The 72,089-nt window shown below is 36.9% G+C and overlaps 2 long non-coding RNA genes across 2 annotated transcripts; both read left to right on the top strand.

Moving 5' to 3' along the window:
* Nucleotides 1-15,895: 15,895 nt before the first annotated feature.
* On the top strand, nt 15,896-60,423 carry LOC112640994 (uncharacterized). The gene is made up of 3 exons (XR_003124394.3): nt 15,896-16,016; nt 55,256-55,512; nt 60,185-60,423. It is a non-coding gene; the product is annotated as an uncharacterized LOC112640994 (long non-coding RNA).
* On the top strand, nt 48,390-50,881 carry LOC125755332 (uncharacterized). Its single transcript, XR_007411556.1, has 2 exons — nt 48,390-50,165; nt 50,476-50,881. It is a non-coding gene; the product is annotated as an uncharacterized LOC125755332 (long non-coding RNA).
* Nucleotides 60,424-72,089: the final 11,666 nt, after the last annotated feature.

Here is a 72,089-nt window from a genome sequence, read left to right on the forward strand (position 1 = left end):
AAAGTGGAGCATTCAGCTCCATAGTAAGGACTTAAAAAATGTTATCATCACTAAGGATTAGACCTGGAAAGAGATGGGCAAAAAAGAGAAACATACTTCAACATTTTATGTGAGATTATCCCTTCTTATAGAATGCTCGTCTTATAACTTTTCAAAGTAACTTTTGGGTTTGCCTTTATAACCAGTGGCTGAGTTTGATTGATCCAGGGCAATAAGAACCCCAGCCATGTGAGAAAAAGAACACCCCATGGCTTAATTTTACTTTCCTGCCAAGAATTAATCTAGGGTCCTTATTCAAACACTAAGAATATCAGATTGCTATCATCATATCAGTCATCAGGAGATCAAAAAAGAGATAATATAGGCTATTTAAGCCACGGCTATGGGCATCCTTCAGGTAATTCTACAGAACTCATTCTAGCAAGAATCCTTCCACACACACTTGTTTTTTTTTTTGTTTTTTTTTTAATTTGCTTCACAGTGAAGTCTTTGTGGCCCTTGCGTCTACTACCCCAACCATTAAGCAGGTGCCTAATTTTTTAAAGAAAATAATTTTTAACTTGTGCCTATCAGATGAGAAAACAAGAGAGAAAAATGTCACTGGCTGCTGCCTATCAAATAATTGGAGTCCTCCTGAAGAGGCCCTAGATGACACAGCAGCGTTAAATAAAAGATAAAATGGAAACAAGACTCTTTGAATAATACTGCCTGAAAGCAATTTCCTTCTTGAACTAGGGCACTGCGGATCTGAAAGCCACAAATTTTAGAGAATCATGCAGGGCCTGAGACTTTGATTGTATAGTTAATAAAGGATAAAAAAAAAATCTTCATCTCAGGCAGTTGATGACATGCAAAACAAATTCAAGATGTTCAGCGACAAAGTTGCAAGAATTCCAAATAAAAAATGAACAGGAGCTAAGGCTGTTCTTTTAACTGTTCACAAACTTAGACCTATAGAATCAGATGAATTTTTTTTAACCACTACATTGAAGTTTGGGGACAGAGACTTATTTTAGATATTAATTCTCAAGATGCCTGTGTCATCTTTATACTGCCAGAGATTTCACAACAAAAATAAATGCCTAAGGATTTTTAATGTATAAAAAAAAAAAAGAAAAAGAAAGAAGAAAGAAAGAAAGAAAGAAAGAAAGAAGAAAGAAAGAAAGAAAGAAAGAAAGAAAGAAAGAGAAAGAAAGAAAGAAAGAAAGAAAGAAAGAAAGAAAGAAAAATGTTCTCCAACTGGGAGTGTGTTTTAGGAAGACCTCTCCTCCCTTTCTTCTACTCATTCTCTGGAGTCATTGCCTCTGTGTGAAGGAAGCCAGTATATTTGACTTTTAGCTCAAGCCAGTAAGCCCAATGCTCCCTGATAGCTTGTGTTCTTTCCCAGAACTGTAAAATTTGAACTTGAGAGAAAATATATTTTATATTTTTAAATGTAGTCATTCTGTTATAAGCACATTCTTCTGCCAATATTGATGATATTAAAAGGTTAATGACAAAAATATAAGGAATGAGCCAGCCAGTAAGACTCCAGGCAGAAAGAGAATTGTCTGGCCAGATGATATAATTCCAAAAAGATAAAAGGGGTTAAGACTCCATTTAGTCAAGTACAGCAACAGGATACCAAAGCTCTAAAAATTAAGTTTGATGGGTATAAGCAAGAAAGGAGCATACCATAATTTTTAAGAAATGAAAGAGGAAATTTTGGAGACAGGGCACAGAGTTGAACAATGGGATGAGTCTTGCCTTGGTGGCAAGATCTGCGGCCTTTCCTGCCTGATTGTGTCTGTAATTGTCATAATCATTTTAGAAAAATATCTTGAAAACATTCTCTTAATGTATATATTTTTGCCTCTTTTTCTAAATTCTGGGGAAATCCTTAGATGCGACAAAGGTCACTGAACTTTTTTATTTCTATCTAATGAAACTCTTCTTTTATGCTAAATTCCTATCAATGTGAATATTATTTCATGTTTTTAGCAATCACAGAGTGTTTATGTTCTACTCGTTGCATCTTCTTAATGAAGAGAACTTTGCTATAGTCTTGACCTCTTTTTCCCCCAGATTATTTTCAACCAGGATAAGCCAATTGAACTCAAATCCGTTTCTCCTCTGTGCTTCATCAAATCCATAATGGGGGCAGTGGTTGAGGATGAGAAGGGAAGAGTAGAGGCCTTTGCTGTGAAAAATAGTAAATGAGTTTAAAGGTGGTGTCCTCACAACCCTTTTTATCTTGTCAAGTCATTGTTCTTTTTTTTCCTTAGGAATTATTTATGGGTAGAAATGGAGATTTTATTCTACTAATATAATCAGACCATTCAGGGACAGGAATGCAAGATTCTGGACCCTTGGGCAATGATCTTATTTGACTGATACTATCACCTGGTCTGCCCTGTGGAAGTAAAGAAATCTAAAATCTCTTTGCTTAATTTTTCTTGTAAAGAGAAATATGACTAAATGTCTGCCAGCTGATAAGAACTAATGCTGCCATGGGGACAGTTGATGGCTGGAATATTTTAGTTTTAATATGAAATTACATAGACTTCAGGGAAAGACAATCAAAACCATAATAAGATATCACCTCACACCAGGCAGAATGGCTAAAATTAACAAGTCAGGAATTAACAAATGTTGGCAAGGTTGTGGAGAAAGGGGAACCCTTTTACACTGCTGGTGAGAATGCAAGCTGGTGCAGTCACTCTGGAGGACAGTATGAAGGTTCCTCAAAAAGTTGAAAATAGAGCTACCCTATGACCAAGCAATTGCACTACTGGGTATTTACCGCAAAGATACAAATGTAGTGGTCAGAAGGAGCATCATTGTAGTGTCAATGTCATATATATATATTACTCAGCCATCAAAAAGATGCAATCTTACCATTTGCAATGATGTGGTTGGAACTAGAGAGTACTATGCTAAGCGAAATAAGTCAAAGACAATTATCATATGATTTCACTCATATATGAAATTTAAGAAACTAAACAGAGGAGCATAGAGGAAGAGGGAAAATAAAACAAGATAAAATCAGAGAGGGAGACAAACCATAAGAGACCCTTAACCATAGGAAACAAACTGAGGGTTGATGGAGATGAGGTGGGTGGGGGGATAGGGGTAACTGAGTGGTAGGCATTAAGGAGGGCATGTGATGTAATGAACACCAGGTATTATATAAGACTGATGAATCACTGAACTCTACCCCTGAAACTAATAATATACTATATGTTAATTAATTGAATTTAAATAAAATTAAATTTGCAAAAATTACTTAGACTTAATTGTAAATAGGGCTTCAGGTATATATCCAATTTTATCTGTATATGTGTATATATATATGTATATACACATACATATACAAACACATATATTAAAATTACATATTTTAATATATAATTAAATCAGTCTTTCAATCTGATTAAGTTTTTTCAAAGTTTCATAAGGAATTTATTTTGTATGACAGAATGAAAGAATCTATCTTTTCTGTGAATTTCATAGGTAAGTAGTTGAGAGAATTTCCTTTTATAAGAATGACTCATTATGAAAGATCTAGTGGAGGATCACTGAGCAAAGAACCGTATAGCAGTTACCAGTCTCAGAAAAGGACACTAGATATTCTGGCCACCGCATCTTGATATTGGCATTGCCAAGGAGAACACAAATCAATCAAACACTGGATGGGACAAAGTTTTGCTCACATAGAGAAGAGAGAGCAAGATCAGTTTCCATAGTGGGCATTGATTCCCCTTGGCTAGTGGGTTTCTCCCAGCAGCCCACACAGGATAACTCATGTATCCCTCTTGTATTGCAGTAGAAGGACCCGTTTTCTCCACATAGAGGATAGATATAGCAGTGGGGTCGGCCAGGTGTCATAAGAACCACATGCTTAAGCAGAACAAAAGGGGACATACTGAACATGAAACAGCAAAAGATATTCCCACACAAGTTGATAAATCTGGCATAGGCTGTGTAGGCTCTTTTTCACTTTGTAAGGAAGTATTTCAGGCCCCAGATCCATTCTTCTGTGGCTGAGTGGGAGCCAAAAGACACAAGACTGCCTTTCCCAACAAGGATGAAAACAGATCTTCATCCATTAGGTAATCTGTTGCAAGGATGGTTGTCCCCCTGGTTGGGAAGTTTTGGTTATAACTGTGAAGAAATGGAAACATTGTGAAGAGACATGTTAATACAACCTTTTAATGGTCAGAGCCATGCCATAACTATGTTGTATACTCTGATTGATGGGACCAGTTTCTCATCAAAATATCAGGACCATTTTCTTATTCCAGACTTGATTTACTATCAATTTCTTTTCTATCCATGGGCACCAAGATGACTCATAGTTTCTATTTTGAAGGAAGGCTTTGTTATATATGACACTGATTAGAAGGGAGGTCCAAATCCATGTCGCTCAGAATTAGGGTCAGGACAAAGATAGATACTTAAGTATGGGGGAAAGTTAAGTAGCAGATTATTTAAGGTCTTCTAAGGAATATTTTATCCAGTTTCCAGTTGAATTCAAGATTTAAGGCACCAAGTAGTCATGAGAAAAGCTATCTGCAGGAAATTGTATAGGTAGATGATTGCCAGTGGGGAAGTACAAAAAAGGGAATAGGATTTCATAACCAAAGATTAGAATTTAGTAGTAGAACATTTACTCCTGGATTATGTTGGGTTTTTTTCATTTTGTTTTGTTTTGCTTTATTTTTTTGTGGCTACACAATTGGGATTTATTCTCAAGAAAACAACTCAAAAGTTAAATCATCAAGAAATTAGGGCATCAAGACCTGAGTAGAACTAGACGTAAAGCTGATCATGTTTCTCCAGTGATTTAGAGTCTCTTAAATTATCCATTTTGGGGACCAGGGTTGATTGTAGAACTTCAGATAAAGAAATGCAGAGAGCATATCAAAAGCAAGGGTGAATGAACTGGGCATGCCAAAATGGCCAAGCAAAATCAGTGTGTGTGTACATTAATTCTTACAAAAACTACTATCCAGTGCTCTCTTCGACAGCACATATACAAAAATTACCATCCTTACTAAATCTTATTTGGTTTAGTTAATATTCTATATAGGTCCCACATTTTTCTTAATCCTAGAAGCTCAACAAGTACTGAGATTGAGAAAAGAAGAGATTGAAGTTAGGAATTTTCCCGCAGCATCCTTAATCCTAAATGGTCTGTTCTTGATTTAGAGAGACCGTCATCCATTGCCTATCTCATTGACTAAGGAATTCTCCTAGCAAATGATTGTCTCCTCTGAGATTCCAAATCAGCAGAATTCCCTTTCTTCTCTAAAGTTAGAGTCAAAATCCTAACAAAGATCTTAGCACAGGTGATAGGTTGAGTTCTATGAGAAGGAAACTGAGGTTAATTAAACTTTATAGAAGGGAGAAGACAGAAAGATGTAGCAAAAGCAGTAGTTGAGCTGTAATCTTGGCCTGATGGCAACTTTTATCAGTGACCAACCCCACAGAGAAACTCTGGAGCAAAGCAACCTGTTAATGTTGTTCTGCACCAGGTAGACTAAAATGACCTGGCGTTTATTTACAACACCCATCAGTCAGTTGGTGTGAGCTGCTTCCATAAGGTCATGACCATGGCCTTGAGCAAGAAGTTGTCTGCAGCTGAAGCCATCCCTGAAAGTGCTGCAACTTGAGCTGACCGGCCAGCGACAGCACTAGCGACTGGGACAAGTTTTCTTTGAAGGCAGCAAGTATTGCCTTGAAGGAGATCTGGAGACAGCATCACAGAGACTACCACAAATTCTCTTTCTGTCATGATACTGGCTGTGTTGAAAAAACAAACAAACAAACAAAAAATGCACATAAGAGTAGGTCTCTAGTTACATCTAAAAATTCACTAAGTAGGGATACCTGGGTGGCTCAGCGGTTGAGCATCTGCCTTCAGCTCAGGGCGTGATTCTGGAGTCCTGGCATCGAGTCCTGCATCAGGCTTCCTGCGTGGAGCCTCTTCTCTCTCTGCCTCCGTCTCTGCCTCTCTGTGTGTGTCTCTCATGAATAAATAAATAATAAAATCTTAAAATAAATAAATAAAAATTTAAAAATAAAAATTTACTAATTAAACTATATGATTATTTTCACCTTTCAACTAATATTAATTTCTACATACATTTTCTTCTTTATAAAATAAGGCTCTCTAGGCATTTTTCTCCCAAGTAGTGGTGGCAAAGTCCCTCAGTCATAGAATATATCAGTTTATGGCTATGGACTCGTTTTTTGGTTTAGTTCTTTGTTTTTTTAATGTGGGAGGTGTCAGTTGGGAAAATTTCTAATCAAGAGAGACTTGGGGCAACAGTAAGTGTTGTAGCAGCAGTGTACATATGCACAGTGTACAAATGCACAATGTAAACTTCATGGTTCAAAATCCACTCAAAGTTGTAACAGTTTTAGGGAAAGAAGTTTCAAGACCCAGAATCTAAGAAGGAAGAGTCTCTAATATTCCATATTTCTAGCCTATCTGATGTAAGTTCTACCATTAAAAGACCATTCATTTTATTTTTTAAAAAATTAATGAGACATTTTCTTTACAACTTAAGATCAGAGCTGGCTTAATACTTCGCAAGTAAAACACCATCAGGTACAAATATTACAAAGGATCTGTGAGCTTTCTAAGTGGTCTATATCATGTTGTGCAATTCAAATATATGCAATTTATATAAATAAGAAAGAACCATTCACTTTAAATACACTTTTCTGAGCATTCTTATACTTGTGCAGTAGTTGTTGCCAAGGATCCCAGTTGAAGAATGGCTCTGCAGAAACACTCTTTAGAAGAAAAACCTGTCTCCCTGACTAGTGGCATGAAATGTTAAGTGTAGAGAAGTAGGTAAAGAATTGCTCTTCATAGGCCCCCTGGACTGAACTCCTTCACAGAGTCCTCCTGCACCCATGGGGACCATAGGTAAGTCTACACTGCCTAATCCTAGGATCCACATCTGGGAGAACAGACCAAGTTGATCTCATCCAGGACAAGTGACTTTTCTCCTTATTAATTCCTTATTTAGCTGAACTATAAATATTATTAAATATTTGCTTAGGAACAGCCAGAGCACCGTACTGTTCAACAGATGAGGTTGGTGTGTTTTAATTGTATGCACTCTGAACACGCTTAGTTTAGCTCCCCCTCTGTACTCCACATTTTCCTAAATTCCAGTTATTGGAAAGACCTTTTTCCTTACAACTCAAGGCACAGATTTTCTTAATTTTTTTTTTTCTGTTGCTGGCGGGGGGTGGGGGGTGGAGGTTGGTTTGGGGGCATGTGTGAGAACAGGAGGATTATGGGGGTGGAATGGGTTATGACACATTTTCATTTGCAGCTGCTACAACTCCCCTGCCTTAATCCAGCCCAGATCTCAGCAGAAACCTAACACCATTCTGGTGACCTTAGAACTGCACCAGTGCCTCACATCACCAAATAAGGTAAGTCGTTTGTTATCTGAGCCATAAATATTTACATCCACTAGTGACAAATGTATAAAGAGTGTGGAGTGACTGTGTAATTTCAGCTGCTCTCCTCAAGCCTGTCAATAGTTTCTCTTATCTCCTGAAAGCCCTAATGACTGATGTGTGCTAGTTGAATAAAAATGTGCTCCTCAGCTTGTTACCCTTCTCTAATTGTTCATTATGACCACATTAGTCACCTCAGAAGTTTTTATTTTCTTTTAAATTTAAGGCCTGTTACGTGAAATTGTTCAGAGTGGCAGACGTTCAGTGGACTCCTGGCCTCCCTCATTCGTTCATATGCTCTATCCCCATTGTTGCCCTAAACCAGGAAATCATCACCATTCCTTCTTCTTTCTTTACTAGCATTAATAGTGACAAAACAATTCCTTTTTTGTTTCATTCCCTCTTGCATATATTTGGCTTGGGAGGCTAAGTCTTAATGATGTGTCTAAGCAGTGTTTAGACATATGCTGATAACTTTCTAAATCAAACAGGTAACCACACCACAGAGTGGTTATGATATTAAAGTATTTTGAAGCAAGCACAGTGAAAACTCTTTCAAATATGAACTGGCCTGAAACTGAGCATGCTAAGGGTAAAGTGGATCCTCTTTTATTCTTCTATCAAGAACTGGACTAGTAAGAAAAAATGGAAAATCAGTAAGATCATGCTGTTGGTCTTCTCAACCAGGCCATTATGCAGAGCTTGTATTTCTATATAAATACTAAAAAAAAGAACCCCAAAGGTTAGATAAAGAGATAAAAATATACTTAATTAATTTGAAAGATGAGAATTAACAATAGCTAAACATTTGGATAATTCAACTTTATTTTTAATTTACTTTTAGATTTTATTTATTCATGAGAGACAAGGAAAGGGAGGCAGAGACATAGGCAGAGGGAGAAGCAGGCTCCCTACTGGGAGCCTGATGTGGATCTCGATCCCAGGACTCTAGGATCACAACCTGAGCCAAAGGACAGACGCTCAACCACTGAGCCACCCAGGTGCCCCTGGATAATTCAACTTTAAAAGACCGAAGTCGGGCAACCTGGGTGGCTCAGCGGTTTAGCGCCACCGTCAGTCCAGGGTGTGATCCTGGAGACCCAGGATCCAGTCCCACGTCCGGCTCCCTGCATGGAGCCTGTTTCTCCCTCTGCCTGTGTCTGTGCCTCTCTCGCTCTGTGTCTCTCATGAATAAATAAATAAATAATCTTTTAAAAAAAAGACCTAAGTTATTTTTGTTAAAAGGATGAGTGAACTACTGCTGACTAACTACACAAATGCCTTCATCACAAGCATAACCTTTGAGAAAAATAGCTACAGGTTTCCCTAAAACGCTGTGATGGCTTGATGGCTAAAATTCAAAGGCTAAATTTTAGATCAGCCCCTGTAGGATTGTTCCTGTAGATAGAATTTGGATTTAGCAAGAACTTTAGCAAACCCTCAGAAACAATGAAGTTGATAACTTGCAGAAATCATACCTGGAAGGAAGACTCAACTCCCAACGCTTTGCAGATAATTTGAGTGTAAAAAATATTAGTTGAACGAATGAATGAGAGGAGAAGTTGAGAAAAACAGGAAAGAAAGGATCTTAAGAGAAAGGGTGATCCTTAAAAATCTTCGTTAGAAAGCGTGTGTCAGGAATTTAGCTCTTCTCATCTTTGTGTGTGTGTGTGTGTGTGTGTGTGTGTGTGTGTGTTGTGAGTTTGCATAGCAGTGACTGATCAGGATAACACTGGTTTTCATGAGTCAGTGGCTTATAGAAGATTAAGCTAGAATGGACTGCAGAGATGGAGTTCACTTAGGGGGGTTTATGTTTGTAACCTTAAAAATTATTTGGAATTCAGTTACCTGAATTAACAACCATGTGCTCAAGATAATTTTCAGTAATACGTTGGCTGCTATTCAGGCTCAGGAACATAACTTGCCTCTAGAACGCAACTCCGTTTTCACCTACTGCTCAGCCCTCTACTTTCTAAATATTCAGTACCCTCTTAATGTTTCCTAGCTGAACAGAGTTCTTGCCTTCCTACCAGGGCTTTATATCCTCCTTGCTCTCAAATTATCTTTTCTTCCCTGCCCAGCAAAGGGCCCGTTTCCTAAATTACTTCTTTTCAGCTTGATATTCGTGTGATTATTAAAATAATTGTCACTATGACTTACAGATTTGATCTCCCCAGGATATTTGCTTTTAAAAAGAGGAGTTTGCTAATCCAAATTAATTTCTAATTGTTCAAATATTTATATGAGAAGAGATAGAAATATTTTAATTAGAAGACCTTTTGGTGGCTCCATCTACTCATCCCTCTTTGGACTGGGCACCCACTCCAGCACTTACTCAATTCCACCAAATAGTACAACATACAAATCAACACTGTTCAGTTTCATACGGTCATACTCTCCTATGTTCTTTGGCAAATGTCTTTTCACCACAAAATTCCCAGTGGTTAGAGAATTATGGTTAGACAAATGCAACAAAGCTTAAAGGAGTCAACATTCAAAATAGAAGTTACAAGGGGTGAGAGTGTCCATTGTTGGAGATAATGTTCCATGGAGGCAGACCACCTGAGATCAAGTTATATCACCTTGGGACAGTCATTTAACTGCTTACTCCCCATTTCCTTATCTGTAAAATGGGAAATATGCCATTGCTCTATGGATCTAGGAACTAATGAATGTGAACATGCTGAGAAAAATAAAAATCTCAAATAGAAACCATTGTTATTATCAGCCAGTAGAGAGTTTAAGTAGAATACTTAAGGTATAATCACTATTCTTCAGCCACATCTCCTTTGAAGAACAAATCTTCTGAAAATATGATCAGTATTTCATATTTTTATCAGTTTTAATTATTTTTTTGCCCTTAAAATGCAATTCAGTGTTAAGACTTCAAAATAAATAAGCAAATCATTTTTGTCCATCTTTATTCCACTTCTCAGACTTTTTTTTTAAGTTTGGGAATGAATATTGTGAGATAGTATGTAGAGTATGCAGGGAGACTTAATAAATTGGCCAGAGCACAGAACTCACAAGTCATAGTCAGAAGCCCTCAAAACTAGCCTTGATTATAGTTTTTCAACTATAGACCTTGGGAGTGTCACCAAATCTCACTGAGCCCTGTTTTTCTTATTGTTTCAAAGGAGATAATTCAGCCATTTATTCAAGAAATACCTTAAGCACAGTCTATGGCATCAATGATGGACATATAATTTAAAGTTTAAGTCTGCTCTTTCCCCTGAGGGTTCATCTGCCCTGTCTATCTCATAAGAATTTTTTGAGTATCAAGTTAGATATATAATATGACTTGGCAACTCTAAAGTTGTCTATAAATAGATAAAATTAAGTCTTCATCGTGCAGAGAGCTACTTTTAAGAATGGCAAACAGCAATTTTTAATCTTTAGTGAACATATAACCAAAGGCATAGGTATTCACATATTCAAATAGAGCTTCCCAAGAAGGTCCATGGAGGTTTTGTCTTATTTTTTAAATCAACAAAAGACTTAAATGCCAAAAAAAAGGGGGGGGGGAGGGCAAGATAAATAAACACTTGAACATCGTCCTCTTTTTCCTTTCTATGATCCTCTAAAAGCAAATGTCAGCAACAATAGTTGCACAGTATATTTGAATAATAATGCTACCCTGTTCTTTATATTATTTGAATGTGTTCTAAAAAGAGTCATCTTAAGTGGTCACTAGCAACTTAAATAAATCCAATTTTAGTTAACTTCTTCGGAACTTATAAGTCATGAGCTAGGCATGCATAATGACAAAATCCTTTCTAAAACTTAATTTAAGATTCATTAAGTAAGCTAGGTTATAACATATGATAATACATTTTCATAGAAAATGAAACTTATGAAAATACATTTTCATAGAATCGGGTTTAAAATCAAAGATTTGGAAATAAATAAAGAGAAAAATTATACTTAGACTAATGAGTGAGCAGGACATGCCTTGAGGCCTTTTGGTCTGAGTCACGTGTTAATGATGAAATTTGATTGTGTGTGGGATTGGCTGTCAGGAGTTACATGTTGCCCCATTTGGAAGGAGGCTGATTTTTTTTTCAGTCAATGTTCCTTCTTCCACTATTGCCTTTGAAAGTCCCCAACAGTTCCAGTTACATGTGCATGGCATATTTCTACTTTGAAATGATTCATTATAGTCTCATACTTATTTCAGACAAGATTTCTACCTGCTTTAATACAATAGAAATGTGTTCTATGTGATTTGAAAAACAAAAGGTGAAATTAAACAAAACAAAACAAAAGAACTGTGGATCAGAGTGTCATGAAGAAAACATATTGCAGATCCTGAAACACCTAATCACATTGCAGCTAGAAGGGTTCTCAAAAGTATCAGTGACACAAGAAATGTCTTTGGGAATATCTTCATTTTTATATATGTTTTTTTTTCATGAAGTGCTTCATTATTCATATATTATGAACTGTTCATAAGATTTGGCATAGATTCTCTCCTCCAGGCACTTTGGTCTCCAGTGACCTGTTAAAATGGTCTTAGCACGTTCACAAGGCTTTTCATTGCAGTCCAGCCTGTTTGTAAAAACGATCCATCAATATCATGTTCAGATGACAGTCTATGTAGAACCTGCCTTTGCTTAAGCAGCCTGTCTAATGCTGAGAGCGTAGAATTCTATCCAGGAATGACATCTTGAATAAGTTTGGGTTGGGGCATATTGCATTCTTCTTCAAGACTATTTTTTTTTCCTTCTCTTCAGACATTTCCTTGCTTTTACAAGGCTATAAAAATAGGAACACATTTTTCTTTCCTTTGAAATTATGTTGGCCCCAGTTTTTCTCTTCTCTGGGGTACGAGATAATTAAATCTGCATGCAAAGAAGGAAATGTTTACAAAGCCATGATTTTGATGTCATGTGCTGTATTCAGCCCAATATCTGTGACAGCCCATCCAACCTCTGCTTGTTGACATCAGCTGAATTATCTGGGCTGACATTTATGGAGGCTATCATTTATAGGACTTTATGGTTGTCTTCCAAAATAATATGCAAAGGAGTTCTCCAAAGGTAGTTTCACAATTGTTACCCATATTCTGACTGATTCCTGTACTTGCAGGAGAAGACATGACTAATTAGACTGAATTAAAAATAGCCCAGAAAGCTGTCAGTGACAGATATGCATTACATGCACTAGCTCTAGTCCAGATGCTGGAGATACAGCAAACTCTTCCTCCCTTTTAGCAGCCCTTAATTGAGCTTCAAGTTGGTTTTGTGTATTTTTGAAAAGTTTTAATGGTTCCAAGAAAAAAAAAAAAAAAGGACTCACTTTTTATTCTTTTTAACATTACTACTCCATTAGTAATCTTTTCCTCTCCCAGGGTGGGCTGGCTGACATGCAGCATGTGCCTCTTCCCTAGATGTGATGCTGTTGAAAGGGGTCCCCACCACTTCCTTTCTCCTTCAGCACTCTTCACTGCATGCCCTAAGTCAGCTTATGTTCTTAATAGTAAAAATGCAAACAGACCCCCAAAGGTATGAGTTCATGTGCCAGGGAACTGAGAGGAGGAAGAAATCCAAGAAGAATATAAAAATATTGTTTGCCACACACCCTTGTAATCTATGGCATCTCAACCTTTTATTCTAGGGGGTAGAAGGCTGAAAACAGCTTATTTATTTGTCGTTCTTACAAAGAAGTGATACCACACTTGGATCCCTTCTTTGTGGCTTGCCTAAGAAAGCATTATTCACCATAGCTGCATCTAATTTTATGAACCTAGATGCCAAGACTTGCATTATATACATTTAGAATATCACCTTATTGTTAATCCTTTCAACAACGCTGTGAGGAATATATTATTATCTCCATTCTACAATCATTGAAACTGAGGCATAAAGTGATTGTTTCCAACCCCTAAGGTAAGAGACCTAAAACACAGAAGAATAAAGACTCTAAGCCTATTATGTTTTCCCCTAAAGGTCCATGATCTTAAATGCTTTATTATATTCCATTCTTAGAGTAACAAAGTGAAGAAAAAAATTTATTTTAAGGGCACCTGGGTGGTTCAGTGGTTGAGCATCTGCCTTTGGCTCAAGTCATGATTCCAGGGTCCTACGATCGAATCACACATTGGGCTCCCCAGAGGGAGCCTGCTTCTCCCTCTGCCTATGTCTCTGCCTCTCTCTGTGTGTCTCTCATGAATAAGTAAATAAAATCTTTTTAAAAAATCTATTTTAATACCATCCTTTTATAAATCATGAGAGTAAGAGTTGATGAGGTATTCCAGTTCTTTCTCATTTAGTGGCAGAACTAGAACTCCAGTATTCAAGTCACCAAACTTGAGTACATGTTTTGGGCACTAAGTCCTCCAGTAGTAACAGCACATCCTTGAAAAAATAATCCTGTTAAAGTACACTATCTAGATTAAGTTTAGGTTTTACATCTGTTTGCCATTTTATACCTAAAAACTAATAGGATTTCATCATTGCGCACGTTAAGATCAGAATTCTGAAATTTAAGACTGAAAAAAAAATGAAATTTAAGACTAAAAATCGTGGCCCCCTTCACCTTGAAGCATGTGAACTAATACATCTCTGCTTAAACACTCCTCTCTGTCATATGGCTTTATTCTTATCTTTCTGAATATTCCAGGTGCATTTTCATTATATTAGTAACTCTGGAACGTTTCCCCATTTCTTCTTCCCAATCTTATGACTTATCATTACCATCATGTTCCAAAGGAGGAAACTGAGGTACCTAGAGATAGAATAAGTTGCTTAACTTATTTAAATTATAACTTCCTTAAAGAAGACAGTATGGTTCTGTAGTAAGATCAGCGAGTTTGAGCACAAGAGAGACCTAAAGTTCAACTCTCAGTTCTGAAAAGCATTAGTTATGCAAATTTAGTTAATTACCTCTACCTCTCTGAACCACAGTTTCCTCATTTGAAAAATTGGGGTAATAAAGCCTAACTCATTGAGTCATAAGGCTCAAAACCGAAAGTGTTAGACCAGCACTCAATACATAGTAGGCTCTCAAAAATGTTTAGTTCCCTTCTATTTTGTATTCCATACAAACACCCAGGAAATGTTTGTTGTCAGCCATAAAATTTTGACTCAAGGATTCATTAACATAGAGAGCAGCCTGAGTAAACCACTTTTTCCCCAGCACTTAAAAATGCTTAGTATCCAGTTGGGGATATGGATTCAAAATGGAATAAAACAACTTGGCAGGAAGATCTCCTCTTTTCACAATTGCTCCCAGCCTTAGTGAGAAAGCAGGCACAGTAAACCATTCCCCTGTTTCTTCAGGAAGAAATATAAATCTGGAATGTCAGATGGTCAGGAAAGAAGAGAGAGGAAGATAAGAGAGCTACCTGATGGAAGGATAAATCTCCACTTGACTTATGCCCAAAGGAAATCTGGGTTAAGTTATTGGGGTTCAGGTCCAAATGCTTTTTTAAAGCATCATCCACAGACACAGCTTCCCCAAACACACTATTTCATCAGATACTAGGAATTGGATTTGGATTATATAGAATTGTTTATCTTCAACTACAATTTTTAACAACCATATAAGCTAAAAATTCAAAACTTCAGTGGATAGTATTTGACAGAAAGATAGGAGGAAAAATATCTAAATCACTAAGCATTGAACTCCCATATATTAAAGCAGTGAATGATATATATTCCCTTATACCTGCCTCCCAGCCAACAACAATAATAATGGCAATGAACTCTTATAGCCTTCTTATAGTGAGTACCATTACCCCTTTCATAGAAGAAGAAATTGAGATTGAGGGAGTGCACTGTGTTTCATAGTCTCAGTGAATGGACTAAACTGTGCCAAAACACTAGAAAACATGTTTTCTTTCTTTTCTGAATCAAAGCATCACTCTGGTTATATGATCTTAATATTCTTAACTTAATATTCTTAACTGCAACCTTTGCTCCTCAGTCTTGAAAACCACAGAAATAAGATAGTTAACCAACTTTTTTTTTTTTTGCTTCCTATGTGAAACCAATGTAAATCTCTTCTTAAAATCCTTATATAAATTTTATTAAGTAAACTTTTTCTGTGTAGGACACATAGGAATATTCAGAATTCATTTTCTAAAGAATTCTCTCACCAGTAATTTGTAGAAGTTGCTGAATTGCTAAACTATATTTAGGACATTACTAAAAATTATGTTGTTTTGAAATGAAATTATTTAAGTGTGAAATTGCTCCCTATCAGTTTCAGTTGGTCAGGTCATCACCAACTATATAGTTTCTCCAGGGCCAAGTTTCCCCCCAAACCCCCAAACTTTGTGATATACATTGAGCTTCAGAGGTGCCCGGAAAATCAATTGAGATCTAAGTCAACTCTTCCTAATAGAGGGTGGCTTGTGCATCCATTAGAATAGGCTACATTATGCTGCCATAGTAACAAATGACTTCAAAAACTCAGTGTTCTAAAAGAATAGATTTTCCAGTTGGGCTACATGAGCAGAACAGTTCAGTAGGAAGGCTATGTTCAGGGTAGTCATTCAAGGGACCCCAGATTGCAGATGCTCCTCAACACAGACTGCCACAATTGTCGTGGTAAGTGGAAGGGAACATAGCAAATCACCCACTGGCTCTTGAAGCTTGTACCTGGGGGAGACATACTTCACTTCTGTTCACATTTCATTGGAGAGAGCAAGTCTATGGTATTACAGGTATTCCAACTTCCCTTGACTGATGGGTTTGGTGCCATTGACCTTGCAGGCCCTCTAACAAGGAAAGGTCAAGATCCCTACTTCTGAAGAGTCTAAATACTTTTTGCCAACCCATAGGTGGCAGCCTTTAAATTTCAGCAAGGTGACATGTTTATTTGGCCATGCCTAGGATGTGAACTTGTTTTATCTCTTCCACCAAGCCCACTATGAGAGAAAGCAACTTATTTTATACATTAAGAAAGAAATTTGAAGAAAAAAAATTTTAAAGATGCTTAACTAAATGTCAGTCACTTGGGACTCATGAATTCTTTCTTATTCCATCCATGGCACCTCATTTTGACTAACTTGCATGTAATGAGATAAGCATGAAGACCAAGGTTAGTTTCTACATTCAAGGAAAATATGAAGGTACAATCCGGTAATAATTACTTCAAGTTTGTAACAAACAATTACTAGAATAATTCTCTAAATTTAAATATGTAAAATAATTGTTTCTTAAATGTAAAACAACAACAACAACAACAAAAAACTGTTAAAGCACTGAACCCTTGACTATAAGATAAAATACAAGATAGATTAAAAGAAGTATATTGGTCAAACTGGGTGATCACAACACACACAGAGGTAATGGAATATAAATAAAATTTTGAGAGTGTCAATATAAAATTAACATTTAATATTTGTAACCTTTTAGTAATTTAACTGTTATTCTTTTAAAAAGGGAATAAATATTTATGATATATATCTCAAGAAAAGTGTGCTTATGTTTGTTCAGACTTCATGTATTAGGTTACATTGCCTTTTGGTTCCAAGGCACCCTCATGTCAGGAACACAAAATAAGGACTTTTAATTGCCTAATATGAACACCTAAGGTAACGAAGTGAGAGTTAATGACAAAATAGCTATCATCCCCGTGAGAAGCTTCTATTTCTGTTGTTCCCAACATAATAATATTGAATGTCGTGTAATAGTTTTGCCCTTACTCTATAACACATGTGATTATGTGACAATAACATACCCTTATGTCTAAGGTAGCCTACCCCTTTTTGGATGCAATCCAAGACAAATTCCTGATATTCTTTTTTTTTTTTTTTTTGGTACAGCTTTTAGCAAGACCTCAACAGATTGACATTTAGATGGTATTTGTCCCAGAAGAGTTGGAATACTTCAGTACCCTTAAAGTCATCATCATTGCCCCACAAAGGAAATGAATTCACCAAAGGAAATACATACACCAAAGACAATTCTTACAAGTTAATATTACTCCATACCACAGCCCCAAATCCCAACATAGAATTTCTATGAGGTAGACAACCATATGTGCAGATATGATTTGTCCTCGAAATACAAATTATTCTAGAACAATGTTGAAAGCAAGCTCAACTGTCAGCTCTTTTTTTCTCACTAAAACTACACACTAATAATAATAAGAAAAAAATCTCTAATTTAGGTGGGCCTTTGGAAGTGGTAGTGATTGACAGTAGAAGGGGCTCTGAGGGCTTCTCTTGTCACTGTTTTGACATCCTAAGAGAAGAAATGAACTACTAGATGTTTCTTGGGTGTCTCTTTGGTTAACCTTTAAGATGGAGTTGAATTAACCAATTGGCGAGGTGTGTAGATGAACTGTGGCTATAGAAGGAATATGCTATAGTTGTTCTGCACTTCTTAAAATGATTACAAAATAAACAGGCATTTATAAGGGCTGGACAAGGATGGTTATATATTCAGATATATGACCAACAGTGTCTCTACATTACACACACTTAAAAACTTTGCCTTGATTTATTTAAATTAAAAAAGTAATGTTTACAGAATAGCTTGTTTGCAACTCTGGCTTTCTAGACTCAAGAGTATACCAAATATTTGCAGAAATTAACCATGTACTCTTTGCCTCCTAATTGCCAACTGTGAAATTGATCTTTTAATTATTGCCTAAAGCCATATGTATTAAAGTTACACGGCAATATCCTTTAAAACAATTTGGCCAGGCTGCTTGCAACAGTCTTAATTTGAGCATACAAAATAGGCATCTGCTTCCCCCCTACCCAATGTCTACATGTATTAATCACAGTGAGGTTTTTTTTTTGATAAATCCATATTTGGATTTATCAAAAGTGTATGTTTCAGACCTAAATGGTATAGCAGAAATACTTATGAGCATTAGATATCCAAATCACATCTTCCAATTTAGACAAATTATTATAGAGGAACTTGATAAATTTATATTACTAACTATTGAGAACTGTTTAAATGTTACTGACTGAAATCAGTTACTTAAATATACAGTATTTCTCATGCTCAAAACTGCCCTAATAAGTACTTACATTTAATCAGTATGTTATGGTAAGGGTCCTGAAACTGGAAAAAATAATTAATTTGCTGAGTCAAACTGCAACACTGAAGTTAGATCCAAATCTGTTTGAATCCCAGGGAACAGCAAGATTATATAATAACTTCAAAACCCACCTCCTTGTCTATCAAATGGAGATTACTGTATGTATTCATATGGATAGCATAATGATCATGTTAAATACTATATCTGAACGAGCTCAATAGCTAAAATCTTCAAGAGGGACTTATAGTCATACTGCTAGTCAAGACCCCTTACAAGCTGGGGGTAAATGGGCAAATGATAACTTCACTTTCTCTGTTTTTTTCATCTGTAAACTGGGCATAATAACAGTACTTTTTCCGTAAGTTTTTTCATAAGAATAAAGTGAGGTTAGATATGTCAACTGCCTAGAATTAGACCTAGAATAAGAATAGTAGAAGCTTAATTAAAGGGACACCTGGGTGGCTCAGTGGTTGAGCGTCTGCCTTTGGCTCAGTTCGTGATCCTGGGGTCCTAGGATCAAGTCACTTTGGGCTCCCCGTAGGGAACATGCTTTTCCTTCTGCCTATGTCCCTGCCTCTCTCTGTGTGTCTCTCATGACAGGATGAGCACTGGGTGTTATACTATATGTTGGCAAATCAAACTCCAATAAAAAAAATATGCAAAAAAGGTGGAAAAAATTTCTAAAAAATAAAAATAAAGAAACTTAATTATTTATTATTAAGTATTAATAGCAAATTTTAAAATACCTGCTATCACTTTATGTAATATCAAACATACTTAATAAAGGATGAGGATGAATTTGCTTAGGATTCCACAGAGTTCAAAGTCTTATTTAGAAGTTTGGGTATTACTCTTTATTTTTATTTCTTCATTTTGATTTGAGATTGGAGGACTGATTTTTATCTGCAGGCTTTTTCCAAAACATGCTAGCCTTCTTGATGTAATTTCCTATACATCAATCAGTGTATCATTGGATAATGTGCTGAGGAGTATAGTAACAGCGTCTCAAGAGACAGTGCAAACTCTAAGCGCTCACAGGGGATCTCATTTTGTCATGCTCTTTAAAAATAATCTCTACACTTAATTCCCTGCTGCCATCCATTCTATCAGTTGGAGTTGCAAGTGACACTCAGAGACTAAAATTTTTTGAGTTCTGGTATTTTTATATTCTAATTTCAAAAAACAGATATATATGTGATAAAATTTATGTGCTAGCCTTACTTTTGAGCCAGCTGGTCCAACATGGGGCTTTGGGAAGACTTTAAACTACTAAGCTTAATAAATTCTTTAACCACTTTTTTGCATTTCATTAAATTACACTTGGAAGTGCTTGCTGATTAGCCACTTCAGAGAGACAGTGAAGTTAAAGTTATTAAAATATCTTCAATGCCTTGGAGGAAGTATGTTATTTAGAGAAATAACAAAAACTGAATTGCTTATAATTTTACTCAATGAATGTTGTACCTCACCCTACTTTCCCTCCCTGCAATGCTTCCATAAGTACAAAGAATCTAGGTATTTAGGAAGATTTTGTTTCTTATTCTTGTATATTTTTAGAAATGCTAATGGACCACATTTAAATATAATTTTAAGGGTTCTGAGAATCTGTACTTAAAATTAATTTTAAAATATAGCATATAGCATGTCTCTATTCTTTGGCATGTTTAGACGTGAGAGATACCATATGCACACCAACATGCATTATCAATCAATTTTCAAAAAATTAGAACAAAAAAAAACCTAAGCTGTAGATTTCATGTAGTACAATCTCTCTTTAATGATTCAGAAAGCATTTAAAGACTGAAATGCCATGTGGTCAATATTATGAATATAATTTATCTCTGTAACCCTTCTTTACTACAGATTTTTAGAGGTGCCAAATGAATAGCATACTCCAGTTAATCAACTATAATATTCTTTCCTTTAAGAATTCTAATTTAGAGCAGTTATTCTCAGAATGTCCCCAGACCAGCAATATCAGTATCATCAGAGAGCTTTGGGTCTTTCCTCAGACCTACTGAATCAGAAATTCTAGGGATGTGGCCCAGCAATGTGTTTTTCAAGCCCTCTGGGTGATTCAGATATAGCTAAATTTGAGAGCCACTGAATTAGAGATTCACTATGGAATAAAAGAAACATGTGCTTATGACCTTGATCCTTTGTGTTATTGACTATAGAGAAATGTCAGGCATTGGGCAGCCCCTTTAAAGTGTGGGCTTAAGCAGCAATAAATTTGGAAGGAGAAATTCTATTTCTACTAGGAGGAGTAGATAGTTATAAGGCTTGAAGAGCCTCATGGGGAATGTTACTCTAGATTAAAATTTTTATGAACTTATAACCACCCATTGATCCCATCACCTCAACTTGGCTTCAGTTTTAGGGCATCCCAGAAAGGTAGGCATACTTAATAGGGCCGTGGTGGTTATGGATTTCACCAGCTGCCTAAGGAGATTCACTTAGATTTCTCCTATTTCTTTTGCATGAAATAAAGAATGAGGAGCCATCTAAGGTTTTTTTAAAATTAGAACTGAGGACAATTCAAATGACTATAGGAAAAAGAAAACATTAATTGAATGTAGAGTTGCCAGATAAAGTACAAGATTCTATATTAAACTGAAATTTTGGATAAACCACAAATGATTTTTTTAGTACAAGCATGCCCCATGCAATATTTGGAGGCATACTTATATTAAAACCAGTATTTTGGGAGTGCCTGGGTGGCTCAGTCAGTTGAACAACTGACTCTTGATTTCCTTCATCTCAGGTCATGATCTTAGGGTTCTGGGATTGAGCACAGCAGCAGGCTCCAGGCTCAGAAGGGCATCTGTTTGCATTCTTTCTCTCCTTCTCCCTCTGCCCATCACCCTGCTCACATGCACTCTCTCTCCCTCTCTTTCTCTCTCACATAGGTAAATAAATCTTAAAAAAAAAACAAACATGTTTGTTATTTACTTGAAATTTAAATTTAAGACAATTTTCTGTCCTTTTATTTGCTAAATCCAGCAAACTTAACCTTGTGCCTACTATTTCTAGTTAATCCCTTTGATGATCTTTTGGTAGTGTCATATTTATTGCATTTAGTCGAACTAGGTATTTGCTGTTGTGTTGCTAAGTTAATTAACAATTGGTTTTTGTTATTTTGTTTTGTCAAATATATCAATAATATGCAGAGTTTTTATGTATTTATTTGGTAGAGGAAGACAAAATATATATCTAAACAATAATTATATATTTTTCTGTGAATTATTTTCACCTAGAAAATGATCTTGTATCTTATATGACTTTATTTGATATGAAAACTAAATATGATTCCATTTATCTTTCTAGTTTGTAAGAAAGTAGCAAACACAATTATTTTTACAAATCTAACATTATTTCAAATAAATTCTAGAGGTTTAATATTTCCATCATAATTGGTAAACAGTTTTTAAAAGTAAAGAGAATCTTACATTTGAATTATTGCAAGAACACTTTTCATTTAAACCTTATTATAGTGCACAAGACCCTTTTACAGATACTATGTCTTTGATTCTTATCATTTTGTTTTGTGAGATTTGCTGTAAAAGAATATGTTACAGAAATCATGTTTTACCAATAAAAAAATTGAGATGGAGAAATGCTAAGAGATTCTTCTAAGATCATATTCTGGGGGAATTATTCTTTAAAAAATATATATATAAGTTTTTATTTTAATCCTAGTCATCCAGTGCTCATCAGGACAAGTGCATTGTCTAATCCCTGTCACCTATTTCACCCATCCATCACTCCCCTACTCTTGGGAACTATCAGTTGAGATGGTTATGGAGATATGGTGAAGAGTGTCTTTGCTTATATATCTTTCTCTCTCTCTTTTTTCCCCCTTTGCTCAGTTATTTTGTTTCTTAAATTCCACATGTGAGTGAAATTGTATGGTATTTATCCTTCTCTGACTTATTTCACTTAGCATTATACTCTTTAGCTCCATCCATGTCTTTTGCAATTGTAAAACTATTCTTAATGTATGTCTGGTAAAAAATGATATTGTGTGCTTCTCCTGAGATTAGCACTTCTGCATACTTATATCATTGACATCTCTTAGACACCCAATGTGGAAAAGAAGCATATTATACTTTGCCCTTTTTACAAATAAATAAATGTAGGCTCAGAAAAATAACTTGCCCAAGTTTATAAGATCATCACATAATAAATGAGAGAGCAGTGACATAAGTATAGTGCTCTATCAACCATGCCATAAGTAGAACCCTGTTGAAGCATAAGTAATGAATCTTTTATTTATTAATTTTGTGAAGTTCAGAAGTTGTTTTATTTTTAGAAACTATAAACCACAATTGTCTTAGGTGTCTTTTTTTCTGTAGTGAAATACCACAATTCATTTAAAACTTAGGAGGAAATAAAATATAGCATAGGACCTTGATTGATAATAAATTCTCTCTGTGACAGTACTGAGTCAGATAACAAAAGGCTAAAGTTAGTCTTTAAATAAAGATCCATAGGTTCATAAGGCCAGAAGAATTAAGATATTACCAAAAATCCATTTAAGTTCTTACTTCTGCATGGGATGTAGAAAGCTAGAAAGAACATTCCTGCCACCCTCACAACAAGAAAAAGCTAAACAATCTATAAAATCATAAGCTTTATAGACCCATCAGAGAGTTGAAGATGCAAGACAACCAACTAGTCAAATCTAAGAAAAGACAGGCTCCTTCAAGGAGATGGGGCATGGAGATTGGCTTGTCTGGGGTAAATAAATAGCATAGGAGGAAAATGGGACCATCATAAAAGGAGGTAATGATTTCATGTAAAATATTTGATCAATTGTTAATGTCGGAGTATGAGCTACCATGAAAATATAGAATTCCTTGCAACTGTAGACAGAAGGAGAGTTGGCAACCAGCCACAGACCCTTCTCCATAGACCTAGACATATATTCACAAGAAAGGATGGGAGCTAGCGGGTAACAGAGACAGCTTCCATTGGTGGTGAAAGCCTTGGAAAGGGGAACAGAGTCTGTGCAGGAGAGGAGAGACCCCAAGACTGGATCATTTTCTTCTATTTCCCCTATGAAGCCAAGGTTTTGTGCCATTGAGGGAAGGGCAACAAACCCTCTTTGGGTCTGCACAGGTTAAAAAGCATTGAGACCAGGAGAAGAGGACAGGAAAGAGCCCTCTACACTGGTGGAAAGGCAGGAAATGAATTTGGGTCCAGACCATTAGAGATGGTCTCACCAGTGGGAGAGTAGCCATAGAAAACTTTCTTCCAGGGATCCCTGGGTGGCTCAGTGGTTTCGTGCCTGCCTTTGGCCCAGGGCGTGATCCTGGAGTCCCAGGATCGAGTCCTGCTTCGGGCTTCCGGCATGGAGCCTGCTTCTCTCTCTGCCTGTCTCTCTCTGTCTCTCTCTCACTCTCTCTCTCATGAATAAATAATAAATAAATAAATTTTAAAAAAAAGAAAACTTTCTTCCACCTAAGACCTATTAAAGATACAGGACAGAGTTTGGCTGCCATGGGGAGGAAGAACAGAATCACTGAGAAGACCTCTTCACAGGGATATAAAAACACAGGGCTTGACTAAGACAAACTCTGAATCAGAACAGCCAAGAAAACCCTCTGAAAACCCCCACTAGGCTAGCAAGCATGAAGAACAAGTAAATGTAGTCTACTGCTAGAGGAGTTGGAAGAACTTGGAGCTCTCTCTGAGATACACGCCATATGAGACAGTCTAACGTTGATCATAGAACAGAAACATTGAGTAAAATGCTCTGGCAACTTGACCTCCAATCCAAATACAAGGAATCCAAAAGGATTTGATACCTATAGTAGGCTGAAGCTAATAATAGGAATAACAACAGCAACAAAATAAAATCTAGCTCATTTCCTAACTAGATGGACTCAGTCTGCCCACAATAGAGACAAAGCAGAAGAGGCATGCTCATTTGCAGACATAACTACAACTTATCTTAGCCTCTACTGTCCTGTGTGTTATGTCTAGTTTTGGATAAAAAAAAATACATGGCACATGAAAAAGAAAGAAAAAAAATATACTATCAGAACTCAATGCATCATCTAGATCAGACTCAGCTATATCCCAGATTTTGAGGTTATCAAACAGAATTTAAATATATGTGCATGTACAAACAACCTTGAAAAGATCGTGCAGAGCAAAGGACAGCCATCTCTCTGCTTGCAAGACGTGTAGAAAAATGGACACCAGTGGAGAATTGCCAACAACATACATTTCTCATTTCTACGTTTTCTTGGCTTCTAGTGATATTTCTCTTGAGTTCCCATTCTGTTCACCATTCGGATTATTTTGCCTGACAGAAGCTACGACCAACTCCATTCGGCCTATGTCATGTAGCAGAATCTGAACCAAAAGCATTTGAAATATCTATACCTTCTTTTGGCCAGGATGATACGCAGAAAGTGTACCAAATAGGCTTGTATAATATTTCTATCAGTGAAAATAAAGAAGAATTATGCCCAGGAATGGTTAGGACAAAATATCAAATTTTCAGAATCTATCTCTGTCCTCATCCTTTTCATTGTATTACCTAGGAAGTGACCTAGGAAGATGATCCCTTTCTGAAGATTACCACATTCAGTGACTAAGCTATTTTTGTAAGGAAGAGGTAAGGAAAGTTGAGTCAGAAATATTTCTTTTTATTTTTTTAAGATTTTATTCATCCACCTTTCACTGAGATGGCGCTGAAGGCTAAGAAGGAAGCCCCTGCCCCTCCCAAAGCCTAAACCAAAGCAAAGGCTTTGAAAGCTAAGAAAGCGGTGCTGAAAGGTGTTCACAATCACACAAAAAAAGAAGATCCATGTCACCTACATTCCGACGACCCAAGACCCTGCATCTCCGAAGGCAGCCCAAATATCCTCGAAAGAGCACCCCCAGGAGAAACAAGCTTGATCACTATGCCATCATCAAGTTCCCCCTAACTACTGAGTCAGCCATGAAGAAAATAGAAGACAACAACACACTTGTGTTCATCGTGGATGTCAAGGCCAATAAGCACCAGATCAAACAGGCTGTGAAGAAGCTCTATGACATTGATGTGGTCAAGGTCAACACCTTGATCAGGCATGATGGAGAGAAGAAAGCATATGTTTGACTGGCTCCTGACTATGATGCTTTGGATGTTGCCAACAAAATTGGGATCATCTAAACAGAGTCCAGCCGGCTATAAATCTAAATATAAATTTTTTCACCATAAAAAAAAAGAAAAGATTTTATTCTTCCATTCATAAGAGACACAGAGAGAGGCAGAGACACAGGCAGGGGAAGAAGTGGGCTCCTTGAGGGGAGCCCAATGTAGGACTCCATCCCAGGACCCCAAGACCACATCCTGAACAGAAAGCAGGCTCTCAATCGCTGAGCCACCCAGGCATCCCAGTCAGAAATATTTCTAAGTTAATTTTTGAAGAAGCTCTTTCAATGCTTAAACTTACCAGATACTTGTGGATGATGCAGAGCTTGCAAGTCCATCAGCTTTGTTGAGTGGATAATCAGACTACAGCTGATTCAGAGAGCTGCAAGCATGATACAGATTAGGATCAAGGACCACAGTAGTGCGGCCAGAGTTGGCTGATTGGACTGGATGAGCAACACAGTGACCTGAAAAACTAAAGACATCAGTAAGGCATCACTGGTAGCCCATAAAAAAGTGAAAGGTCTGACTTAACCCATTTGTCAGGAATGAGTGAAGGCCATGCCCCCTGAGATGTGGTGGCTCTCACCATAAGAACACAGGTCAACTTTATGAAGAGTCACAATTTCTGACATGCACTGGTAGTTTCCATGTCAGAAACACAACCTTTACTTTACTCCAGTCTACAATGATGGATATGTAGCCATACCTGTAGCATGACAGATCTGGGTAGCAATGATGACAATTGGGATATGCAGGATTTAATTCTACTCAGTCTCACTGGAGAATGGAATTTTACCATGGATGTGAGAGACCCATACAGTTTGACCTGTAGCAGTGATTTATTTCTGTAGTTCACAGAACTGCAGAAAAACGGTATGTTCCATTTGTGAGTTTGGAGTTTTCTATAACAGCTACATCATTAGCAACAAGTCAATAAAAATGTAGCAAAGTTCATTAAAGGAAATAGTGGCTAGAGCTGTGACAGTGGCTTTGAATTCCATCCACAAAGTGGTGTGACCACATCCATTATTGATTCTGCATAGCTGACACTGAAGCTGAATGGCTACAGCAGCCCAAGGGACAACATCAAGTTTTGGCCTAGCCCAACCACCAGTGAACCCTGCCCAGACTTTTAGGGGGCCTCTGAGAATTGAAAGCCCCTTGGACCAATGGCTTTTCTTCACATGGAGGAATGGCATATAAAGTTTCTCACAGAGGAATAGCTATCACTTATTCTTATAAAGCCAAGATGCCTCTGAGGCCAGCTGTGTTTTAAATATACCATTTACAATGCAAAGCCAGCTGGGCCTCCCCACCTTGTTAGTTGAGTCCAAGCTGATATGTACTCAAATGGAAATATCAGGCAGGAGTGTCACAAGAGTTCCATGGGTCACGAGTTCAGTTTTGACAAGAGCCCAGTAGCAAGCTAATAGTTGCTTTTCAGGAAGGGTGGTAGCTGTATCAAGGAGGCGATAAGTCCAAACCCTAAAACAACTCTCTTGAGTGGAAGTTGCCTTTCTTTAACAGAAGCCTATAATTGGCAGAGTCATTAGTCACAGAGACTTGCAATTCAAAAGGGTCATTAGGGGAGTGGAGCCCCAAATGTACGGAGTGTGCCACAGCTTCCTGGACAGCTTCCAACACAGCCCGTTGTTGGGACTGACCTGTAGCTCAGCCAATATAAAGAATCAAATAGAATGCCCAGAGGAGGCACATACTAATCCCCAAGCAGTCCAATAGAGGGTTTGGACTCAATTTGTTGGTGGGAAACTGAAATAACATTTTTTCCTTGACTGCTGAGGGGATGACATTATGAATCTGCCCAGATAGTCTCAAGAAACTTTACTTGATGACTCATATAATCCCTTATCATTTTTCGAGGGGAAAGAGCTCAGTCTTCCAAGGCTGCTTGCTATGCAAACATGCTTGAAAGATAGCCCAGAAGAAAGGACAGTCAGTGTCTCTGCTTGAAAGAAATACAGAAATATGAGAACCCTTGGAGAATTGTCTCTCAGTACTGTACACTAAAAAGGATGAATTTTATTTCATGTAAATTATACCTGATTTATCAAAAAATCATTTAAACTTTCATTCAAAAAATCAGGCAAGATAGGAGTGTGAGGTAATCTGGAAATTGTTTCTTCTCTGTTGTCAAGAGATTTATTTCCTATGTAAGTTAAAAAAAAAAACATATAATTGGATTGGAAACAAAACAAACAACAAAGCATGTTCTTAAGTGAAAGGACCTAATAGTATACTAAGCTCTCGAATGCCATTAGCACTAATTCATTAAATTGAGTTCAGTCAGCTCTATATACCTTGAGAAATCTACTGAGATGACTGAATACACCTCCCTTGATATTACAATCACTGATTATTCCCAGAAAAGGCAACATTTATGATGATGCATTTGTTTATAGTCCACAGGATCTTATATACAATCAGGAAGAAATAAGTCTTGAAGAATTCCATGAGAAGAATAAAAGTTCCTATGATTTACTACTCTGAAACTCGGTATTTTGGTAATACAAAAATCAGTTATTCTAGATTATTTCACAGACAAAGGCTTTTTGGGTCTTTGGCCCATAAAAATGATCTGGGCTTCTTAACAAATAGAGATGCCAGACTTCATGCCTACAGATTCTGATTTAATTGGTCTGGGGTGGGGCTCATGCCTTGGGTTTTTTTTTTTTCAAAATTCCTCTAAGTTATTCCAGGGTTATGACCAGAGTTCAGGACCACTGGCCAATGCAACAGAATATGCTGCCATGTTATTCTCTTCAGCGATTTGGTCTGTGAGAAAATTTCTAACACAAACCCTTAGTGTTATTTAACTAAACATTTTTATCTATCACTTTGACTTTAAAATTCAAAATGCTCAAAATATTAATGCATTTCAGCATTTCTTAATTGTGAAGGTGGAGGTGGCAAATCAGAATTAGTTTTTCAAATTAAAATATCCATGCGTCCACCAGGAGATTCTAATATTTGCAAATTAAAATATCCATGCGTCCACCAGGAGAATATGAGTGGGAGAGGGAGAAATATGTAAGAGTTTCCTACATGATTCCGATACTCACTATGACTACTACCACTCCATCTCTTATGAAAAACCACTGATTTATCTCTTTTGCTTCTAACCTGCCAAAGGAGTTAGATATGCTAAAACCATCAGTGGTCACCCTCAAGTCTCTATCTTCTTATTATGTAATCAAATCAATTATTTGGGAAGCCCTAAAATACAAACGTGACAAAGGGAACTCTATTGGCTAAGAGAGACACCACAAATTAAAGAATTTAGGCCCAGAAATAGCCAAATGCTTCCCTACTCTAAGAAATATATAACTAAATTCTACGGACAATCACAAATTTGTGCTTAAATGTAAAACATAAAATTTCTACAATGAAAAAAATACCATATTAGTAAACTAAAAGTATCATATTCTGAAGCCCAGACTTTTCAATAAACTTTCTAAACGAACTCAGATGAATTAGCTAACTCTCTGAACTCTAAACTCTCTAACTCATCACAAAAAATCTTCCATTACTTTGAAACATAAATAATAATAATTAATAATAAAATTTCAAATCTTCCTTTCAATGTATACACTATGCTTATGCCTTGCTTCTAAAGGAAGGTGATCTCTCTAGAGTCTTTTAATTCTTTGCTACCCAAAATATGCTGTATGGACCAGCAGCACCCTATCCCTTCAGGACTTGTTAGAAATCCAGAGTCTCAGGCTCTACCCTAGGCCAACTGAATCAGACTCTTCATTTTAACAGTCTACAAGTGGTTCTTATGCACGTTAAAACTTAAGAAGTACTGTTCTAGTCCATTGTTTTTAAGATGGTCATCTAAACTGCTATCCAGAAACATACAGTAGTGCCTATAAGTTATAAAACAAGTAGCACACAAAATAATCCATTTTAAAGAATTATTTTTAAAAGACATAAGAAATTTAAAAATCTCTTTAGCTCTTTTCTTAAACCATTGAATAAGATCCTTACCATAGAACAGGGTGGGATTTCAGTCTTTCTCTTTGAATGAAGTCAATAGATGATGGAACTGGAGTTAACTTCTTGGTGGAGATGGCAGTGGCAGCATTATGTGTTTTGTTGCTACTCATTTTATCTCTGTTTCCAATTTCTATTTCAGAAAGCGAACATAACAGGCTGCAATTTGCTAACAAGTGCAAGTCCAAAGTGCTCTTGGGGGGAAAAAAAGAACAAAACACAACCATAGCTTCCACCTGTCCTTTTTATTTCATATTAGTGCTACATAATGTTATTTGTCCAGATAATGAACATCAAGGGGAAGAGGTGGGAGAGAAAACTTCAAACTTAGTTGTGTCACTTTAAATAAACGGCCTTATATTCTCCAGAATGGTAATTAAAATCAAGCTAATTTCCAAAAGCAGCCCCGATTTAAACAATAACAGTAATATTATAAAATCATAACAGCAATGGCAAAAATATTTAAAGGCCTTATTTGTTCTTACTGGTACATCTGGACATTGCATCATGAGTTTTCCCACTTCTATTAGCATCCTCTGTATCCCCTTCAGTTCATACTGTGACCTCCAGGTGAGAATGCTTTTATATAATTTTTCACACCCAGTTAAGTGATGAATATTATCATGAAAGTAAAACTCTAGACTTTATGTTAAGATCTCTACAGTAAGTATTTTGAGCTGGAGACCATTATGTCATGTACATAACATTTTCACAATCTGGCAGCCAAAAGATTTTTTTTTCTTTTAATAATGCATAAAACACAGAATTTAAAATTTTCCAATTTATATAATTTGGTCTTGGTGGATAATTATGTCACTAATAAACACCATGCCTGAAAGTAACATGTAGAAAATGCATTTAGTAAAACCCTTGGCAAGCTGTGCCAATACGTGGACCATGTATGATGTAAAAGGCCAAGCCCTAATAAAGACCATGCTTTAGAAAGAATGTAGTGCAGATTGGCCTGATATACAGAGAAACAAGTCTGCCCTCTCGAAGTAACACCTTGTGCCAAAACTCATAATATGAGATGCTTGGCTCAATGCCACCAGAGTAGATTCTACCTATAGTCATTGTATTTCTGCAATGGCTTGAGGCCAGTCTCCTAATCTCCATAAATAAATGATTAAAAAATGCAAGCTGTGAAAAGAGAAATTAGAATAACACATTTAATTAAATCACTACTTTGTTTTGTTTGTTTGCTTATTTTTGCCTCCTGTAATCACCTACTTTTTTCTTGTTTCAAAGGAGCAATTTTGCATTATTTGGGTTTGGAAAAGAAAAAAAACAGCTGGACTTTCTTTATGCCTTAACTTAATGATTCTATTTTCCTAAGTCTGTTCCAGTCTGATTGTGGTTTCATGCCCTTATCAATGGTAGGAGAAATAGAAGTTTATGAAATGCTACTCTTTTGGGAAAGGGAAGGGGGCTGGGATGACTCTATCATTACAAAAGGAAATTTCAATAGAATTGGGATCTAGAAAGTTATTGGCCTGAAGGTTACTATATAAATCAAAATTAGATTATTCAGAAAAAGATTAGTGTCAGATTACAGATATAAAGTTTAGCCTGCAATAAGAAAATTGAAAGGACAAAAGAAAGTATTTCTAATAGTGCCTAACACAGCTTGTAATACCTATTATTTATTGATCAAGTGAATGAATGAATAGGAAGAGCAGTATTCCATCATTTTGCATATGTTTTAAATTATAACATATTCCAATTGTACTGGCTAATAAAATTAAATTACAATCTGATGGAAATATCACTTTTTTACCTTATGCTACTTTTTGGCAACTTTTGACACAGTGGACCACATGCTTCTCCCAGTGCCCTTCTCTTTTGGAATCCATAATTCCATCGTTTCCTAATTTTTTGTTTGTTTTATCTCACTAGCTATTCTGAATGCTTTTAGCAAACATTACTCTTCTACTCTATAACTAAATGGTAGTCGCTCTCTGAAAAAATTCCAAATCTATATCTTGTCCATAGCTCTCTTCTAAGCTTGAGTCTTGTAGAACCAAAAGCTCAATTTTCTTACTTAGAGTCCCATTGGTTCACAGGTATTAAAATTCACATATTTATAAAGACTATAAAAATTAGTCTCTTAGTCTTTTCTATTTCATAAAATGGAACCATCACATACACAATTATTTCAGCTGAAAACCTAAGCAGAAACCTGTGCTTGGTATCTGCCTTGCTTTACCCCCTCCCCAGTATATAATCCATCAGCAATTACTATCACTTTTAGCTCTGTAATATATCTTAAATCTATATGCACTTTCTCCATCCTTAGTTTCAATCCTAAACCCTTATCATCTTGCTGTGGGGTTACTGCCAAAACCTATGTTTGCATGTCTATTTTCTACCTCCAGTCTACTCTCTCCTAGCAACCAGAGTGGTTATAATTTTCACTAACTTCCTTAAAGCAGTTCCATGGCTTCTCACTAAAGTCAGGAAAAATAAACTCAACTGCTTGACCTTGGGATCTTGCACATACTGCCTCCTTCCACCTCTCCGACCCTAACTCATGTCATTCTCCCCCCTTGGTCCCCAGGTGGCAGCCACTTTGGCCTCCTTTCATGTTGCATGTGCCAAAATATTTCCTTTTTCAAGGTCTTTCATTTCTTGTTCTCTTTGTATTGTATCTCCCTCTACTTTTCCTCTTGACATGGCTGGCTTGTTCCTAAACTTAGGTCCCAAATTACCTCCTTGCCTTCTCAGACCATTCTTTCTATACTACTGCCATGGCACTTTTTTTTTTTTTTCCCTACCATGGCTTTTCAACCATCATGGTTACTCTCTGGTTAACATTTCTGATTTGCTTCAAGATATTTATCACAATCCATAAGTATCTTTTTCCTTCCACTTTTCCCCACTTCACTGTAAGCTCTATGAGAATATGAAGCTTGCTTGTCTTGCTTAATGTCCAATGTCTTATAGATTGCAAATGTTCAGTAAATAATGGTTATATAAATAAATGAGGTTGTGAAAGAGTACTTCTCAGTAGTACATTATTTAATTTCACAAATTATCACTCATTTTTTCTTTAACATCTCAAAAGTAGCAGAATGAACACCTTCCTTCCCTCTCTCCCTCCCTCCCTTTCCTTCTTTCTTTCCTTCTTTCTTTCTTTCTTTCTTTCTTTCTTTCTTTCTTTCTTTCTTTCTTTCTTTCTTTCTCTTTCTTTCTTTCTTTCTTTCTTTCTTTCTTTCTTTCTTTCTTTCTTTCTTTCTTTCTTTCTTTCTTTCTTTCTTTCTTTCTTTCTTTCTTTCTTTTCTTTTCTTTGTTTTTTTCCTTCCTTCCTTCTTTCCTTCCTTCCTTCCTTCCTTCCTTCCTTCCTTCCTTCCTTCCTTCCTTCCTTCTTTCCTCCCTAACTGTACCATGTCTAAAAACTTCATATTGTGTGAATTTAGAAGGAATTACTTTCTTCTCTTTGGGATAAGTGGTGGTGGTAATGGTTGGGAATGATTACTTTTATTACATAATTTAGATTGTTTAAATATTGAAGTGTTTAGATAAAAATTTGCAGAGAGCCTCCTTGCTAATTTGGGGGTTCCAGTTGATTATACCTCAAATACCAACTATATAGTAACAAATTATGGTAATACAATTATTATTGTTATTATTTGCCATTTTTTGAGTTCAAGTAGTAAAGTAAGCTCTGTAGAGAGCTATTCAGGAACAACATAGGACTTGATACAAAGAGCTATAGATGATTCAAGGCTTGCTTTTCTACTCCTCCCATATCTCTGGGTTTTTTTTGTTTTTTTTTTTTTTTTCATTTCCTTTCCTTTCCTTACATCCTTGTAAGGCTAAGATATTCTGAGCATCCTCAGTGCTCTCTTCAGCAGATGTTACCATGCATATGCTAATTCAACATACTTCCTTCCTACTCATCCCTACATTCACAACATCTTCAGTGTTTCTAAACAAAAACACTCGAAGTATCCAGATAAAAAATACTGATATATATATATATATATATATATATATATATATATATATAACTTAGCCACAGGGAACTGCATTTTTTTTTCCTGACAAGTTTTGAATTTCCTATAAAATTGCTGAAGGTCTAAGTTTGAGTTTTCTCAGAGTTTTCATTAGTGTGTGGGTATCAAGAAAGGGAAAGATTTTTATCTGATAAGAAAATAAAACAATATGTGTTCTTACATAATTATTTAAAACTATTCCTTCATGTAGAGAATAACTCATGTGATAAGGAATATACCCAAGCAAATGACTAAAACAACATGAAGCTGTACCTTGAAAACCAGGCTTGAAACACCTCTCAAAATTAGCAATTTTTTCATAAGGTATTTTTATAGTTTTACTTTTCATACCCTGAATTAGCATATTTGTTTATACATTTATTAATTCAACATTTATTAAGCACCATTTTGTTCAATAAAGGGTATACTTTATAAAGTATAAAAGACTCAGGAACTCTCCTCAAAGAGCTTATATTTCAGGTGAATATACCATTCAAAGTTAAACAGGACCATTAACAAGTGAGAAATATAATGATTTCATTTGGATCTTCAAGAAGTAAAAATATCTGATGGATATTTGGCATTAATAGATGGAAGGAATATGATAAGCAAAGTCAGAGATGAATAACCAAGACAAAATGTGCTCAGAAATAAATAGAATAGTTTTCCTGGAAATAAAATATAGAAAAGAGAATAATATGAATAAGATAAAAATAAACTATATACTGAGACCAACTTAAGAAAAACCATTAATGCCAGCAAATTTATATACTTTATTCTATAGGAAATGAAGAATCATTGATAATGCTTAGGGAGGAATAATGCTTGAACTACATGTGTTTTTATAGGATTAAGATGACAGACAAGATTGATTATAGGGAAGTTATTTAGAGAAAAAGAGATCAAATAAGTAACAGAGTATAACAGACAACTGAGATGGTAATTAGGAAGTCAACTGTTAAATGAATAAAAGAGAATAGATGTGATAAATATTACAGATGTAGAATGGATTTGGAAATGAATTAGACATGGATGTAAAGGAAATGGAGATTTTGAACTTGAATGCATATGGTGATCCATCCCTATAAATGATATTTGACAAGTGAAAAGAAATATACTTGTATGAGGGTGAAGATAATAAAATCATTCAAGGCACGTTATGTATGTAAATATATCCAGTTGACAGATGGTAATGTTGGACTCAAACTGGGATGGTAATTGTGGGAATAGGGGACTAGAAAAAGAATTGCTAGTTCTTAGCTCACTTTCATTTCAGGAGTGCCTCCAAGTGCTATAACTTCTACAGAGCTTTTTGGGGTTCAAGGGTTGCTAGAAATTATTTGGCCCAATTATAAACTAGGAAAGTGCCATTCCTCTTTTATTTTTGGCACTGCCCTAGCCAATAGAAACACTTTATATATCATAATTATCATAAGAAACTCCTAAGACAAGTACTAAAATTATTGGTATTTTACAATTGAAGGTAATAAAATCATAGAGTAAGTAAGTTCCTTATGATCACACAGCTAGTGAAAGGCAAATCTATAATTCCTACTGAAAGTCTTTGGTCTATGTTTAAATCCCACCAGGAATCTTGAGTTTCCCAAAACCAAGACTGTCAGGAGTCATTCCCACCCTGAAAATATTTTTTTTTAAGATTATTTATTTATTTATCCATGAGAGACACAGAGAGAGGAAGAGAAGCAGAGACATAGGCAGAGGCAGAATCAGGCTCCCTGCAAGAAGCCAGATGCAGGCTTGATCCTGGATCCCGGGATCACACCCTGAGCCAAAGGCAGACACCCAACTGCTGACCACCAGATGTCCCCACACCCTGAAATTAGTCTCATGGCTCTAAACCTGTTACTAGTTTCATGGAGTGTGAGTTATTGGTTTTCTTTTATCTACCGAGCTTTAGCCTTCACCATCAACTCTGTTTAGTTTTCTAAGTGAGGCTCATTTTACTTTGTGGCATTGGGGCCTACCCCATTCTCTTGGTTGGAAACTGACTTATCCTGGCATAATTTTTCCTGCCTCTTTCCACAACAGATTAGACCTTGATCTTCATAACCCTAGTTAATAGCTTGAGACTTCCTTCAACCCCGTTTAATGATGTTAGAAGCATAGTTCTGTAACTCATCTCACTTTGCTTAGAGATTCTATACCTCCCTCACCAAAGAAAATCCTGTAAAAAACAGACAATTGACTAAAAGAGAGCTGAGTTGCCACCTCCTTCTTTGAGGCCAGATTGTAACTTTGACTAGCTTTATTCTTACTCATGTAACACTTCTGTAGGCCCACCGAAGAGTACAGTTAATTTTGCGTTGTACTGAGTATGACAGAAAACTTAAAGTTGATAGGAAGGTGTTTAATGGCCTTATCCAAGAAATGCCTTTTGGGGCATGTTTCTGCTTAATAAGGGCAATATTTAGAGATACCTGGGTGGCTCCATCAGTTAAGTGTCTGACTCTTGATCTCAGCTCAAGTCTTGATCTCAGGATCATGAGTTCAGACTTAAAAATAACATAAGGGTAATATTTTTCAGCTCAGATACCAAAAAATAAGTATATTTTTCTCTTAAAGAAGCATTCTCATCAGTCTTGCCATTGCTACAGCACTAGGCAAAATACAAAGAAAGATGACTGAAAGACCCACAGAATAGTGTGAGAAGATAATACAGCTTAGGAGAAAAGCAATGGACATTGAAATTTGTTTTATGACCCTATGCAAGCAAATTTCTTCTGTCAGTTTACTTAAATGTAAACTGAAAATAACTATTTTATATGTTTTCTGTGAGACTTAAATGAGATAATTCTTATAAAGTACCAAGTATAGTTCTTAGGGTTTGTAGACTCTAAATAAATGGCAGCCATTATCTTCCTCATCATTACCTTTATTATTAGGCAGAGGTTCAGTCCATGAAAAGTGAAGCTATTTATCAGTGATAAGAACTAGCATCTGGCAATTTCAAAACCATTTGGAAAGGAAACAACCTTCAATATAGATGATAATCATTAAACTTAAAGTTCACTTTAAGCAATCCTAAATGGATAGATGCAGAATTTTCTACAAATAGGAAAAAAAATAAAAAAGAAATACAGAAAAAAATGACATACTGGCATAGAAACTCAGAGAAAAAAAATAACATGACACAGTGAAAAATTCCTGTAGAATTTGAATAATGAAAGGCTGGGAGAAATCTATGTTATATTAATAAGCAAACACACAAAACAACCACAAATTATTTATCAAGGAGTGGAACTAAGGTTATCAGAACCTCACTACAACATATTTTAGTAGATATGATTATGCTTAGATACTTTTATCATTTAGCTCTATACACATTAATTCCCTAGTGTGGATTGATTTATTAATTGCCATAATGTCTTCATGAAGTGCATAGATTGCTACCTGGAGAAGATAGACATTATTTGCTTATTAGATTTTCAGGTTCTTACTGAACAAATTAAGTGGCTGTATCTTTGTTTTGTGTGTGTGTGTGTGTGTGTGTCTGTATCTTTGTACGATGGACATGCTATTAATTGTTAATCAAATGAGCCCTTCAGAAGACCTTTATACGGTGTTCATAACATTGAGTCACCCAGTTGTTTCTTTAAAAAACGGTATTGATAAGATCTTTTTTTAACTTATAAAAAGTGTATCAATAAGCATACGGTAGGGTAGGCTGAGTAACAAACACTTCAAAATTGTATTGGCTTACAACAATAAAAGTGGTTTCACTGACGCCCATATTACATGCCAGCTGAGAAGCAGCAATAGCTCTGCTCCATGCGATTTTCACTCCAGGATCCTGGCTAACAATATAATAGTGTCTATCATCAAAAAAGGAAAAGAGATTTGGAGTAATCATGTATTGGTTCTTCTTTTTCCTCCTTTTTTTTTTTTTTTTATAGTTGACATACAATGTTACATTAGTTTCAGTTGTACAACATGATGATTCAACATCTCTATACACTATGCTATGCTCACAAGTGCAGCTCCCATCTGTCACCATACAACCCTATTAAAATATCATTGACTATATTCCCTATGCTGTGCCTTTTATTCCTATGACTTTTTCATTCTACAACTGGAAGCCTGTATCTCCCACTCCCCTTCACCGATTTTGACATCTCATACCCCTTCCATCTGTCAGCCATCAGTTTGTTCTCTGTATTTACAGGTCTGATTCTGGTTTTTGTTTGTTAATTCAATGTTTTGTTTTTTAGATTCTACATATGAGTGAATTCATATGGCTATTTGTCTTTCTCAGTCTGATATATTTCACTTAGCATGTATTAGTTCTTACAAGTTCTCAGATTTTAACATTTCATTGGCCAAAGCAATGTGTGTGGCCTAGCCAGACAGACATCAGTCAGAATGGGATGTGTAACACTTTCAAAGGGAAAGACAACAAATATTTTTTAACAATACCGCAATCACAGGAAGTAATGTTAGCTTTTGTCCCACTGAAGTGTATATTTTAAATTCTTCTTCCTAGTCACACTTTTTCATGTTCCTATAAACATGCAACATTTTAATGTCCTTTTTCATTAAATATATAGTTGACATCCACAACCTAAGCATTATTTTTCATATTAAATGATTTTTTACATCACTTTTACTTATTTTTTTGGAAGCCTAGAAGCATAGCAGTTGAAGGATAATATCTAGTAGTAGGTTTTCTATGCCTCAAAAATCATCTGTGAACCATCTATGGACCAGATTTTCACTCTATGTGAAAACTTGGTAATTTTACCACACATTTTGGGAAGGGTAAGGTCATAATTCAGTAAAAAACAAAAAAAAAAAAGTGTTGATTTCAATGAAGTGAAGAAACAGATAGCATTTCTGACCCTTATTTTTTAAATAAAGTTACTTAATAAAAGGCACACACAGGCAATTTAATGATGGCATTCAGTGTTAAAATTAAGTAACAGAAGAAGTTTACTTTGAGGAACTTAAATATTTTCTTATGTAAGCAGACACTTTGATTAGGTCAAGTCTAGTCCCTTGACATGTCTCCCAGTCTTAGGTGGAAACTTCTCATTCGATCTATGATAGGCATTCCTAGAAGCAGTACCAGGAAAGAAATAGGTGAAAGGCAGGAAACTAGGCCACTAAAGAATAATGCTAGACTTTCTTCTAACTTTTCCAGATCTGTAGTATATATTTGTTTGTAGGGTGAGATCTTGGCAGCAGATTGTTTGTACACGAGAGGGAAAACTATATTAGAATAAGGAATTTTGCGGTCCATATGGTAAACTTCTATTTCCTTTCTTATTGATACCAAATACTGAATTTTGCTCATCCATATAAATGAGAGTAGAATTAATGGAGATTGATTACAGGACAAGTGTATTACACAGCACACACACACACACACACACACACACACACACACACACAGAGCTCTGTCAAGAAAGCAAAGAGCAGTACTCTGTAAACTGTCCTCCCCACCAAATGTGGTCCTCCACCACTTTTTGCCTGACTACCAAACTAAGAATGTTTTTTATGTATTTAAGGGACTGAAAAATTAAAATAAAAAAAATTTAATGTAATGTGACAATGATATGAAACTCAAATTTCAGTATCTATAAGTGAAGTTTTATTGACACCACTCACTCTTGCTTCTTCTTACATTGTCTATGGCTGCTTTGACAGAGACTATATGGCCAACGAAGTCTAAAATATTTCCTATATGGTCCTTTTCAGGAAAATGGTGCTGACCTCTGACTTACAGTCTTTTTAAAATTAAAATTACTAATCATTTGCAGATAGTTTTCTTTTCATATATATTTGGACAAAATATGGAAAATATCAACTATCTAGTACTTTTATTTTCTAAGAAATTAAATAATTGACTAATTGTGTCCTCTACTATTAAATGTGAAATGTTACTTAAGTTAATGGTTAGGTTAGGAATTGTGGAAAATGAACAATTTAAATGTTTCTTCTCCTTATTCTACCATTTATTTTGGAAAATTCTTCATTATTTTCTGAAACCCAATAATAATAATTATTATTACAATTATAATGATAATTTAGTTATCATTACCTTTATACTTATAGTTACTAAATGGCACTTCTATTGTCATTTTCCTAATAGTTCCCAGGGTTTTTTGTTTGTTTTTTAGCAGCATCTTTCTACCAGGAACACCTTAGTGTCATAGTTTGGTGAATGAATTTCATAAGTTCCTTCTTGAGTGTGCCATAATGAAATGTTAGGTTCTGTGAATCTAGGGTTAGCATAATATAAAAGGGGTAGAGGATAGAAAATACTTATAAAATGTATGAACATTTACCAGTTTTTCCTGCATTCCAGAATGCTATAGGTTTCAGAAGAAGATGTCAAAACAATTATGTATGTATATTCTTCTTTGCGTAATGTATAAAGATATGAAAAATTTTGTAGAATAGATATGACATAATAAGAAATATATATTTGGTCTCTGCTCCTGGTTCTTGACACAGAGCTACTAAATTTTTTGAGTGATAGAATTTCCTGAGTGATACAAGCATCTTTTGTTCCAATGAAACAATTTTTTATGGACTTCCAGGTCACTTCATGATGGGGAGACAGTCACCAAAATACCAGGTTGTGATTCAAAACTTAGAATTTTCAGCTCCACCTCCATCCTCTAGGGAAGGTAGAGGTGCTAGAGATTGAGCTAATAGTTGATCATGCCTATGTGATGAAGCCTTCATATAAATCTGTAAACCGTGAGATTTGGAGAGCGTCTAGTTTGATGAACACCTTGAGGTGTGAGAATGATGGCATGTCTGTAGGGCATTGGAACCTTTGCATCCCTTCCCTGTACCTTGCTCTGTGTACCACTTCATGTAGCTGTTCATCTTTATACTTCATAATATCCTTTATAATAAACTGGTAAATGCCAGTAAATGTTTCCCTGGGATTTGTGAACCTTTCTAGACAATTATCAAACCTGGGGAGGAGGCTATGGGAAACTTGACTTATAATGGGTAGGTCAGAAGTACAGGTGACAGTCTGGGACTTGTGATTTGAAGTGAGAGGCAGTTTAAAAAATAATTTTGCTGGGTATAGAATTCTAATTCTTTTTTTTTTTCCTTTCAACATTTCAAGTGTTTCACTCTATCTTCTTGCTTACTTGTTTCTTATGAGAAGTCTATTGTGATTCCTACCCTTGTTCTCCTATGAAAAGTGTTCTTTCTTCCCTTTGGCTCCTTTCAAGATTTTCTCTTTGACTTTGTTTTTCTGTTGTTTGAATATAATATACCAAGGTGTAGATTTTTTAATATTTATTCTCCTTGTTGTTTTTGAGCTTCCTGGATCTATGGCTTAGTGTATGCCATTGTTTTGGAAAATTTTAACCATTATTCCTTCTAATATTTCTTCTATTCTCTTCTATTCTTAGTATTCTAATTACACATATGTTACATCATTTGAAATTGTCCCACAGATCTTGAATATTCTTCTGTTTTCTGTTTTATTCTGTTTTTAAGTTATTATTCATTTTCCTCTTTAACTTTCTCTTTGGGAAGTTTCTATTGACATATTTTCAAGCACACTGGTTCTTTCCTAGGCCACTCCTAGTCTACTGCTGAGCCTATTAAAAACATTATTTGTGTTATGTTGTTTATGATATCTAATATTTTCTTTTGATTCTTTCTTAGATTTGTCTCTCTGCTTACATTATTCTTGTTTTCTTATGATTTGTCAACTTTTTATATTAGAGACCTTAACTTATTAATTATAGTTATTTTAAATATCCTCTCTATTAATTCCAAAACCTACATCATATCTGAGGCTGATCCCAATGCTTTCTTTATATCTTCAAATACTTTTTTCCCCTTGCCTTTTAGAATACATTTCAATTCTTTGTTGAAAGACAAACATGTCATATTAAATAATAAGACGTGAGGTATATAGGCACTTAGTATGAGGATTTATGTTAATCTGGGTAAGAACAAACATGAAAGTTTGCTGTAGTTGTAGGTTCCAAAGACTTCAGATTTCTCTCTGGTGTTCTTATTTTTATTATATCCTTCTTGTCTTTGGTCTTGAGTACCCCTTCTTAGGGAAAATCTGTATCTCGCAGCTTTTCAGATGTAATCCACTGTATTATATTGGAGCATTCTTAGTGTGATATGGGCGCAAGTAATCTACAATCTTATGGTTAAATATCAGTCTTTTAAAGGTTCTGTATCTCTGGTCTGTGACCTTCACAGGCATTTTTTCCAGTTGAATAGCTTTTTCCTTCTTAAGTGAAACAGAAACACTAGTCAGATAGATAGAAGGGTGAAGTGAACTTCCTCCAGTTGAGATATGGCTCTGGTAAAGTCTGTTTTGTTTAAGAACAGACCTTTGATACGGAGAAATCTCTAGTTGTATTTCATAAAAAGATTAATTTTCCCCTACCAGAGGCAAGAAGTATCTCTCTTGAATCTTCATTATGAGAATCTTGAGGGTTTCCTGGTGGTGAAATCCAACATGGTGTCCCCACTGCCAACATTATAGCATCCAATAGTTTCTTTCTCAAGCTAGTCCATACTCAGGCTCCCGCCAATTGTCATAATTACCATTTAAATATTCATACCAATTCATGGCTCTAGTGGCTTCTAATGTAGTTGTATCTTGCCTGTTTTTTTTTTCCTTACTTTATGTCTCTCCAGATTTGGGGTGTCAGTTTGTCTTGCACCCTCAGTTCCCTGAGGAGTCCAAGAAAAGTTGTCAATTTTCACTTCATCTTTTTTTATTCTTGTAAGGAAAGAAGTGACAACTTCTACACTCTTTACATATCAGTGATGAAAACAAAAGTATCCCACTCCTTTTTTTTTCTTTTTCTTTTTTCTTTTCTTTTTTTTTTTTGCATAGCTCTTTCTTCTTTAAGATCTCAAGCTCAAACTGCACATATTTAAAATTGTCTTTCTGTCTAAAATAGATACCTTCTAAGATTACCCTGTAGCACATACCTTTGTTTAATAAATAAAAATTTATCATTTTTAGGTTTGGCCTAATTGACAGGAGGAGTCTGATCCCCAAATTAATTTCTGAAATTACAAAGTCTCAGAAAAGTTATGACCAGAATTGAGATTTATAAGATTAAGAAATAAACATTTATTGTGTAAAGTTGTTAACATTTCAAAAAAGACAACTTTTATATGGTTAAAGTGTATGAACTGTACTTCTCAGAAGCACTAGCCAGCTTCTAACCAGTTATATGATTAGCATGTGTTTTACTTAAATAGATGTCAAAAATAGAATAACATTATAAATTTTTACAAAATGGAGAGAAGCCAGCAATTAATGGGATTTTCTGATGGATGATAGGAGAGAGACTAAACCGTAGCAAAATTTAGCCAATCTAGAACATACATGAGGGTAAGATGTCAGAGGTAGAGAAGAGAAAAGTAAGAGGTAATGTGTCTGAATATGGTTGACCAATACCAGCATCCCATGGAATCCCTGTGTGCTCTATAATCCTAGCATAGGGTAGATGTGTTTTTAAAAGTAGAAATTTATTTGTAGGTAGGATGAACAATCAAAGATTAGCTGTACACCCCAGATAGCTACTCCCACTCTCATAATTGTGGAGGTAATCAAAGATTAATATTCTCTTCATGAAAAATGGAGACAGAAAGAACATGCTGGCATAAATCTTGTGTATAAACCAACAGGAGTTCAACAGTCTTAAAAAGCAATTTAAACTAAAGCACTTCCCAGCTTTGATTTACATTATATAGGCAGCCTGACTATAAAGTTGGCAGTTCTTATTACAAATGTAACTCTACCGTGGTTCAATGAAACATTTTCCTACTTCTAACCTAAACTTCTTCTTAAAAATAAATTAACATTTTGGTTCTCAATACTGTATTTAGATGCTTTACTTTAGAAGCAATATAATTTCTTTCATTACTCCTCAAACACTATAGACAGCTAAATTTATGTTTATTAAATTTTGTGTAATCATTAATATAAGCTGCAGCAGCCAAGAACCTCAATTTGGATTATTGGCAATTACTCGAAACATTGTAGATAGGATAACAGAAATAAGACTTTCCCTTGGTGACCCTTTTAAAATCAAAGTACCGGTGCTCACAGTCTGGAACTTACCACTTCAAAAGACAACAGAGACAATTAGAGTTGAATTACCCAAGTACAGGGATGGCTGGGTGGCTCAGCACTTGAGCATCTGCCTTTGGCTCAGGGTGTGATCCTGGGGTCCTGGGATCGAGTCCCACATTGGGTTCCCTGCATGGAGTCTGCTTCTTCCTCTGCCTTGTGTCTCTACCTCTCTTTCTGTGTCTCTCGTGAATAAATAAAATCTTTTTTTTAATAAATAAGATCTTTAAAAAATAAAATTACCCAAGTACTATGTTTTTTTTTGTTTTTGTTTTTTTTGTTTGTTTTTTACCACCTTTTTTGAAACAAATTTTTATAACAAATATGGCATACTGGTTAGGAGCATGGATTTCAGTTTCAGCTGGAATCAGGGGTGAATCCCTGACCCCGCTACTTCCTAACAGGTCTTATGAAGTCTTCCCTAAGATAAATGCTAACAGTGCTTACCCCACAGGAATATTTTAAGTATGGAAAAAGGTGATGTCATTAATGTGTTAGCACTGGGACTAGAACAGAGTAAGCATTCAAAAAATACTAACATTATTTTAATAATATTCTTTTAACTAGAAGCCCTAAGAATTGTGAGTTTCTTGCTCTCTGGGGAATTGGTCATATAAAATAAAACTAGGTCAGTTTTGCAGGAAAAGTTTACCAAGTAAGTTGATTCTTTAAATTTTTGTCTGTGACATTTTATCATACTATTGGTATGTGTGCGGAGTGGGGGGGTTCCTTTTTGGCAGGATAGCCTCCATTTCTGCTACCATGGATACTCTGTTCATGGGATAAGTGTACTAGCATCAGCATAGCTAAGGACAGAAGCTGGCTGACACCTGGTGGTTGAATCATTCTATCCAGTGGTTGTCCAGCATCTCTTCTGAAGTAGGCACTTCCTACTGTGGATACTGATGCAAGACACAAAAATATATATATACACACATAGTGCCCATCTCTGAATCTCTATCCCCTTCCTCTATCCACTGCCAACACATTCTGACAATCTTGCCTACTGTAGACCATCTTTGTCTCTAAGCTTCAAGGAGCCTTTACAGGCTCTTGTGAGGATACTGGATTCTGAATCACAGAAGATTGCCTTATTTTTTAAATCTCCCCTGCCTTGCCTTATACTTTGAAGCCTCCTTAGTGCAACACTGTGGGAATATTTTCATAAGTAATGTCTTATTTTCTTCCACTACATATTGTAAGTGTTCTTCAGATTTTTGGTGAATAATCCATACCAAGGATGGACCTACCCAATTATGCCAGGGGGAGACTTGATCCCCCTATTGATCTAGAATTACTGGGAGAGGGGCAAGTACAGAGCCTGAAGAGGGCAAATATCCTGTCAGGCACTGACCTCTCATGGGACTTGTAAATGCTATCCAAGCAAGGGGAACAATGCTTTCCTCCGGCAATGATGAGGCGAGAGATATGCATTGAAAATTCTTAGGCTCATTTACCCATTAAATGTCTCATCCAAGATCGTGAAGTCTCACTTCTCTCCTATCATGGCCCTGACTTTGGCACAGAAGATTTTCTGGGACTATGAATTTAGATTCATTTGAAATTGCACGTCTCCTATGATCAAATGAGGGAACTAAATCCCAGCCTGTTCTGCACATCAGCTGCAGAAGAGGATCTCAAACACTGCCATGAAAGTGCTCTGCCTTTACAGCTCTGGATTGATGGTTGGCTGACCTAAGGCTACCATTTCTTTTTCAAGGGTTTTGTGTCAGTTGTGAAAAGTCCATCTGCTCCACAATTCTCATATTCTTAATTTTTTCACGTTCTAGAGCATTAGCTCTTAAACCTTGCACTGCATTAGAATTTCTTGGACAGCTTTTGAAACACAGATTTTGGGACCCCAACCCTTGAGTTTCTGATTCAGTATTCAGTCTGGGAAGGAGCAAGTGCCCATATGATGTTAATGCTGGGGTTGGGGAACCATACTCTGGGAACCAGTGTGCTAGAGCTATTAAAAGCCAGAGCTTTCTCTTCCTTGTTTCTCTTCCTAATTTACCATAAGTGAAAATGTATGTAACTGTGAGGCTAAATCATGCCTGAATTATGACATTCCACTTTCCATCAAAAGTGTGATTCTTGTTTCTCTCTGGTCAGCAAGCAATTCAATTCTAGATTCTAATCTAGAATTAGACTAGAATTAGAACAGTCTGGGGAGAATCTGCTTTCTAATATGTCTACTGTAACTAACAATTTCAGTTTGGATTCCTCCAAAAGCCAACCCTGAGACTAAGATTTGGGTACAAGTAGTTTATTTGGGAGGTATATGGGTCTGTGTCCTGTGAAGACACAGGACTCACACAGAAATTTAAAAACAAAAGGCTTTATATAAAGAAATATTAACTATAAAATGAGATTGGAGTAACAACAATTAGCTACTAAGGAGTAAAAAGAACTATAAAGAATGCAGAAATAGCAGATAAAAGGTGTAGCCTCTATCCCCAATGCTGATGCAGAATGCCAAAGTAAGAATCTCTGGTAGAGGGGCTCCACCCTCCACCACACACACACACACACACACACACACACACACGCACTTCTCCCCATGACTAACATCCAGACCTTTTTGAAGGGAATGCACCTAGGTTCCATGAGTTCCCTGAAGCTGGGAAGATAAAGATGTCTGAGTTGTGCTAAGGAGAGCCATCCACAGGGAAATGTTGAACCAATACCACTTCACTACAAAGCTTCTCTGGGGGCTGCCATGGAAAATTATTCATAGGAGGTGCTGTGTTTGAGGCACTTTGTTGCAAAACCATCAGAGAGGTATGCCAGGAGAAGCTAGCTGTTCATGGAGAGTTGACTGCCACTTGGTATGGAAGCTTCATGTGCTGCTGTAGCTCACCTAGTCCAACATTCTGGCATCATGGGGAGAAAACTCCCTTCCTCTCCAGTATGTCTCTCCAGCTCCCTCTACTGAAACTGCTTAATATTATGACAACTGGCTGGGGAGAAATTCTAAAGGGTTCATCTCTATTCTCACAGAGTAGGAGGTAGAAGGTAGATTTGGAGCAAATGAATTGGTAACTGGCATAGGAAACAAAATGTGGGAATGAGAAAGTTAGATGGGGAAAATATAAAATTCACAAAAGTTTCTTTTGTGAGCATGTTACTCTTTTGGGAAATGAGTCCATACCTACTGGGTGTCATCTGATAGGATTTCCAGAACACAACTCAGAGTTGCCTCATAAAAAATGAAGCTGAAGTTCTTCCTTTTTTTTTTTTTTTTTTTAAGATTTTACTTATTTATTCACGAGAGAGGCAGAGACATAGGTAGAGGGAGAAGCAGGCTCCTTGTGGGGAGCCCGATGCAAGACTCAATCCCCAGGACCCTGGGATCACAAGCTGAGCCAAAGGCAGACGCTCAACGACTTAGCCACCCAGGCATCCCAAAGCTGGGGTTCTTGCTCACAAATTTCCTTTTCTCATTAGTTGAAGTCACTCCCGGGATGCTTCTTGGCTTTTACTTCTGGTCCATCCATGCAAACCAAGGTCAGATCTGTAGCCTGAGAATGATCTCAGTCAGCAAGATAGTTAGCAGTAGGCTCACATGGAAACCCTGTGAAGTCACTACTTGGAAAGCCCAAACAGACACAGGCAGGCATGACATCAACAGCATTAACTGCATCATCATAAAGCCCTAAAACAATACAAAACAGGACCTACTTCACTCAAAACTAGAATAAGTAGAAAACCAAAGAAGCATATATCTAAAATTCAGGTTAAATAAAACTGTGTAGGCATTTCAGATGGTCTATATAAATTCTACAACTTCTGTCCAAGCTCTAAGACTTTCTGATAATGATAATGGTTAACACAACAAATACTTGTCATGTTCTAGGCCCTGTGCCAACTAATTTGCTTACCTCATTTTTTTACTCACAGTAAAAGAAAAAGTTAGATACTATTATTATTATCACATTGCAGCTAAGGAAACGTTGGTTTAGAAAGTCTATATTAGTTAGCTGAATCTCCAAAGATAGTAATTGCTGACTCTTACTTACCTCAGCTCCTTAGATTCCTAATCCCACATTCCTGACCACTGGGCTGGGTTCCATTTGTGTTTGCTTTGTACCTTGTACTCACTCAGAAAATGTTAATCAGTGATGATGGTCTTCAAAATGAGAATTCTGGAATTCAATCATCTAAGAAATATTAAGTGACATTCTCAGATACCATGAAAACTGCCAGATTTGTCTCCTTGCTTCTCATCTCTTTAAATTCAAACATTCTGTATACTCAGTCTGAATACTGAATACTCTGCATTCTCAGTATTTTTTAAACACTCGTTTCTTATATCTTCTCTCTGATACAAATGAATGTATTCTGACTCAGTTGTGCAAATCTATTCCCATCCAAAATATTTATCTCCTAAACCATAGAGTGGTCTTTTATTTCTATCTAGTTGCATACTTCCTTATGTTATTGTTTTATTTTTATTTGTTTTTATTTATTTTTTTAAGATTTTATTTATTTATTTATTCTCCATGTCTCATGAGAGACATGGAGAGAGAGAGATAGAAAGAGGCAGAGACACAGGCAGAGAGAGAAGCAGGCTCCATGCAGGGAGCCCGATGCAGGACTCAGTCCCGGGTCTCCAGGATCACGCCCTGGGCTGAAGGCGGTGCTAAACCTCTGAGCCACCCAGGCTGCCCTGTTTTATTTTTATTTAATGTTATATGTTATGTATCTTTTAATCTCTAAGATAATAAACTCATTAGAGTTGAGAATTCTATATTATGAATCATTCATATTTTCTACTGTCTCCATAATTGTTGAGTCCATATTAATTCAATAAGGGCTATTTGAATAGGCATTATTAAAAGTAGGAATAGCAACAACAAGACATGGACTTTTTGGTCTTAAAGAGAATTAACAAGAAAATCCCATTATCCAAATTCAAAGTGTTTCATTTAATCAAGTTTCTACTGTACTATGCTCCTTCTCTTTTCTGTGTAATTAAAGCCCTCCCAAGCAGATTAAATAAGCAGAAGTAGGGTTTACCTTAATTTTATTTTCTCTCTTAAATTCAACCAGCATTAAACAGAGATGTTCCAATCTCCCAGTCAGAATTAATTTCTTCCTCTTCTAAAACAAGTCTTATAGCCTCTAGATTACAATTGCTCAGTGAACACCACAGAGCACAGATTACCTTCTGTAGGAGTCATCTGTGTACTTACTCCTGTTACTCACTAGATTGTGAGATCCCAGGGTTCAGAAACCCAGTGATTTTAATTTTGAATCCACAGGCAAAGGGATTAGTACATAGAAGCCCTCAATAAGTATATGATGGATCTAGTTTGATTTACTGATGTCTGGAAATATGCCTAACAAGATAATAGTAACTATATGTGACAAGCAAAGCTGTAAATGTTTTTACGCACTTTCCTATTCTTAACTTCTCATCAATATGTAATAAAAATATACAATTTCTATTTTACAAAGGGGGAAACTAAGTTACATAGAAGGTGAAGTTAGGAGTAATAACATTTTGAAACTCCAGCAGCACATTGTGTCCTCTACCATATGTTTTATTTAATCACTCTATTTTGTACTACTACCCAGAGTACCAAATGCTCTTGCCTATCTCGTACTTAAGTATTCTATTTTTATCAGATGAATGCGATGAGGTTCAAAAAGGTTAAAGAAGTTATCCAAGGACAGGCAGTGAAGGTCAAGTTGAAACTCAAGTGTTTTTGACCTCCAGCACCACACACTTCCATGGCTACATACGGCCAAGTCTGAGATACAAACAAATAAAAGGCATGATTCCTGACCTCAGAAAGTTTACAGTCTTATTTATGAATGGACTTGGAAGGCCAGTAGAGTTAGGGAAAGACAGCTTAGGTGGTTGTTTTTCTTCCTATAAAACAGATTCTCATCCCAAAGGAATCATCTCATTATGGTGATTTTAAAGTAAAGGTCTCAGGTTTTAGTGTGCATAGTGATTACCTACAGCACTAATTAAAATGGCAGATTCCTAAGCTGCATCCTCTTGGCATCTACCATCCATGTGAATACTGACACGGGTCACCTTTTTGGAATCTTGTGGAAAGAGAGGTGATGAGCATTGAGTTCTATACTGAATGCACAGCCACAACAAAAAGCATGAGTGGATAAATTGCCTCCCATCTCCCCAGACTCAAACAGAAAGCAGAAGAAACAGAGCTCTCAAAAAAACAAAATAAAACAAAACAAAACACACACACACACACAAAACAAAACAAAAAAAAAAACCAAAAAAAAAAACCCAGAAATAATAACAAGCAAAAACACATTTATTTCTTGTGTACAAAGTCAGACTCTTTCATACCAAGTCACAGAGGCTCAACTTTGCAAAGCCTAGCAGGAAAGGGAGCACCATGAGGGCTTCTGAGAACATTGTGCTGCGGAAGACTTGTATGAGCACAAGGTGAGCATCTCTTCAGCTCATCATTGAGATACCAGCCTTAATTAAAGGAAAACGAGAAGGAAGGCTAAGAGGGAGACAGAGAGGTAGAAAGGAGGAGATTGTAGGCAAGCCTGAAAGAAGCAGCAGAAAGGGAGGGAGGACAGAGGAGAAAATGAGATGGTGAGACTGTCAGAAGTGGCAGTAACAGAAAAACAAGAATAGATTTACAGAAAAAGGGAACAATGCCGCGCTCCACTATTATAATCTGGAGAGCCAGAGAGGGCAATTCTACTGCATGCTTTATTAAACTGACTTCTCCATTTCTCCCCAGGCTGGACTGCACAGAGGAAATTCATTAGCTCCATTTAAATGCACACCCCAGAGCCCACCTTCAGTTACCAGCAGAGCACAACACATTTCACATTGGATAAACCGCTCTGACTCTAGAGAATGATTTTTTTTTAACTTAAATCAACCTTCATGGAACAGTTTGTATTCTTATGATTTTTTCATTATAAGTGAAGAACTACTCTATAGACAAGGACTGGGTAAAGTCATTATACTAAATAATTCATAGTAGAGGATTTTGTTGTAATGAGATCAACAAGGCACTAATGCTCTAGGCCATTGGACTGGGCTTAGGAATAATTTTATTATTGCAAACTTTTTTTCCCATATTGGTTCTTATTGAAATGGAATTTAACTGTACAAATAAACTTACATGTATTTACAACTCACCAATGAATACCAGTTACCCATTGTCAAAACTTTAGAGTCATTTTTAACTACTCATGTGTTATACCCACATCCAATAAATGAGTTCTATTCTCTACTGGTTTTCTTTATTCCTCTTGGATCTTCCAACAGTGTTCTCTCAGACTATCAGTCCTGGACTTCCCCTTAAATGTTGATGATCCTTTGAGACTTTTTTTCTCTGACTATAGACTCCCTGTATTAAGATTGTCCATTCTCATGAATTTAATTACCATTTGTATCCTGATAACATCCACGGTTATGTTTCCAGACCACACCACTCTCCTAAGATTTATTTGTATATTATTAACCATCTACTGGCTATTTTATATGGACGTAAAAAAAACTGATGGCCCCCAAACCAAACTTACCATTCAACTCCCAAGGCACACTTTTATCTCCCCTTGAGTTAGGGACAAATGGGGCTATGCAGGGCTGGGTAGGGAGCCACGGAAGCAGGCTCGCAAAAATTCCAAAGATGCTTAGGTGTAAGGAAACCAGAGATAAAGGAATAAGCCAGACCACCCTGCCCTAGGTGTGGGCAGGGAGGGTGTCTTTTTATGACAGTCATCCATGACCAACAAAGAATAAACGATCCCAAGGAAGAAGTAAGCCACTAAAGATGTTATCACTAGTCCTTAATGGTGATATCAATGGATATGTTAAAAGGATTTACGTTCCCTGATTAGGCTTCCAATAAAAGACCAACCCTACAAGCCCTCAGTGGCAACCCTGTCAGGACCCTTCTCCCTCCTGAGAGCTTTCTCTGTATCTTTACTTAATAAACTTCTATCCCTTGACTCACTCTCCTGTGTCCACGAGATTCATTCTTGGACTCCGTGAGACAAGAACCAAGCTCTCCTGTATCACCCTTATAATCATTAACTCAGAGAATGACATCACATTCCTCTAAATGGCCATGCCAGATGCTCTTTACTCCATCATCCCTCATTCAAATTACCACCATCGGAGACGTATTTTTTAAAGGTGCCTCCCAACCCTGGGATCCACTCTACAGAGGAGGATATTACAACAGTAACCACAAATTTATTGGAGTGACCTCCTTCTAATCCCATCGACATTAAAGATAGGATGGTGTAAACAAGGGAAGGATTTTTTTCTATGAAAGACCTGTAGAAATCTACTCCTGAGCTTTTGTGAGGAATCCTTGGGGAACTTTCAGAAAAGTCTGAAGTGATACTTTGGGAAGAACAATATCCAGCAAGTAAGTCTGTAGGGGTTTACACCATAATATGTAAGTTATGTCAGTGAAATGGGGCATCATCCTTGAGTCAAAGGCTGGAGAAATTGACTGCATCATTGCAATCAAACACATTTGATTGTGGAAGCAAGGAAGTGTAGGCCATAGAGACAGGGAAAACACCATAAACGAAAGTAAATATGACTTACATACCTTTTCAAATCAGTTTATTTGATTTTAAGGAGAATCTATGCTATTTTTGGAAAGCCTAAATACAAGTTGAAGAGTTATAATAATTGAATTTTTATTTCAGTGATATATAGGGATGGGTTAAAAGAAACAAAGTTTGATAAAATAGGGCGTCCGATGTAATTCGCTTTCAGAAATGGGTGAAAGTACTGCCTCGTTAGTTGCCCAGTAACATTCTGAGAATAAAGGTAGGATTCATCTAGGGAATGGAGAGCTACTGGGAAGCTGACAGGGATGAAACCCATTGTGACAGGCACTTGACCTCCATGAGCAAGTCAAATATTTGGAAATCAGATTTAGACCGGACAGCCTTGGGAAATGCAGCACCCAGGAAACAGGCAGTAAGTCACCTTCCTAATTAAGTGGTTGCTACACCTAACAGATTCTTCACCATCATACATCCTCTCCCACATTGCCAGAGCCCTAGATATTGACCCCAAATACCCACATGCCCTGAAGAGCTCTATCGGAAAGAGTTCTTTCACCAGGTATTCAGAGGAAGCGCTATTCATTATTGACCTTGCATCAAAAAGAGTTTTAACACTTAAAAAAAGAAATGCTAACCATGATTTTTGACATTAGAGACCTATAGATTGAGAAATTTTAGGACTAATCTACAACAGTTCTTTTTTTTTTTTTTTTTTTTTTTTAAATCTACAACAGTTCTAACTGGGGGCAGGCAGCTTGCACAGCATGAAGTATAAGATGCTGTAATGACTGGCACGCCACGCTCCAGTAGACATGTTTCAGTGGAAGACAATTTCTTTAAGGCTGGTGAAATTTGCAAGCTATGTGAAAATTTATATTTAACGATCCCGTGTGTGTGTGCGTGTGTGTGCACGCGCTTCTTGTGGAGTCAATGAGTCATTTGCCTGAATGCAATCAAAGCAGTTCCAATCATCATTGAAGTTAGAGTCAGAGACTTCTGGAAGGAATGACTTATTTGCAGCCTGTTACCTGTTAGGGAGAGAATTTTCATGGGTTCTCCACCAGGGATCAGAGAAATCCAATGTCCCTGATAGTGTTCACAACAAGAATTCATCTTACAGATAAAATTTATGAAATAATGAGGAAACCTTATTTCATACTTTCTGTTCGTTGTTGTAATTTCTGACTCCGTAAAGGATGTCCACGGCCATTACTCCCAGGTCCTTGCCACCTTCTTCAAAGATTTCTCTGCCTAATAAACTTCTCTAACAGATAAGGGAAAGTGTTCTGTCCCAAAGTGTTATTTTTCTTTTTTTTTTTTTTTTCTGTTACACAATCAGCAGCTATCAAACATCGTGAAATACCCTATATGCTTTTTACCTTTATATCTTTAGATTTCTCAGACTAGAAAATCACTTCTACAATTTTGGCCCTGGAGACCAGAGAGCTGGCAATGTTGCAGATGACAGCATTTCTTGGCTGTGACATCCACATCTGACTGCCTGCATTTCTCCTTTTCCTGAGCTTAATGGGAACCTTGAAGCCATAGTCAAAACACAATAAATGCTGTTCTTAGCCCTCCCTCCTGCCCTGTTGATACTTTTCGTGAATATAATATATTTGTTTCTATTTCTTCTTTCATCCCTTTTCCTTTTTTCTTTTGTGATTACCTGGAGAGTTATTTCTTCTAGTTCCAGAAGAGCAGCTGCTGCTATAAAAGTCCACTGAATTTTATCCCTGTGACAAGGAATCTTACGCTGTCATAAAGATACCTTTAGCATCCCTCTGCATCCTTAGGCACAGAAGAAAGGAATGCATCTGGGAGCACATAGTTGCAAATAGCCTGAGTGTTGCCAAGCATCAGAGAGCTGAGATCTGGCTAGTGGTCAGCCCAGACCCTGGCATTTAGCCAAGGAATGCTGGGAGACCTGGAGGGGATTTAAAGCTATTAATGACCCCAGCCAATGTATTTTTTGCAGTAAAATTAGAATAGTGGTGTCTAGTTGATATCAACATTACATTTCAGGGTTTATTTCCTTTTGCAAAGCTTTTTGAAAGTCCACCAATCACAGCAATTTACCAATTGGTAAGCAATATGATTCCTACAGGTCACCTGGGAATTATTATGCTTAGACAAATTAACACAGAAGCAAAATAAATCATCTGTATAATGCTTCCAAACCACCACTTCACTGTGTCAATGTAGAGTTGATGTAACTTATTGTAGCATGTATTAAAATGCCAATAATTGTCTACTGAATCCCATATTAAAGTCTTTACCATCACTGCTTTTGATTGGCCTCAATCTGGAAACTAACAGGCCCAACAACACTCTCAAGTCCCCATTAAAAGTGTTCCATGTAGCAGGAGATACTGTGCACCTCCAGATTAAAACTCACTCTCAGAATCCAGTTGCTACCAGAGCAGCCTTGACTTAGTGCTGAGCTCTGACAACAGGGTCTATCAACTCCCCCACCCCAAGCTATTTGATGTGTGATGTTTTTACAACTGAACTCCATTCTTTTTTTGAGTTCTGGTAAATGACCTCATAATCACTTCTTTTTTAATCAGTGTTGTGGGTTTTGTTTTGTTTTGTTTTGTTTTGTTTTGTTTTAAAGCATTGTAAACCTCATATGCTTATGGAATCTGCCATTGTGTATGTCTGGATGAGAGATGGGTTCCTAATGGGCATCCAAGGAAAAAAAAGATATTTTCTGTTTTAAAGTAGAAAAAACAGCTAATGGGAACTCACATGTGATTTAAATTTGTCCCACTTGACTCCTCCTGCCAGGGCATTTGACATAAATGTTCAAAGAAGCATGGGTGATTCAGAATTCATTTAGTCAGAAGTAGCACAAGATCCTTCATAGAGGGTAGTCCCAGCAAAAACCCAACTTCTTCATTCCCACCCATGATGCTCCAAGTTTAATTCATTCAGTTGATTGCAACCAAGAGACAAATCCGAACTTTATTTTTGCAGCCCAGATCCCAAAATCTACTTAGCAAGAAGCCGTTGGCTGCAGAGACAACTTATGATTGTCATCCAGCTGGGAATCTCCCGACCTGCAGAAACCAGCCACTAAAGCAACTATTCCATGTTGGACTCCTGTTGTCAATTCACTGTATTCATGCTTAATGCAATTTGTGTCTGATTTGACCTATGTGCCTGCCCTGGATTCATCCTTCTCCGGAACCACCTGCAACTAGGACAAGTCTTCCAGGACTGATCCTGTTAAAGTGAGTGAAATTTGGTCAGAAAGGGGCTTTTCTCAGCCTGACCCCTTCTTGGGAAACAGATACATTGTCTTCAGAGAATCCACGGTTTCTAAGTGTTGAGATAAATGTGGGAGGTGGGGGCAAAAGAGATATTTCAGGAGCCTAAAGGAGGCTGAGCTCCTCAGAGCCAGTCTCAGAGTGGTGTTGCTTCAAAATTATAGGGTTAACTTTCAAAATTGTTAAAGAGTAATCGAGTTTTATTATGAATTTTCTTGGAAGGGCAGTATTAAAAATATATAAAAATTTACACAGTTCATCCCATAGGAAAACTTCCTAATGTTCCCTTTGAAGCTGTTTTCTCACTGCAGCTGCTCCTATTCATTCCATCTTGCTTACTCCATCCCACCTAGCCACCAGGCACAGCCTCTTCCCTCTAGTTACACACTCCAGTCAACAACCTCTCCCAAGGCCTCAGGCAATATCCCCTCCAGTAATCTCTCTGCCCAGTTCATTCCCACTTCCATCCCCAAAAATGATAGCCCCTGAGGCGTTGCAGTCTCTTTTTTTAGTTGGACTTACTTGTTTTTGCTAGGAGTAGCCCCTGAGGAATTCTGGTTCACCTTGGATAAAATACTCGTTGATCACCTGCCATATGCAGGTGTAGCTCCGTAATACATAGAAATTAAGTAAAAATTATAAGAAATTTTTTAAACATTTTGTTTTGTTCTGGTAGATTTAAATTTGAAATGAAAGTTTATTTGAGTGAAATTATTCATGATTTTTATTCTATCCTAATTTTCATCATCGCTGAATTAAGGATTTTATAATAGAAAATTTCAACAACATCTAAAAATGAGAAACAGTTCCCTGCATTTGGGGTTTGCTTAATTCTCCCTTTCTGTAAATCAACTGGAAATTCATATAGCTTCCATCATCAAATAAAATATAATAGGTTATATATGAGGACTGAGAAGCAGGACCATGTAGCATGCTCACTTGGTGAAATGGTTTTAAATGGTTGAGGAACTGGGGAGTTTTGGACCCTGGAAAATATCTAAAAGCTGCTGAAAGAAGAGAGATAGATACTGACTCTGACATAGCCCTCGAGTGGATCTGGATCTGGGAAAAACCAGTAACAAAAAGTTATTTTTGTCAACAAAATAGCCACACAATTTCATAATTTATCAGTACACATGTATAGAACACATGGGAGAGCCTGTCACCTCACTGTTACCTCACAACCTTAGTTCTTGCTCTACAGGCACCCTTGTGAGCCATCTGTTAACAGAACTCACTTAACAGATTATAGAGAGGTCGACTCACTAATGTAGATGGAACGAATTCTGAGGGGCCTCCTGAGCACTTCATAGAAGAAAGAACTGGGATCACCAAGTGTACAGGGAAAACCCAGAAGGAGGCATCCCTTATTCCTTCCCTAATGTACTCTTGGAGCAGCTGACACTGCTCTGTGGTTCCTGGGATTATCTGTTCTGACTAAATCCTGGGGATCGGCCAATGCAACATTAACACGGAAGACACATGGATATTTTGCTCTAGGAATGCAGAATTGTGCAAGAGTCCACGCAGGCAGGGAAAAGAGAAGGTAGGTGTCAAAGACTCGGTGATTGCTGTGAAGAAGATGAATTGGGAAGAGGCTGAGAGAGAATCTCAAGAGAATCACACCTTGTTACTCAGCCTGTGATGAATAAAGGTCAAAGTGGCACCACCATCTGTAGAGTAAACATCCCTGGGAATGTTATTAAAAGACTATACAGCAGGAGCTGCTTAGGAAAGGAAAATGATTGCTGAGGATATTCAGGGCAAGAAGAGATCATATGGTGGTGAGCAAAGTAGTTTTTAAACTACTGAGTCAGGGACCACCAAGCATCCGCTGGCATGGAGTGAAGAACTGTATCTTGATAATTACACCCTGCTGGAGAATTCTTAGAAACAGGAAATGTTCTAGGAATTAGGTTTTGAAAAACCAAGTGCACCTCCTGAATAAATTGTTAACCTTACCATAAGCAAGGCTTCCCAAAGAATGATATGCAGTTTACAGAGCCACAAGCCTATTGCGGATCCTGGATCCTGGATACAGAGTGATACAGCTGAGAGAATGGATCCACTCTCATTAGTAAGTGTCTAAAACTATATACATCGTAACTGTAATTTCTTTCTCTTAAACATGCTCTTTATTATAGAAAAATTCTATATGTATTTACTTAGGGAATTTTAAGCTTATTTAACCAAAAATTCTCCAAATATCAAGATATTCATATAGAGATCATAACCCAAACTTAGTGTTGCACGACTTTGGCAATGTTATCTAACCTCTCTGGGGCTCAGTTTTCTTATCTGTAAAATTTGGAAATACAGTGCTTGCCTCACAGATTAACCAAGAATATCCATGTAAAGAATTTTGAATGTGTCAATACCTAGGTATGAGCTCAATAAAATGTTAGGTAGTGCTGTAAAATTTGCCAAGATTCTTATCATTACAATTATTTCACTAGAAAGACCAAATGCAACTATGTAAACATATGTTTCTTGTTTTATTTCATTATAGGACCTGTAGAGTGTGGAGTTTGGGAAGTGATAACCGTGGGCAAATATGCTTTGACATACTCGCCTTTAGTAGAAAGTGTGATATATAGTTAGAGATGACAGTCAGTGATTTATGATCACTATTACCAAAAAAATGATACTCCATTAGTTCAAGTCATAGAATTTGGGGCAAAAGGAAAAAATAAAGAAGAAAGAAGAGGCAAAGAGGGAAAGATTAAGAGGAAGAAACAATAAAGGAGGAAGGAAATGAGAAAGAAAAAGGGGAAGGAAGAAGTTATGTTGTTCTTAGGTTACTGGAAGAATTCAAGAAAATACTACTGATTATCCATCCGTTGGAACTTGAAGAGAAGATTGGGTTTATCTAACATAATAGGATTGCTATTTGCTATGGTCTGAATCTGTCCACCCCAAATTCATGTTGAAATCCTAACTGCCAAAGGTAATAGTAAAGGTGGGGTCTCTAGGAGGGTATTAGGTCTTGAGGGTGGAGCCCTCATGAATGGGATTAGAGATCTCACAAAAGAGATTCCACAGAGCTCTCTAGGCCCTTCTGCCATGTGGAAGTCTGCAACCTGGAAGAGGGCCCTCATTTGACCCTGCCGGTACCATGATCTCAGACTTCTGGCCTCCAGAATTTAGAGGAATATACTTGTGTTGATACACTACTGGGTCTGTGGTATTTTGTTATAGCTGTCTGGATAGACTAGGACACCACTTCTTTCAGAAACTGGAGATACGTGGAGCTGATAATTCTGCCTTTTCTTCACAGTTTGCTCCACTGACAATCACACAGACTTTTCCGCTTTCCAAGCTTCCTCCCAGAGTTGGTAGACTGGCAGCTGGTGAGGAAGAAGTAGTTGGAACTAAGGGCAGGCACTTCAAAGTAGTTATTTTAGGAGACAGCTGCAGGGCCACAGGGTTTTATGGGGTGGGCCTTCACCTCATAAAACTCAAGAAAAAAATAAAAGGAAAGATAAATGTAAAATTTGTGTTCTAAGGGGAAAAAATAAACTGGAGTCAAAGAAAAGCAAGTTTGGGTGGCAATAAAGGAGGAACAGACTAACTAAAGGGGGGAAATGCAGCTTGCAATCTTGAGTACTCCGCAGAATGTTGGCTTGTCTCGTGGAGGAGGGAGGGACAATACACAGACTGAGCTACGCCAGAGGATCATCAATCCAGCCATCACCACTTAAGATACATTTTATATTACTGAAAAAAAAAAATTAGTTTTAGTTAAAGTGAGAATTTATAACAACAATTTCTTCAGGGGAAAGACAAAACAAAAGCAAAGCAAAACACAGAAATCCATCTGATCCCAACAGCTGCATCAACAAGAGAACAACATTTAAAACGAATTCTGCAAATGTTAAGAATTTTATTAAAACATTTACCCAGAAACCATGCATAATTTCCTAATGTTGCCCAGAAGTGATTGCCAGACAGATCTTAGAAACCAACATGAGTAGAAATTTTGTTTTGCGTGCAGAGCCAAATCAAGTTGTGTTTAGACAGTCATGTTCTAGAACATGGAGTTCAGTAAATACGACATGAGCACCTAGCATATGCTGAACATTGTAGGAGAAGAGAAGAAAGACGGTCTCACAATGAATCTGTGAATGTGGCAAATGGCACTACAACATCCTACAGGAGCCTCTGAAATCTGAGTGCCATTGCGTCAGTATCCAGAATGTGACAAATCCAAAAGATTTATCAGGACCTGAACTTGGTGTTTTTAGTCACTCTATGTTTAGGCAGATGTTGACCTTCCTGTTATTCTCCCCATAGACTTAGAACTACTCAGCTGTGAATTTTAGAGAATCTCAGTGGAAAGGACCCATATTTTATCATATATAAAATCCTCTCAATTGTAAACTGCAATATTTAACGTTCCTCTCTAAACAAAGCGTGAGAAAAAGTAGAGTAAGGGGAGGAGCGCACATTCTGGAATCTAATAGCTGATTTCTGCAAAATCCATCCTAAATCCTCACTGCAGAAGTAAATAAGACTTAAACCCAACATTCAGAAAAGGACGATTAGGGAAACTTGTAGTTTCAACATTGACACTGGGTGGAGGAAGGGGGAAAGTATCTCTCATGAAAATATGAACTATAGTTCGCCACTTTTGCAGGTATACAGCCTGAATTCACAGTGCTCATGTGGTCCAGAAATCCTCAGGAGAGGATTTAATTTGAAGTGGTCTCGGCTTGATAGTGCCCTCAGGTGACTGGCAAGAACAAACACAAAAGCTTCCCTGGAAGAAGGACAAACCAGAGTTCAATCCAGGATAGTGCAAGTGGTAAAATGCACCCAATGGGAGGGGCATCTTGATTTCAGAGATATGCGAATGTGAATAAAGTGCATCCTAATCTGAAGAAATCTGGCAGCTGGTGTGACATTCTGCTTGGTCAAGCATAGTGGTTTTCATACATGCTCAGTTATATGAAGTCCATGTGTTTTGTTTTTGTTTTTGTCTTCTGTCTTCATTGGACCTGACTTGAGGGGATTTCTTTGTTCTCAGGTGCTGTTCTGATTTGGGTCATCCTGGAGCTTTGGCCTATCACACCTTTATTTGTTTTGAGTGCATCCTACTCTGGTTTTCTAATACTTTCCTGAATTTCTACTTTTTCATTTATTAATTCATTCAAGAATATTTATTCAGATGACTCAGAACTTCAGGAGACAGGTGGGTTCTTGTCTTCATGGAGTTTGAAAACCTACCTACCTAAGGATTTTCAGACTCTAGTAAATATTAAGTTTACCTAGGAAGACTCTTAAGAATGAAGATGTTCATGTCCCATTTTTGGAGGCTCTGCTTCAGAAGGTCAGGGACTGGTTCTTAGTATCTGTGTTTTTAGCAAAGCTACAAGTCAATCTGATGCACACTAATGTTTGAGAACTCTGAGTTAGCTGTATGTGCTCCCATCTCACCTCCAAAATCCCAGAGTGGACTCTGCTTTATTTCTGCACATCACTGCTACTCATGGTCCTGGATCTAAAGAAACAGTTAGAATTAAGACTCCTCCATGAGAATTCATTAAGGCATTGGTTTGACCCAAGCCACCAGAATTACATTATTCTATAATTAGCTAGATTTGATCAACATAATGGTCTCAGCCATGCAATTCCTACTGCATTGTTTGCTCCAACAGCATCTGAATTCTTGGAAAATGGCTCCAATCTTCCACACCCCCATAACACAGAGCCATGCTCTCTGGAATTCCTATTATGTGGTGATTTCTCAATGGGTGTGTATTGAAGTGAATGACTTAGAGTCCCTAGAATATTCTTCAGTCCTTTCTGAGTGATTAGGGAAAAGTTATATCAGAAAATGAGGTACTCTGCTCATAGCAGAGAATTATGGTTCTGTGAGGTGAATTGTATTCTTATTCCCTGAGGGTACATGACTAATTGCTACTGTGCATAGAAAAATCAGAAAATCCCATTTTATAATCATGTCAGACATCAGACACTTTCCTGTTTTGCTTGTTATAAGCAAATTTGCAAAGCATGCCATGTCAAACACCCTGATCATTTTTCAGCTTGATTATTGAAGTAGAAAGAGAGGGAGAATGAGCAAGGTTTCAGAGTTCTAGTCCTGGCTGTGTCACAAACAATCTCTATACTTGGGGCTTCAATAACTACACCTGTAAAATAATGAGACCGACTTACACGTAGTCGAAACCCTCAGGTTTACTATAAAATTCCTATAAATCAACATATGACAAACGCCAAATGCAAGGTAGAGCTATCATTACTAATAATGTCATTAGAATGAAGGAACCAGCTGTTGTAACTTGGTTACTCTCAATAATAGAGATTCAAAATATGACTGGGAGCATATTACTACCAGTTTGCATGCTGAGTGAATCCATGCACCTTCATTCATTTAGCACCTCTGTAGGTTTTCAGGTTAGGAAATAAACCATGATACAACTTTAAACATGACATTGTTCGACACCTCTTGATCAGGATGATCATATAACAGGTTATTAAAAAAGACACACCACCCACTTTCTTGGTGACACCTCCAGTCTTTTATTTTCATTGCTAGCTGTTCGACACACCGTGCTTGTGGCTGAATTCTAAAAAACAAACAAGGGGAAATTGATTGTCAGGCCATGTAGCTCTGCGCTTAAGGGCAAAGCAACTTTTCTGGATCCACCACTTTTCTTCATCTGTGTGATATTGTACGGACCAGAGAGCAGTGTGAATAGGTCCTCAAGGTGATGGCAAACCGGTTGCCCCCGAAGAGCACTCTTAATGACCTTATATTCTATGACAAGAAGGAGATGGCATAAGTCGGCATTTCAAAACATTTCAGAAGTTTCACATTCTATCTTAAAACCAACACAAATCATTTTCCTTCCTGCAATTCCAGGTCTTGAAGACAATTTTTGCAAATTGTCACATGCTTTCCTATTTGGTTTAACTACTTAAGTGTCACTATTATTACTTTTGTCACAGTTATTACTAAAAAAACAAAACCAAAGAGTTCCTCTCTTCAAGTCAATGAGGAAACCCCAAATCTGGGTGTTACACAAACTTTCCCATAGAGGCACTGTTGCCTGGGAGAAAGGGAAGAAGCGTGTTTCACTGCAGTGCTTATTGGAGAGTTTTCCTGATAATATTAATTTCCTAAAAAAGGGCATCCCATCTTGTGCTGGGGAAATTGGAAGCCTGGCACCACAATCCCATAGGGATTGAAACAGCCATCCATAAATCTGCACAGTGTGTCTGATTCTGCCCCCATTGAGCAACTGTAATAGGAGTTCTATAGACACGGCAGGAGCTGAATCAAGACTACCGAGTGAAAGAGGGCTGCTGTCAGCACTGTGTATGCATTAAAGACAGTAGACGGCCGGGCATGCATCCTGGAGCTGTACAGTTTCCCAGTGAGCTAAGTCCTAGATTTTAAAACCATTTGTGTTTATTTACCAATACCTTGCTATGTTATTTATTAAGTTTGTCACTAAACCCTGTTTTGCATACACTAGTACTTGCTCATGCATGCCTTATGAATATAGAAATTAGCATCTCATTAACTTGATAATTAGGCCAATGATAAACAGCTGTTTGGTTGCCGTGTAGGGCAAGATTTCTACCGAAGTTACTTATCTGCCATACACAATAGCGGTGCAATTATTTGTCACACTATCAATTATAGACAAACAGCAATAGGAGATAAACTTTTCTTTTACACATTTGCTTTCATTGTAATTAAGATCCAAATTCATGCTCTGCTTTTGGAAAAACAATAATGCAGTGTTGTCTAACAATCTTGATAATGTACATTTTCAGCTTGGCTTTTATATTTCACATGCAGTTCAAACATCTCACGTTGTGCATTCTGCTATAAATGACTATTTCCAAGATGTCTTTAAAAAAAAAAAAAAGGAAAGAAACAACAAAACTCTCCTGTTTCCATTTTATGATGTTGAGAACATTGATCATTGAGAATTTCTCAAGTTGTCTGGTTTTGCTCTATTTTCTATCTACCTCCCCCTCCAAGATTAAAATCTATACTTTGACCTTCCCTTGCTTATAATAGGTTTTGTGCTGAGAGAAATCATCTGAGAGATGTTAGGAGTGCAATGAAAGCTATGAGAATGTTTTCGCGATTGTTTATGCATAGCTCAATCCACATTATTTCTGAAAGAAAGAAAAAAAAGAAAGGAAAAAAGAAAACAATGTGTTTCCCTTCAATCCACATGGATTTAAAACTGGAGATATAATTAAAAAAAAAAAAAACCCACAAAAACAAAAAACAAAACCAGAAACTGGTCGTTCCAACTAATAATAAAGGAACTTGGTGCTGTGCTCACAGAAAAGTCATGGAAGATAATTTGAAACTTCAGTTAGCTTCCTGTAGAGAAAAATAACAACCACCAAACTAATGGGTAATCAATGGCCAATTGCTTCAGAAAAGAGGCACCCCACAGAATTCCCTAGAAATTAATGTGCTACATAGGAGGCATTGGGAAATGTCTTAAGACTATCCTAGTGAGCCCACCTTTCTTAACAAATAAGGAAGGTCTAGGGTGCTATTTTTGCTAATAAAGACCTGGAGATGAAATGCTGTCTTCATTTAAGTTTCCCTGTGCTGTTCTCTGAACCACTATATTAAAAACAATCTTCCCCCATGATTTCTAGTGCTGTAGTGGAGTATAGTTTATGTGAAAGTAAATCTGGAAAGATTACCTTTCAAAACTGCCAGATGCTTCGCATTTTCTGGTAGAAATCTGGATTCTAGGTCTGTAATGATATTTCCTGCTGTGCTCAACACTCAATCAGAACGTATGCTTCTTGGAGGGCAATATAAGGATTCCAAGGCTAACTTGGCCGTTTGGCTTTTATATTTTTCCAGTCCAGCTGGGGGGTATAGATTTAAATTTGGGGCCTCCCAAGCTAAACTTCAGAAGAGGTCTTTGTTAATTTTAGAACTCCTGCAGTTGAAGCCCCTCCTTTCATAAACTTTCCCAGGCAATGCAGTTTATGATTATATTTATACCAATGAATAAAACATACCTTAAAAAAAAAACAAAACTAAATTATTGCATTAATGATACAGGAATGTACGGATTCTCATTGCCCCTGGCTGTCCCATGTTTAGATTCAAGTTCCTTCCTCTACCCAGTCTGAATTACATTAATGTCCCCTTCCCCCTCCTCCTTCATCCATCTTATACATTCTTTAATAGGGTATGGTGGTTCTCAGCACATATTCTGGAGTCTGCACGACCAAGGTTGGAATCTCAGCTCTTTTATGCTAAGCCTGATGGACTTTGGGGATGATTAACTTAATTTCTCTGATCAGTGATGTGCTCGTCTATAAAATGGGACTAATATTAGCATCTACTTCCAAGAGTTATTGTGAGAATAAGGTGAAATAATACAGAGACAGCATTTAGCACAGTGCTGCACATAGCACACGTAGTGGTTCATGTTAGCTGCTTTCCCTAACTGGGGGGCAGCCTTATGGAGAGGCAACATAGAGGTGGGGGTACCTGGGACCTCTTCATTGAGTTAAAATCCCTACTTGAATGCCACCTTGCATAGCTATCAACATCTCTGTGTCTCAGCTTCCTCATTTCAAAAATGGAAATGATAGTAGCACCCACCTCAGGAAGCTATTGTAAAGATTAAGTGAACTAATAATTGGCCAATAATTCTATACATTTTTATTAAATAAACCTATTAAATCCTTGGTCCAACCTCTCGCCTCTCCATCTCCATTTGATCCAGACTCTTCCCTACTCCAGTGTTGTCCATCCTTTTGTCAACAGTGCTCCTCTTAGAACTGTGAGGAATTACCTAAAGAGGCTCTTCCTGTATGGAACAGCATACAATGGTGTCACCTGAACCTGAAGTGCTGGTGAGGCCAGCAGGTCATTGAACGTAAGCAAGCTAGCCTGGAGGTTATGCAATTATGCACTATAGACTGATAGGAGCTACTTTCTCTGGGGATTCTTCTTTTTTAACACAATTTATTCATTCAGGGACCTTCATTGCTCTCCAGCCTTTGACCCTATAAGATACAGCCTAGGTTCCTTACTACTAGGGTGCTTCTTGTGTTACTTCCAGGCTAGACATACTAGACCTCAGACCTCTAATAAGTCTGGAGCCTTGTGTATTCTCTGCCTCTCCCCTGCTTATAAATTTCACCCAATAAACCTTAGCATATAATTGTATCATGATATTAGTATCTCTGCCATTTTTGAATGATACTTGTATCATGATTTGTCTTATTTAATATGTGGATTGCCTCAAAGCCTGGCACAATCCTCAGGCTATCACAGGTACTCAGTAAACTTTCATGTTTCGATAATCCTAATAAAACTAGTTAGAGTTAAATTTGGTTGTAAATATCAGAAAAAAACAAATAATTATGGTTTAATTAAGAGAATATATTTCCCTCTAAACCTTATAAAAGATGTAACTTAAGGTTGATGTGGTGGCTCACAGTGCAAAGGACCTTGGTTCCTTCTCTCTCATTCCTCTGACTTCGGATCATGGCTTTAGCTCCTGAGATCATCTCATGGTCCAAGAAACTGTTGAAACCGTAGCCACTGTTTTCCCATCACAGAAAAAAGGAGTGAATACCTCACTTGAAGAGAACTCACTGAACACGAGGCACATTTGCAGGCTTTCCACTGGCTAGTGGACCACACATAGCCACAAGGAAGACTAGAAAATAGGGCCCTTGTCCTGGGTACTGATGAGCCCTACAAAAGGTCACAATTTGATGATTAAAAAAGAATGAGAGAGTAGACACTGGGGATGACCATCCTGCTCCGGCCTAGCTGTCATGGCCTTTTAGCTCCTGGTCTAGATCCTTCCCATTTCCCTCTCTTCTTGCTTTTTGTTCACAAAAAGAAATGAATTTGAATTCTGTGATTAAATGTAACTAAAGAAGTCTAAGCAATAAGCAGCGCATCTATGTAACCATGGGCAATTTACCTTATGTTTATTGGTATTCAGAATTGGCAACATAATACCTAGCTCACCTGCTTATGCTTGCTGCGTAGAGTTGTAAAAAGTAAAAATAATAATAGCTAATGTTACATGGTAGGGACCAAGAGATACCTATTTTAATCCTTACAATAATCCTATGGACCAGATTTTTATTACTTACGTATAAAGATAAAGAAACTGAAGAGATTAAGAGCGTGCTTCAGCCATACTGTTCCTGAGGAGCACAGGTAGGATTGGAGTCCAAGGCATTCTAATGCCTACATCCACTATGTAACTTCTTTGCAATGCTTAATAAAAGCTAACTGTTGAAAAGCACTGTAAATCATGCAGACATAGTTCTGCATCCTACACATTTTAATTATCTGATATGTGCTTATTTTTCTTAATGACAATTCTAACTGTTCTTGCAGAGCACAGCTACATATGGAAATCTGACATGGTAATATACACCTTTTAAGAATGAAAGCATAATAAATCATCTTAAAATTTCTCACAATTTTGCTGCTCTTATCATTAGAACACCCTTTATTTGAAGTTTGTGTCTTACAGATCACACAGTGAATTAGAGACATTCTTCTTTCTTTCTTGATTTTCAGCTATACTCTCGCATGGTTAGAATGAGCTAGAAAAGATCATTCAAGTTCTCAGACCTTTGCTTACAAGGACAAGAGCACATGAGGCATAATAATACTGAATTGCCATAATTATTTACTCAGCACTTGCTCAGGCATAAACCATGTTCAAAACTTCCCCATCTCACCCTTTGCTTGGTGTGACCGTATCAAAACCAAAAATGAAAGTAGTGTTCCAGAGGGGGAGAGAAAGGCTCGAGTTTCAAAATAAAGGAGTACAGAATACTCCTGTCTATATTAATATCTTTTGCATGGCGATGGAAAATAAAATGCAGAAAGCAACTACCAGGGCAACCGCTCAACTCAGTCTCCATCCTTCACACTTCAACTCCATACTGGAGGTCTGATAACAGGGTTTGCACGTATGACCCCACAACCCTGGCCATAGGTGACAGGACGTGTCGAGGAGGTTCTTTGGACTAAAACTAGAGCAATTCAATTACTTTTGCCTCAGGAGTTTGTAATTTAGGGATGAAAGGTCATCAATCATTTTAGATTTAGAAATGACTATTTTTCTTTCCACTGTGCAATGAGATGGAGAGAGTTGGACTGTGGACAGTCAAAAGTGAAGCACATGCGTTTAGAGTACCAAAGATACAAGATGAAAAGAAATGCCCTGCATTTCCTAAGGCTACTTGCCTCCTGGTTCCCTCATTTCTTTCCTTTTTGCTTGCATTGGCTTGATTTGATATCTGTTATTAAATGTGATCCAAAGAACCTTAACTAATTCAGGTGGGAAATAGAATACTAAGAAAGGCAAAGTGGGAGAACTTCTATAATCATCTGCTACTGCACAGAAGTGAGGCAGAAAAACTGAGACCCCCAGAGATCTAAGGCAGCCTTGTTGGCCGTACCCCTCCCACCTGTCCCCATTCAGAGTAGAGAAGTTTTCTCACTTGTCAGGCTACTCATGACAGTATCTAATCACCAAAAATCTCTTCTGGAAAGGCGTTCCAGGATCTTTGCCCTGATAAATATTTGAAACAGAACTGTACAAGCTTATAAACAGACTCCCACTATCCACAGTGTGATGGAAACAACAGGACTCCCTGTGTATATCTTTGGGCAGGGAAATCTCCTAGAAGCTATGAAGCCTGAAACCAAAGATTCTTTGGAATATAGTGTATGAAGATGATCTTTTCCTTGGCGCTCTTCCACAAGCCTTCAATCACTCTGTGAAGTAAATTTCTTTCCATATGTTTTTCATTCATTTACATTTAAGATAAAAATTATTGGCTCTGAGAGCCATTTGATGAGTGGTGATTCAGTGATTCTTTTCATTGTGATCTCAGCTCAGTGATGATGCATATCGTCCACAAGATGTTCCAAGAAAGTGGAATCATTACTGATGCCGACTAAAGTCATCACTTGGTAATAATAGACTTGCATAGTTTCTTTTACTCCCCGGCAAAGAAGTCTGAAATAGGATCAATATCTGTTTCATTGCTCTATTTCAAAATCATTTATTGAGTTCATTTACTGACAACCTAACATGCTAACTAGGACAAAGACTCCCATTGTTTATTTTCTGGAAATTATAAGTATATTTTATGCCGATCGCTGCTCCTGAGAACATATTGAGACACGATCCAAATCTCACAATCTAATTTTGGCACCTCTTGCCTTAGTTTAAATTCTAGGGAACAGTTTTATTAGATTTATTTTTCATTATTAGAAACAATGGAAAACTTTTTTAATATGGTCACATTTATGCTACACTGAGCTGTTTGTCATGCAATTACTTCAATTCTTCTTCTGACATTACCAGTACGTATCATATTAACATTCAAAATGTAAGTTTAAAGAAAACTTCAAAAAGCAGCCAGTTGATATAAAATATTTGAGTTATTCACTCTGATATCCACCTGCCCATATCCTCTCTTTGATGAAATACAATTTCTCTCTTGCCTTCTCTGAAGCTATATTTGTCTACCTGATGCCAAAATACCAAATCATTGTGATAAGACAGTTCAAAATCAATGAAAAACATCCATTTACCAAGTTCTACAGTGACGTACAGCCCTACACTTTCTTCTTGATTGGGATTCTATATAGGGGAGTTTGCCTGGTTGTAAAGATAAAATAGAGATGGTGTTGGAGAAACTATTTTCATCATTTAAGAAAAAACTATATATTCCTGAGCCTTCACTGAAACTGTCCCACTTGGGTTTTTAGAATGACAAAAGGCATATTTTGCCTCATTTGCCTGTGAAAATATGCCTTTTTGAGTGCATAGAAAACCTATATTATTTGAAGTGCAACTTGATAAGTGTTTCATTTTTTATGAACCCCAGGAAAAGAAATTTATTCCATTTTTACAAATAGTAAAGTTTTTTTTTTTTATTCTTAGAACCATCTCTTCACTAGAAATTGGGATCATATGCTGACTATTTCCTATGTAGATGAGAATTATTCATAAAAGGTAGCAGAATACAATTTTTCTTATGACAAGTATTAGAGCTAACAGTGAGGTTTCAATAAGTGCTGAGTATTTCACAAATATTATCTCATTTAATCTTTCATAACTGTACATGCCCAATTATTAGCCCCATTTTATAAATTAAAAAAAAATACAATTGTAAGGAGTTTAACTTGCCTGTAGTCACCTAGCTGGTAAGAGAAAGAGCTGAGAATCAAGCCCAAGTTTCATCAAAGTCCAAAAGCTTAAGGTGTGAGGGTATATCTATTATAAGTTTTGAAAACCACTATTAAGGAGAAAAGATGCCAGGATGCAAGCCTGACTCTGCCATTTTACTTATAAAGTGGGCTTGAAAAAAGCACGTACTTCTGCATATACCTTTTTGTCTTTCTATAGCACAGGGATAATAATAACTTCTGTGCCTGAGAGGGTCAGAGGAGATAGTTTCTGCAAAGTACTTTGATTTTGCCAGGTGCTCTTCATAGGTACGAAAGAACTATTAAGTTCATCTGCATCTACGGTCTTAGAGCTTTGCATATGAGTTTGCTGTTTAAGGTCACAGATGAGAACCAGTGTGTGTCGGACAGCAGGGCTGTGCCTTCTTTTTGAGTGAGGAGTGATTGGTACTGATTGCTCCAGCTTTTCAAGTCATCTGTAGAAATAGAAAATATTGTGTTTTATCTGAGGAAACAAGATACTGTTTCACAGTATTCACATTCTCATCAATTTCTCTTGAAGAACATATAATTACACAATGGATGGCTCTGAATCCTGAGAGTAAAGAGTAAGAGATGGAATTGCAGAAATCTGTAAGATGTGAGGCGTGCAGTGGAAGATGCATATTTGCATCCACTTCCTTCCCGGAAATGATGGTTTCATTTTCTCTGAAAGAGAAATGGTAATGATAGTTTATGAGAGAAATAGACTGTTCTCTGAAACATCTTGAAGAATATTTTTGCTCAGAATAAAAAGTGATTTGAGAACTGATCCTATAGATCCTAATTCTTTTGTCAACTTAAATGTTTAGAAAAGTTTATTGGATGAGCTAATTTTAGTATTGGCATTCTTTTTCATATATATACATATATGCATATACATATGTGTATATATATATATATATGAAAGAAGGGCAGCATTAGTATTTGGAAAGCCACCTCTTAATGAGCACTTATTATTGTCCCAAGCAAAGACATTCTTTTCCCTCATCTTATTTAATCCTCCCAATGATGTTGTAGGTGTTATTAGATGAAAAGCAGAGGCTTGGAGAGGTCAGTGACCTCCACTCCTTACCTCTGCTAATAACCATATTTGAGAGTCTATTATGTGCCTGACATTTTACATACATTATCTCCAGGCCTCACAACAACACTGCAGTGTAACTAACTAGCATTGTTCTTATTTTGCCGTTGCAGACACTAATTCTCAGAAAACTTGAAAAAAAAAAAAAAAAGAAAGAAAGAAACAGAAGTCATACATCTGGTAAGCCACACAGTTAAGAATCCATGCCATGCTGGATTAACCTCAAAGCCCAAATCCACAGATCATGGTGCAGATTATAAGTAGTCAGTAGGTTCACCAGCTATTAGAATTCAGAATTCAGTTCCTCAAGGCATCACCTCATCTTCTCTGTTGTGTAGTGTGCTCCACAATATAGCAGTTCACCAATCAAAGACCAGCTCCAGAGCATCTCTCTTTCGGGTACTAAAACCGTCCGAAAGACCATAACATATAAGTAGAATCACATGCCATAACCTTTGGCATATAGTGTAACCTCATTAAGAGAGTGACATCTCATCACTCGTCACTCTAGAGTATGCCTACCACAGCCAGTACACCAAATAATTTCACTTAGATTAGAAATATCGTATAACCTAAACCCCATTCTTCTGTTTTGTATCATTAAATTTACAAATAGTTGAGGGATCAAAAAAGGATACAATTTTCTTTATAAAATTATGTGGTCAACATAATCTATATTGTTTTTCTTTTTCTTATCACTACTTCCTCACATATCTAGTTCTTGAGAACCATTTTGTACATAAAAGTAAGTGCTCACAAGCATCACTAATTACTGCGGTATTTTATTCTTTCAGTGATATTTTCAGCATTTATACTTCAGTTGACTGATACAATTTACCATATAAAATCCAAAAGGAGATTTTTCATTCAAGTTATATTCAAAATGTTTACCTGTATTTAAAAGTGAATATTTGGATATTAACAATAAATGTAACTGGTTTACCTTGTCCCTACTAACATAGTTACAGTGATTACTTGTAATAGGAAGCTATTGTCTATGATAGGAAGCTATGAAATCACATAAGCATAGATAACTCAGAATTCCAGACATGCCAAATATAATGTTGAAGTAGGCGCTAAGCTATTCAGCCCCCAAAATGCTGAGTTTCAAATTGGACCCAACACCAAAGCAAAAGGCATCTGTGTTGTTTCTACTGATTTTCACTCATGGTGGCTTTAGAATTGCTATTGTAGCTGTAGTTCTGACCCATA

The sequence above is a fragment of the Canis lupus genome, chromosome 6 (assembly GCF_003254725.2).
Source record: "Canis lupus dingo isolate Sandy chromosome 6, ASM325472v2, whole genome shotgun sequence".
Lineage (NCBI taxonomy): Eukaryota > Metazoa > Chordata > Mammalia > Carnivora > Canidae > Canis > Canis lupus.